The following is a 72,089-nucleotide window of genomic DNA, read 5'->3' as shown; positions in this document are numbered from 1 at the left end:
ATGTGAAACCTCAAATCCAAACAATTTAATCAAAACTGGTACATCAGAGATGGCAGCCATAGCTCAAGAGGGACAAGAAAAAGGCAAATGATTTTCAATTCCCACATTCGAGGGAGGGGAAAAGGGAGGTTACCAATCGTAGAAATATCATTCATCAATATGTGATTAGATTGTTCTGTCCCTGAGAAAAAAATTGTTTATCTTTGTGAGCTATTTTTATTTTATAAGTGACCATATTATAAAAGCAGAGTCTCCCACTTGGAGAAACTAAATAGTGGACTGAAATTTATGGGCCCACCTGATCTGCACACATTGGGCTTTCGGGGGTCTGAGATGACAGATAGAAGGAAACATTGATATACAGTCAGCCTGGGCCTGAGGGTTGCCAGACTCTTCAAGAGCCACAGGAAAGCCCCAAGGGCTAGACCTCTTCTAGAACAAGGGATACAGGGGTTCTCAGAGAGAGTACTAAGGTTATCAGACAGGGAGATTTGACAGAGAACTGCCTGCAGATAGTGGAATATCAGAAGAAGGAGAGAAAACATATCAGTGAACAAAGCATCTGTGAAGAAAATCCTGTCTATAAAGGATTTCATTGGTAAGAGCTTTTCTCTCTCAGGTCCAGGGAATGTCTAGTCAGCCAGACCTTCCATCTTCAGAGCCTCTGGAGAGAAGTGGACTGAAAGTCATTGTCTGCTTTGGGTAGATTATTATGGAGGACCACTTTGGGTTATTGGTAGAGAGAAAAGTCCCCACTATCCAGGAAGCAACGCAGAAGACCCCACGCATAAACAATAGTGAGACTGAACTACTAAATTCTACCATTCGGGTTAGGAAAAGTCACTCCTTGAGATCAAAGATTTCAGTTTTTAGCGACGAAAGGGGCTTATTTTCGGTATCAAACTTAGTCCTCATGGGGGAAATCACATGTATTTTCTAAATTTATATTCATTTAAATGAATGTAGCAAAACAAAGCTTGAAATTGCCTAGTCATCCATAGCACTATCCAGAATTGTCAATTGTGAGGTCCTGGTTTTGTGCTATAAGGCTTATTATTATTATTATTAATCTAAGAAATGAGGGAATTGACAGAGATGATATTTAAGGGTATCAGTAACTCAGAACCCTAGAAATCTCTAGACTATCCCCCTCCTTGCAAAAGAACCCTAAAAATATAAGTGAGCTTTAATACACATTTTTTGTGAAAATTGGCTCAGTGAGCTCAGTATGGAGGTATGGACTGTTTTGAGAAAGGTAATGGCATCACCCAGGCAGAAGAAAAGGGCATCATATGGGAGAAGAGGAGGAAAAAGAGAAACAAGGAATGAAGAAGTTCTCTGAAGAATTATGAGCTTCGCTTCTCCCATCACTGTAGAAATGTTCCAAGGGCTGTAAAAATCCACAGATAAGAATAAAGTCTTGTTTTATTGCTCATTTCAATTGGATAGAAGCCAAGTTTGGACTGAGGAATAAAAAATATTTCCATATACAGAGAGCAGGACGGGTTTGGACCCTGCCTGGCATCTCGATGTTGGACTCCTAGTTACTCTGAAACAATCTCAATTTATTTTGCATACAGAGAAGTTTTCATTCAGGTTTCCCCAAAAGGAGGCCCTGAGACAATGATTCAGGGCTCCGGTGGGTCGAATGGTATCCCCTCAAAAGACAGGTCCCCCCGGAACCTTTGAATAGGACCTTATTCAGAGAAAGGACCTTTACCAATGTCAGTCAAGGCTCTTGAAACAAGATCATCCTGGATGAGGGTGGGCCCCAAATCCAATGGCTCATGTCCATAAAAGGGGGAGACAGAATGTTTTCTCCAGAAGGGGGGAAGGTAACGTGATGACAGAGGCAGAAATCAGAATTATCCTACCACAAGCCCCATAATACCTGCAGGCCCCAGAAACCGAAGTGGTAAACAAGGCTACCCCAAACTGAAGTCTCCCCTAAAGACATCCGAAGCAGTGTGGCCCTATCAACGCCTCCATTTCAGATTTCTGGCCTCTAGAACTATGCGAGAATAGTTGGTGGTAGAGCTTAATATTGCCGGGAAAGCCTGAGAGCCCGCATAAAACATATGGCTCAGAGTCCACGGATCTGGGGGAAGGGAGCAGGGTCCTGGTGCATCTACTCCAGCTGACCATTGATTGAGGGCTCCTCACAGGGACTGTTAGTTTCCCCAGCACTCCTAGCTCCAATCCAAATGGCAAGCTCAGCTCCAGCTGTAGGAGAAGAACCCCATGAAGAGAAGGGCAAGGAGAAGGCAGTTGGGGGTCTGGCTGCTACATTCCTATCCTACCTTGGGTGAGGTGTGGTTAGGCCAGGCACAGACCAAGAAAGGAAAACCAGAGTCTTCATTTGTATTATGCTTACACCTCCCTGGAGAGAGCACAGTGAGGCATTCGGGGCCACTCAGGGGAAGTGCCTGGGCCACTCACGAGGCAGAGGGAGTAAGTGGACAACGGCCTTCACTGTGGTTTCCAAGGGGGGAATGGGTGAGGCAGGGTAAGGGGTTTCAGGTTGGCTGTCTCTAGCTGTCTGCTCCCTGGCCCTGAGGTGATAGCAGGTGGAGAGCAGCCCCGAGTGTGAGAGCCCAGTCAGGGAGGTGGTTGGGAGCATGGCCTTAATCGGCTAGTCCAGAAAGGGAACCAAACGGCTTCCAACCAGGACCTCAACACTGGGTGAAAATAACATTTAAAAGATACCAAGATCCAAAGAAGACATACAAAAGGCTAACAGACACATGAAAAAATGTTCATCATCATTAGCCATCAGGGAAATTCAGATCAAAACCACATTGAGATACCACCTTACACCAGTTAGAATGGCAAAAATGGACAAGGCAAGAAACAACAAACGTTGGAGAGGTTGTGGAGAAAGGGGAACCCTCTTACACTGTTGGTGGGAATGCAAGCTGGTACAGCCACTTTGGAAAACAGTGTGGAGGTGCCTCAAAAAGTTAAAAATAGAGCTACCCTTTGACCCAGCAATTGCACTACCGGGTATTTACCCCAAAGACACAGATGGAGTGAAAAGAAGGGCCATATGCACCCCAATGTTCATAGCAGCAATGTCCGCAATAGCCAAACTGTGGAAAGAGCCGAGATGCCCTTCAACAGACGAATGGATAAAGAAGATGTGGTCCATATATACAATGGAATATCACTCAGCCATCAGAAAGGACGAATACCCAACTTTTACATCAACATGGATGGGACTGGAGGAGATGATGCTAAGTGAAGTAAGTCAAGCAGAGAAAGTCCATTATCATATGGTTTCACTTATTTGTGGAACATAAGGAACAGCGTGGAGGACATTAGGAGAAGGAAGGGAAACATGAAGGGGGGGAATCGGAGGGGGAGACGAACCACGAGAGGCTCTGGACTCTGAGAAACCAACTGAGGGTTCTAGAGGGGAGGGGGGAGGGGGGATGGGTTAGCCCGGTGATGGGTATTAAGGAGGGCACGTACTGCATGGAGCCCTGGGCTGGGCTTTATACAAAAACAATGAATCGTGGATCGCTACACCAAAAACTAATGATGTACTGTATGGTGACTAACCTAACATAATAAAATTAAATTTAAAAAATAAATTTAAAAAATAAATAAAAGAAACCAAGATTCCAGGTAAGGGCTAGGAGGTATGGGTCGGACGAAAACAAGACCACTACAAGAGAAGCCCACGGGAACATACTGTAGTGAACATAAGATCCAAATTTCCATTATAGCTGACAAAGCCCGAGGACGCACCTGTACTCCTTCCTTCAGAGTCCCCTCAAATGGGAACCCGAGAAATTGGTAAATATTATTCCTCTCTGTTTTTTGTCTCCTTGTCAAACTTTGCAAGAAATCTTTATTCATGGATTCTTCAGTCCACAAATGTTTCAGGAGGGTTCACTCTATGCCAAGGCCCAGATGCTGAGGATGCCATCGACAGAGCAGACAGAATTTGTTATGTCTGGTTTGGTTTTAAGATTTTTATTTATTTATTTGATACAGAGAGAGAGAGAGAGAGAGGGCACAAGCAGGGGGAGCTGCAGGCAGAGGGAGAGGGAGAAGCAGGCTCCCTAGGAGCAGGGAGCCCGATGCGGGACTCGATCCCAGGACCCTGGGATCATGACCTGAGCCAAAGGCAGATGCCTAACCATCTGAGCCACCCAGGCGCCCCAAGAGCAGACAGAATTTGATTTCCTCACAGCGCTTTGCATATGCCCCAATTCAGGAGTGAGGAATGACAACGGGATCCTATGTAACAATAGCGTGGCAGATGACAATTCTTTGGTGATTTAAAGGTCTTCGCATCGGGCATAACGATAGCTATACACTAAATGGTAGGAAAAAGCATATTTCAACATCATATCACAACGTCAGAACTTCCAAGACATCCTCCCAATCGCCGGGGGTGGTGCAAGTCTCACCTGACACCTGCCTTCAGAAACCTGCTGCATTCTACTGGTCTCTACAAACACCGTGTCTTAGGGACGGGTATGTAGCTTTAAACCCAGGGAGCAGAGGTAACAGATCCCGTTTGAAATGGTTGCTAAGGGACCATTCTATATAAATTAATTAGTAAACATCAACTCTGGTTTCAAAGGGCGAGGAAGGTCTCTCACCGGAGAAGGGAAAATTACTCCCCGGTGACTGGAAAAAGGCCATCCTAGGGTTTTTCCATGCACACCAGTACCCTTATCCTGCATAAATTTCTTCTCCTTCTTTTTGTCTGGAGGTTTTCTCCTCCCCTCATCCTTTATTGTTTCCCATAGTTTTATTATTCCTTCTGAGATTTTTTTCTTTTTCTTTTTCTTTTTTGCATAGGAGAGCAGAGGGAATATCTGGGTAAGACAGAAGGGGGAGCCGGTCTTTTCATCTTTTGAGAGGTGAGCAGAAGATAGGCATGTCTTCCTGCTACTAAAGAGACACAGTGTGTAAGGGTTTTTGACATTAGCTTAAAAGTGCCTGAAAATGTTACTGGAGCCACACACCGGCCCAGGAAATCTTCATCAGAGATGTAAAGATCAAGGATGATTTCTGCAAAATCTCTGTGGAAAGTAAGGGTTGGTTTGAGGAGCTAAGTATATCTGGTTATATTTTTTAAGTATTGATATAGATCGTTTTGATTTTATAAGGAGTCTAAAATGATGCTTGGATAGCTTCATAATTTTTTTCCATAAAAAAACACATCATTTAGAAGAAAATCAGGTGAAACTTCGATTCAGATAACTCATAGGAAGTCTAGCTGTTGGGGGCAAAAAGACCAGGGTAACATAATTGTTCATCTGATGACAGGTTAATTGAATTTCATGAATAATTATGAGAAAGAAAAAAAAAGCTTCTAGTATTCAAGCCTTGTAAACATTGCAGGCATTAAAATAAGAGTGAGGGAAAGGTAGGAAAAAAACCATAAAGCTAATTTGCGTTCCCTCCCAAATGCATATTCTCATGCTGCCACATTTCCACATGATAAGAAATGACTGTATTTAAAGTAAATGCCGGTAAGGCATTTTTACTCTCCGTATACTTTTGACACAAAGTAACTCAAAAATGAAAGGACTAGTGAGCGCGGTCCTTCACTAATTAAATATCAGGAAGATGTGATTTTTTTCTTTCCTTCCTTAAAGTGAATTCTCGATGAGATGGGAAAGAGGGATGATTTCCTAATATGTCAAGTGAAGTTCAAGCTATTCAGTTACAAGGCAAGGCTTGCAAACTCCAAATTCAAGTCAGCTTTGCACTTCCGATAAGATCTTTATTATTTTTTTTTAAATAAAGGATAGGCAAACATCATCTTTATGTCCTTCTCTCCCGCTGTCTACAAAATTCGCCCTCACTTTACTGACATAGTCCTTGGTAATTTGGCAAAGAGGCAGTCCGATGGGATCCGGACGGCAAGGACATGGAGGCAAACGGACTGTTTCATTTCCTCGACGCAAGCAATTACTGAAGGAAAGGAAGCAGCTAGGGCTTAAGAGAGTTATTTTTTTAAAAGAGCTAATAATGCCGCTCACTGCTGTTTGAAATGTATCTAATTACAAAATCAGGTTATGTGTACTTATCTTAGGTTCGAAGGTTGGATTTTCACTCTGTTAAGATGCAGACTAGGACATCGCCATGCACAGTGAGACTTCTGAAACCAAAGGATGATATTCGATATTTTCCTAGAACAAACTGGCACTAGATATTGGGAAAAAATTATATCTGAGCAGTGTTGTCAGATCAAATAAACATTGATGTGATGTTCACACTATACCTGGTCCTTTCTCCTGGCTTCTGTGAAACTGAATGTTTACAGAGACAAACACTAGACTCTTGGCTTGTGTTTTCAAGTTTGTTTGCCTTCATTCAATTCAATGGATGATATCTCTGGAACTATTGACTATTGTCCTGGCCTAGGCCGGAAACTTCTCTGGTACTTAAGAAGAATAAATTAATGTCTGAAAAATAAAACCAGAAAGATAGGAGGAGACCAACATCATAAGATTCTTCCCATCACTAAACTTTGCCATAAACTTGGCTTGGTACCAGGAACATTTCTTGGTTTCTTCCTTTCCAAACTTTTTAGTCAATGGGGTCCATTGTCCATAGCTGGCAAGTCACTGGAGGAGGTCACGTGTAGGAAGGGTAGGTACTTTCCGATTCCAACCCTCAGGCCTTCCCTTCTGACTTAATTTAAGTTGCACCCACACAGGTGTGGGGAGAGCCTGCTCCTGAGCTGAGGTTCATGGATCAAAAAGTGTATTAGCAGAGCCAGGGAAATGCTGGGCCATTGGGAAGGAGACACATTTTCCTTTACTATGTTGCCTTCCACGTACACGGAAGGTCACATTCAGCTTTTACTCCTCAAAGTCGAAACTCTTGGTTCTCGTCTGCCTCCTCTCTACCCTGTGCACATTGCAGGGACATACGTCTGCAAAATGTCCTATGTCTTACGGTGTTCCGATGTATCAAATGAGGACACATCCGTTTCAACAAACGACTAACTAGTGTTTACAAAATTCACGGAAAAATGAACAAGCATTTTTCATTGCAAAATCGAAGGTTTGCAGACGGATTATGATTATCAGATAGGTAAGAGTTCCGTTTGCCTTGATTCGAAGAGAACTGTTTACAGACACAGACCTTCTATTAGCTTCCGACTTCAGAGCCTAAACAAAGTCCCCAGTCACCCGTGAGCAGTCAGCTATGCCGTGGCACAGGAGGCCTGCAACACCAATTTATTAAATGCATACCTGCGTCAAAACAATCTTTTCCTAGCAGATGCTCTAATTGTGCTCTGCGAGAGAGAGCCCGCCTGCCATCCCAAGATGCGGGAGCTCCAACACGGGCGGTCCTTGGAGGCTGATAGACGATGGGCTCCCCCTAGGGGCGGACGAACCTTCCAGAGGGAAGGCGCCGGGGCAGGTTGCCAGGAAACCAATCACCCGGGGCTGCTCGCCGCAAAACACCAAAACACCGGAGCAGAGAGTCGCCTTCCCGGACAGTGTCTGTGTAGGCAGTTTCATCTCTCTCTCACACACACCAGGTGGGTCTAGATCCTTCTTTAATGCTCTGAAACCAAGCAGTTCATCTCCAAGATTCTCAGTGGAGAAACCTCACTCTATCACTTTCTCCTTCTCAGGGGCCGGCTCCCCTGATTTCCTTCTACTCCTCATATTGGTTTGCCATTGTTGCCCTTGCAAACACAAGACGAAGCCGGAGGAGTGTGTTTGGAAAGAGAGATGGCTGAGCTCCAGCAGGCAGCGGAGCAATGTGACTTAACGAGGGTATTTTATTCTTATGGCTTCATACCTACAGAGCTCTTTTCCTTCTAAAAGCTCACAGAACATTTCTGGCCTTGATTTTGCCCCAGCAAGATGCCGTAAGGTTTAAGAAAATACAACTTCAAAAGGAGGCTCTAAAGAAAATCATAGAGTATTTTTTGCGATTACTATATTTATGCAGTATTATAAGATATTGAGTGTTCCGTGTTTCAGGGCTAAATCTTTTATTATTCTGATTATCCTCTGAATAGTAGTTCATGCACTTTAGAAAGGATTTCACAATGATTTTCTTGATCACCTCAGGCCTCTGCTCCAATGTCTCCTTCTTGGTGAGAACTTCTCGGATTGCCTTATTTGAAATTGCAGTTCCTATCTCGCTCGCCCTCCCTCTGCTCCTACCCCGCGCTTCATTTCCCCGTAGTGCTTCTAGGCATCGGGGTTTGGCCAGGGAAGCAGCACCACCAAGAGTGGTATGGAACATGCTAAGACCTTACACGACTGTAGGAGAATGTGGAAAGTAAGGGGCTGCAAACCGAACTGAGAGATCGGACAAGAGTCCTAACCCAACCCTTCTGAAGCCTGGTTGCAGATGGACAAGTAGGAGCTCACCAGAGAGCACGTCCAGCTGGGAGCAGAGCAGCTCAGAAGGGCTGGTGGAGAAGCCCAAGGCTTGTTGGTCAGCCTGAGGCTGCTGAGGTCAGCAGAGCGGACCCTTAACTACAGGGCTGGACACAGAGCCCTGGGGGAGAAGAGCCAGGCAGGATCCTCTGGCTCGTCTGCCTCTCTCACGGCATCTAACCACGGTGGTCTTCACATGGCATGGCCGCTGCTTCACTTCCGGCTTCCCAACCTTGTATGAATTTCGTCTCTGGCCCACTTTAACTGAGAGCCATGTTGGGTCGCCCTTAAGCACCTGGACACAGTACAAAAACTACCACAGTCCCTAGCTCCCTCTTACATACTTTATACTATAATTACATATTTTTTTATCTGTATATGCACACACACACACACACATCATGCACAAACCTTTTTTTTAAATTTTATTTTATTATGCTATGTTAATCACCATACATTACATCGTTAGTTTTTGGTGTAGTGTTCCATGATTCATTGTTTGCATATAACACCCAGTGCTCCATTCAGTACGTGCCCTCTTTAATACCCATCACCAGGCTAACCCATCCCCCCACCCCCCTCCCCTCTAGAACCCTCAGTTTGTTTTTCAGAGTCCACCCTCTCTCATGGTTCGTCTCCCCCTCCGATTTCCCCCCCTTCATTCTTCCCCTCCTGCTATCTTCTTCTTCTTTTTTTAACATATAATGTATTATTTCAGAGGTACAGATCTGTGATTCAACAGTCTTGCACAATTCACAGCACTCACCATAGCACATACCCTACCCAATGTCTATCACCCAGCCACCCCATCCCTCCCACCCCCCACCACTCCAGCAACCCTCAGTTTGTTTCCTGAGATTAAGAATTCCTCATATCAGTGAGATCATGATACATGTCTTTCCTTCTTTGACTTATTTCGCTTAGCATAATACCCTCTAGTTCCATCCATGTCGTGGCAAATGACAAGATGTAGTTTTTTTGATGGCTGCATAATATTCCACTGTGTATATATATATATATATATATATATATATACACCACATCTTCTTTATCCATTCATCTGTTGATGGACATCTTGGCTCTTTCCATAGTTTGGCTACACAATCTTATCTTTTTAAAAGATTTTATCTATTTATTTTGAGAGAGAGAGAGAGAGAGAGTGCCCATGTGCAGGGGGAAGGGGCAGAGGGAGAGGGAGAAGCAGGCTTTCTTGCCGAGCAGGGAGCTCCACATGGGGCTCAATCCCAGGACCCCAAGATCACGACCTGAGCCGAAGGCAGACGCCTCACCAACTGAGCTACCCAGGCACCCTGCACAATCCTATTTTTATGGGACTTGAACATCTTTGTGTCTAGAACAATGCTTGGCATATAGTATATAGTCAATGAATAATTGTTGATTGAATTTTTTATATCTAATCTTTGATCTATACCTGAGGTCAAAACCTGAGTCAGGATCATGAATTTATGATTGACAAATCTTACGTTCAAGAAGTAAGTGACCAGTTCCAAGAAACGAAGTAAGTCACCAAGTCATCACTGGAGACCTCACAGTCTGCACATGCACAAGATGTCCTGCTAGCATGTCACTGCTCTTTGAGAAGTTGACTCAGTTTACCACCAACGGTGACTTTATTTCTGTCTTTAAGCTCAGGGAGGCTTACAGGTGGCTCAGGGTTAGAAAGAAAGAGGGGCTAATGTGGAGGAATCTAGTTTGTCGGGTTTTTACCCATGGAAACCCAGGAATTAAGCTGCAGGAATGAGTGTTTTTAGCATACAGTGTCAAGGTTTTGAGAATTCATTGGTTAAATGTCTTGAAAAGGCCTCAGTTCCTACAGCGTAGGTGGGACACACTTTCTTATCTTATGTTTCCAGGGCTAGATTTTGTTTACAGCTGGCTGACCCTTAATAGGCATGAGTCCTATCCCAAAATATGTCCATTATGAGATTGTCTCGTAGTCTTAGATTTTAGCACTAGAAATTCCCTAGGTTCCTGCAGGCACGTCTGCTTTCGAGAGTTTTTTACTCGTGGAAAAGATCATACTTTGAAGCCTATCATTTAATCACTTATAGAGGATTTAAAAATCTAGCTAATTAAAGGCCCTAAGAAAACTATAATTTGGGGCACACATCCTGATATTGGAGGCAATGGATCAGAATAATGAAATACAAACTGAATTTATTGTTCAGGAACTCAGAGATTATACAGAGACACAATAATCTGGACACTAAGTCAGATCCACAATAACCTGGACACCAAGACATACCCTAGAACTTTCTGTTGGGACTGAGCCTTGATTCACTTGTGTAACCCATGTATGAGTTGGAATGGCTTTCAGTGAAAATAGAAGCAAACAATACAATGTGGCTTAAGTAATCTAGGAGGCTTATTAGTTCACATAATTGGAAAGCGCAGCTTTGAGGCATGGATTGATCAGAGCTCCAAATGCATTTGTTCTCTGTTTCCTGGTTCGCCTCCTCCATCTCTCCGCCTCGGACTGCCTTCACAAGATGGCTGCCCACAGCAACCGAAGCTGCATGTTTCCTCAGCCATGCACCTCAGGAACCAAAGGTCCCTTTTCAAACACCATCAAACAAAGTTCCAAGCATTATGCCTAGGCGAGTACTCCTGACCTAATCCTTGTGTTCTGGGAAATATCCTAAGACCATCTGGCTTAGGTGAGAGTTATCTGAAACTCTGTAGCAGTGAGGTAATTGGGGTGGATTGCCCTGACACTGTAGGGCAGGGACAGAGGGTGCTATATGAGTCTGCGAGAGCCGCCATAACACAACACCAGAGTTGGGGGGCGCTTAAACTACTGAAACTGATTTTCTCACAGTTTTGGAGGCTGGAAGTCCAAGACCAAGATGCCAGCACATTCGGTTTCTCTGGACGCCTCCCTCCCTGGCTTGCTGATGACTCTCTTCTCCCTGTGTCCTCCTTCATCCGGCTTTTCTTCTGTGCACATGTGTATTCTTGGGCATCTCTTTGAATGTTCACATTTCCTCTTCTTAGAAGGACACCAGTCAATTATCTAAGGGTGCCCCCCATAGGATCTCATTTAACCTTAACTACCTTATCGAAGGCGCTATCTCCAAATACAGTCCTGTTAGGGGTTAGGGTGTCAATGTATGAATTTGGAGAGGGACACAATTTAGTCCGTAACAGGTGCTAAGAGGGGGGACAGTCCCTCTCAAACAATGTGACAAGAGTGGGAGGGAGAAAGAGATGTTGGGGAGTTAGCCAAAATGTCCATTATAATCTGCAAAACCCTCTCATGTCAATTTGCCCCTGATTTAAAAACAAAACAAAACACCGTTCGCTGAGTGTTGATCTTCCCCAGGGTGGACTGCAGCTCCTTGTGGGTCTCTTGGGCCTTATTGTTTTGTCTAAGCAAACATTTCCAAAAGTGTAGTCCAAGGAGCACTTGCCTCTTGACATGCTCCACAAAGAAAGTATCTCTTGGTTAAATAAAGAGTGGGAAGTGTTGCATAATATATTTATAAGGATTTTGACCCACAGATTAGCATATTTAAGTGCCCCCGCCCAAATCCCAGAGTTTAAAACAATGTTCATTTTTTTTTAAGATTTATTTATTTATTTATTTGAGAGAGCGAGAATGAGAGAGAGAGAGAGCACATGAGAGGGGGGAGGGTTAGAGGGAGAAGCAGGCTCCTCGCTGAGCAGGGAGCCCAATGTGGGACTCGATCCCCGGACTCCAGGATCATGACCTGAGCCGAAGGCAGTCAGTCGCTTAACCAACTGAGCCACCCAGGCGCCCCAAAAATGTTTACTTTTATGTAACACAGGACTTCTCACAGACCTTGTCATCATGGGATTTTCCCAAATATTACCTATGAAAAATCCCATGGGATACAGTTTAGGAAACGCAGTTCTGAGGACTTGTTTCTTTTTACTGAAAGGAGGAAGAGGAATTGCAGGAGGGCAAACATAGCAGGTTGAATAATGCCACAGGAATCGACATTAGTCTAGTTTAGTGGGGGTTTTTTTTGGTGAGGAGACATAAGCTTTTGTTTTTTAATTTAAATTCAATTAATTAACATATAATGTATGATTGGTTTCAGAGGTAGAGTCCAGTGATCCATCAGTCTTATATAACACCCAGTGCTCATTACATCACATGCCCTCCTCTATGTCCATCACCCAGCCACCCCATCCCTCCCACCCGCCTCCCCTCCAGCAACCCTCAGTTTGTTTCCTAGAGTTAAGATTCTCTTACGGTTTGTCTCCCTTTCTGACTTCCTTTAGCCTAATTTAGTTCTACTTTGCTTTTTTCATAGAGGATTAAAGTCCAGTGCTCCTAGAAGGGGGGCTGAGCAATGTCTGTGTTAATCTTCGGTGGTAACAGAGGATCCCTCTGCTGCTCGCTCCCTGGGAAGCTGCTTGAGCCCAACACCTGAAGCGTGTGGTCATTGCCTGTTTGCACTCTTGGCTACCCCCAGGCTGGGAGAGACAGAAACAGGAACAGGGGACATTAAGGTTCAGGAATTACGGAGTGTCTGTGCCAAAAACATGGTACAGTAAGAACTCTGCAAAGCAGGAAAGTGAGGATCCAGTGACCGGAGAAAATCATCAGTGACAACCGCTCAGACACCAGGCCAGAGCCTCAATTTGCAAGGATGGCAGGGGCTCGTGTGCCAAGAGCTGAACTCCACCTCCTTGCTCGTGGGACCCTCTTTCCAATCTTAAACACTTGGACACCGTGAGGAGTGGACATTTCCACATATAACCCAAGACGTCTGTTCGAGCAAAGTAAAACAGGAAAACCTGAAGGTAATTTGGAGCCTTCTAAACACCTGTGAGTCAGAGCACGGACACGCCTCCCCTTCTTTAAAAGCACAGATGAGCTTGAACCTTCTGGGCATTTTAGCAGTTTACCATCTGTACCGATAACCCTTTTCTGCAGTACAGAGCATCTTCTAGGAGGATGTACAACCCACGAACCAAGATAAGGAAACATGTTTACACCTGCTACATCTGTTCAGCTGTTTGCAGGCTCTGCCTCACACTGGACATTCTGAGCAGGCACTTTTGAAATCATCCGTGTCTGCTTAAATTTCACATATGCTCCGTAAAAGTGGAGAAGGAAAACAGAAAAACCAGGCTTAAAAGCAGCTCCGGGGTCTGGGGTTGTGTTTCCAGGGAATACTGTCTCTGCTCTCCTCTTATCTTAAAACAGTCGTTGGAATCGAAGTCATCGTTAATAAGGTTAAGTACCTCTCTAGAGGTAGGCAATGTACTCACCAAAGGTGGGCAGGGTGTTAAATCAGTTCTGCTGGAGAGGAAAACCCGTGGACAAGCTAGCTGCAGTAAAGCAGTTCATAAAAGAATAGGTTGAGAAAAGGAACAATAATAACCAAACCTCTTAGACAAAGAACGCAGTCATCTGTCTTTCCTGCAGGAAGAATATAACTCCAGCCCGGCTGTTTACTGTGTTGCCAACAGAGCCAGACATGATGGAATGTGCGGAGTGGGTGGGGGGGGAGACAATCAAGCCTAGATAAAGAAAACAGTGTGACCCGGGCAAACCACTCTATAACAGGGATTCCTTTACTGTGTTAAATGGCTGAGGAAAGAATAGCACAGGTGAGGGGCCATAAAGAACTCAAGGGGTTTCCTATAAGACCTGCTTCAAAGCAAGTCAGGCATATGCCACAGTCCGCTTTGAAAACCTTTGAAGGTGGGTTGGATGGCGTAGGCCAAATAAGATAATGGTTTTATAGCAACATTCATTACCTCTGACCTGTTCAGAGCACGTAGACCATGACATTCAAGGACATTTCCTGATACTTACCCTAGAGGGAACCTATTTCGTATTATATCATAAGAACAAAAGTGGTATTCCTAATGAGAAATTTTGGAGGTCCAGAGTCAACAGATGGCATGTAAGTTGGTAATGGACCCCACTTTAAGAGCAACCGTAATTGTGTTAAAGTTTCTTTATCGGGATCTATTTCTTTGCCCATCCCCAAATGGAATTGACTCTAAAGTAGAAAGTGTTCAAACTAGGTCACCTAGCCCAGTGTTCAACCCCCTCCCCCGATTTTAAAATGAACTGACCAAGAAGACTGGTCCAGGGCATCGGAGACCATGGCAGAGTCTGAACAAGAAACCAGTTTTCTGCCTTTAAGCCCCAAGCTTATTCGGAGAATCCTTCTGGTTATGGTCCTAAATGAATCTCAAGTCTTCCCTACCCACACAAGTTGACAAGTCTTTTCTCTGGAAGACTGTCAATTCCTAAAATTAACAATTCCACAGGTTAATATTTTCTGTACATCCACTAAGGTATAAATACACAGCTCAGGATGTGTGGTATTATTTTGCCTAATAAAACTTATAGCTTGTGCTTCCCTCTTTCTCTGAAGGGAAGGTTGTCCAACTAAATACAAAAGGAAGAGGCAGCTTATCCTAAGTCAGCCATCACTATATCTATACAAAGGCACCCTGTAACACAGTTTCCAGCCCTAGAGAAAATTTATGGAGAACTGATGCCTAATGGCAACTCTTCGTATCTATATGTCTTCGAACATACTAGAATTTCAAATCTGTTATCGACCTATAATGAAAATGCAGTATGGCATATACAGACCGGAGAGTAGACTTGACTTAGCTTCCCCAAAATGGTAGCACTAAAATGTCTAATACTTTAGGGCAATTCAAGTGGGGTAGCTCTGATCCCCACTGTCAGTGCCACAGAGACCCCTTGATGGGTCCCTGATAGAGGCAGGATGAGAACCTAGATAACCCCCCCCCCAACTCTTTGAAGCTAGTACTCATTTAACCACATCTGGCTTTTCATCAACATACTCTTCTAGTGGGCCAATTGAGTAGCATTATTTGGTACTGACTGTTGGTCAGGGACCAGACATGTTCATATTACCTTTAAACCAATTTATAAAAGAACCATTTCAGCCTTGGGGGAACTGCAGAGCAGAAAGGCAAAGATCAGAACCCCTGGAGTGACAGCTTTGAACAGACAGCTCTTTCTTCTGACTTGTTAGCTGTTATCACTCCCCATGGTGGTGATGCCGACATGCCTCTCCACGTCCGTACATCTGCCATCTCTTCCATAGTGGGCTTCCATTTAAGAAAATTTACAGCAGGTTGTACCTACTTGCAGGTAGACTTCCCGTCCTAAGATGGGAGTTTAAGGGCACCAGAAAGTCCAAACATTCAAGACTATCCCCTCCTCCCCCAGATTATCATCCTGCTTTTGGGATGATGCACGGTCTCCTAAGAAGCCACTGTTAAAATACAGATATTTTAATCTGGGTGGAATAAAACAAGATTAAGTAAATCCTGTGCCATCTTTCTAAAATTTTGTTTTAAACATTAAAAAATAAAACTGGCTTCAGCTCTTCCTGGCCTGTCCCCAATGTGACTCACTAGAGTGGAAGGTCAAGTTTAAGGCTCCTGTGGCTTCTAGATTCTAACTTTCATCCTCTGGTGAGGATTTTTCTACTCCAGGTCAACTGCATGTCCCCATCCTTCCACAAACACTCATTCTTCTGAACACTCCTGTCTACGCTGAAGATGTTCTTCCTTCCTACCCAATTTATTCCCATTATCTCTACCTCAAAGGCTTAGCTTGACCTCTTCCAGCCCCCTCAGCTCACAATAATTTCTGCTATTTCTGTATCACGCATTGGAGAATAGAACCACAATTTGTTTCTATTGCTCTTTAAAATGTCATTCCCAAGTGGGCTTCCTCTGTAGTCCCTTTCCACTTTTTTTCCATCCTAACACAGAGGAGAAGGCCTGCGTGTCTACAGGGCAATGACCTTGAGTACTGTGAGGGCGAGGAAAAAGAAACAATGATTTCTTCAACAGCATTCACGAAGCACCTGCTATGAACAGACCACTTATTATGTGCAGAGTGCTGGAGCTGGAGTAGATTATCCGTGTACCTTACCCCCCACAGAACTCACGGACCCCTGAAGGAGGCAGGAGGAAGCCAAGGTGCCAAGGCTGAGCAAAGTGGGACTAGGCTTCCCTTTCCTGTGCAGCCACCATAGCTTCCCCACTGCATTGGATTTTAGGCACCGAAATTTCTTTTTTCATCAGTGGTTATGAAGTCCAGTGACATTACCATCCTTGGACACTTTGGCTGATGAAAACCTCAGGACTCATCTGGTACAATTTGGTGATGATGTGACTGGAGGGCTTGCTTTGTGCCTGGCATGGTGCTGATGTTCGTCATAGATTTTCTTGTTAGACCAAAAGAGTGATTTACTATGTACCGACTCGAATAGTTTAGAAGATCAAACAAATAAAACAGCCCGATCAGAACTAATTTTTTTCATCTCCCTCTATCCATACCCAAATCTCAAAGTCAGCTAATGTTTTGTCCAAAAATGTAGAAGTTATGAAAAGATTTCCATTTTTCCCTTTATTGTCTTAACTCTTAATATTCAGATCATCTAGTCTTATTTTATTAAGAGCTGGGCACCAGCTACTCATAACTTACTCCAATTGCATCTTCATAGTGGGAGAGACTTCCAGACGTCACAGAAAGAGCCTGGTTTTTGCCCCTGACATTCATGGATTAAAGTTTTAATACCATAATCCAGTGAGGCAGGTGGCCTCTGCAGAGATCAGGGAAAGGCACCCTCTTTCTCTGGGATGACATAACCCTTCATTAAGGTGCATTCATAGGGCAGTAGAACACAAAATGTATATCAGTCCCAAATTGCTCCTTCCTTCTACCAGACGCTGTTGTGCAGTACACAGACCGTACAACCATACATGGCAGCCCCGAGAACTCTCCTTGGCCGTCACTTAAACTTGTTGAGGTTCATTTTCCTAATCTATAAAATAGGGGTAATAAATAGCGCCCTTCAAGACTGTGAGGAGTAAAAGGATAATTTACTGAAAATGATACTGGGTTGGCACACAACAATTTATCCAACTTTTCCTTCATTTAACTGTCTCTAGCTCACGCTTAAGCCTGATTTTCTGAGGTTGTTTACTTTGTCTCTGATTCTCAGAATAAATCATTTTTAAAACTCAGGTTTTCTTCTCTATGGAGATTTCTTTTTCTATTAAAATATTTTGAGACTTAATTTTGAATGCCACGGATAGGTGTAGAATACACACACACAGAAACATTTCTATATGCACACATATATATAATTATACATACCCTTTAAATCAGTCAAGCTGATATTAGCTAATATTAATTGTCTCATTAAGATTCCAGTTAGCCAGACCTAAAGTCAGGGATCCTTGAGAAATCTAATTGACTCAAGGTAATTGTAATTCTTCCTAAGGGGTTTTATTATGATAACTCCTAAGTTGATTGGAATATTCTACATTTTACACAGTATTGAGCTCCTGGAAATGAATTCTAGGTCGATGAAAGTCTTGATACTAAAGACAAAGCCTGTTGTAGTTCATTTGGATGGCTCTCCCCTGCTCCACCCCGGTCCCTTCTCATTGCTAATGTTCACTTCACATCTTTTCACTTTATCTTTCTTTAGTTTTCTGTGGTTTTTGTTTTGAATACTTCTTACACCATCTCTTTGGGGTTTTTTTTAAACATTTTTTAAAGATTTTATGTATCTACCTGGGAGGGCGAGGGAGAGAGAGAGCAGGAGCGGTGGGGAGGAACAGAGAGAGAGGGAGAGGCAGGCTCCCCGCTGAGCAGGAAGCCTGATTCCGGGCTCCATCCCAGGACCCTGGGATCGTGACCTGAGCTGAAGGCAGACGCCTAAATGACTGAGCCACTCAGGCGCCCCTACAGTCTCTTTGTTAACCAGATCTGTGTTATAAGGTTCTTGTCCTCTTAAAATGTCTTGATGAGACATAGTGTAGCCAGGTAGAAAGGATGAATGTTCTAGAACCAGAAGGACCTAAGTACAAACTCTAGGTCTTTCACTTACAGTATAATCTTGGGAAAGATACCACTTTTGTTAATTTCTGTCTTCTCAGCTGTCATGGTGCAATAATCCTAGAGTAACACTCAACATACACGTGAAAGTAATTGATATAACAGGCATAAATATGACCATTTAACATCCAGTAAGTTCCATGGGGATATACGTATTCATACAACATGCAGTATGGATTTAATAGACTTTGAAAAGGATCTTTATGTAATAATCGTGATTTTTAATTTAATTTTGGCAAAAGCTATCTTGTTACTTTTATTTATGCTTTGAATGGCAAATGTGGACTTGAAAGAGTGCCCTTTGAGGGGAGATCGTGCAATCCCCATCTCCTAGCCAAGTGACATTAGACAAACCATTTACTGTCCTGAATGTGTTTCCTCACTTGTGAAATCAGAGTCAGAAAAGATCATCTCTATGGTGTTCCTGCTCTGAAAACTCTCATTGTCATTTTTCTTTCCTGGGATAAAATACTAATTGCTCCTAACGATAAGGTGTTCAAGTTGAGCTATGCAACAGCTTGTCCACAAATTCAGTTTGATAACACATACTTAGAAAAAAAACCCCACTCCAGGTACACCACTAAGAATCCTTTGTTATTAACTGATTTGAGGTTGGTTACTTATTATCTTCTACTTAGGCTCCCATGTATGTGTTTGATGAGTACATGCTATGTAGTATACGTATCATTTCAAGGGCTGTCAACCAGGTAACTGCCCAAGGGATGTGTAATATTCCACAGCCAGAGCCCAGAGAAAATCCTCAGGGTTAGATATTCCACAAACACTGTGAGGAGTGTGCTTATTTTAATTCTTCCTCTTTCTTTGCCAGACTCTAAACTCTGTCCTCTCACTTGATGCTTTGTCTCCCTAATTTAGAAACAAACACAAACACAAAGGAGCAGAGAGAGAGTAGAATTTGTAACTATGTTCGTGCCTCAACTATCAAAATTGACTTCACAAAATGGGCTTATATTCCTCCATGCCTATCTCTCCCAAGCTTCTCCAAAGCCTTAATATCTGAAATAATTTTATATTTCACATTCCATTTGGATAATTGTTGGATGGTAATGACGTGTCATATGTTTAATGTGTTTTCCAGATTGAAAGTCATTTAAATATCTATATCTTAGGGACAGCAATTTCCAAAGGTGATCACCCTAGTTTAATTTGTTACATTTTACTTGCATCTACTGCAGACAGAAGGAGACACTGGTTTGTAAAATTGGTATTGAAGAGTATAAGTACCATTTTACATGTGCCATTCCTAATTTTCTATCCCAAAATGCATGTGGGCATAGAGATACACACCGCATACATGCTGTGCAGGGTCTATAGATTTTTGATTTGATATTGAAAAAAGCTACACTTTATTAACATCCATAAAGATGTGGAGTCCTCATGAAAATTGAGAAATTAATTGAAAAACTAGCATGATTATCAGTACGTTGAGAGACTGTCTCAATTTCCCATAGGTGACACAATGCCACGGAAAGATTGTGAGTGGGTGGGCAAACAGCTAGAATCTCAATTTCTAATTTGGCAAATTTTGGAAAATTATTTAACCAGGTTAACTGTTCATATTCAAAATGTATAAAAGACAATGTCTCTAAGACAATTGTTAAATGTGGTTAAATGTAAATGGATTGAGCAAAGTGAGTAGTATATGGTAGGTGCTCAATATAGTAAATGAGTTCTTTTCATCCCATGCAATTATTTCTACTTTCTATTTGCTGGTGTAACTCAGCCTGAGATCAATTAGCATGCCCAATTAAAAACTTCATACAAAATCTCCCTATGTTAATGTTATTGTGTCTTCTATATTGAAGACCTAAAGGAAAGAGAAAAAAAAAGTCTTGTTAACAACACTGCCATTTCAATGTTTGCTCCATCAAAAATGATGTCATAATGATTGGGGTGGATTAATTTACAATATGATGTTTGTTAATGCTTTTTGCCACCACCACTAAATCATGTTTGAGAAAACTAGTCAGACATTGTTTTCTAATCATGGGAAAGGGAAATACAATGTTTTAATTATGAGAAATATGAAGTCACCTCCAATAAGTGACTTTGATTCAATGTCACATGACTTGTCATACACATCCACATTCCATTGGCCCAAACAAGTGCTACACACCCACCTAATTCCAAGTGGGTGCAGAAATAGGATTCTACCATGTTCCCCAAAGAAGAGGACTGAAGCATCTGCAAACAATCCTAGTAAGTACAGTGATTCTTGGGTCTTTAGTATGCTTAAAATTATCAGAGAAACTTATTTAAAAGGCAGCTATGTGGTTGGACTCCACTACTAAAGCCTGGAGTGGGCCCAAGAAATAGGTAATTTCAGAAGCCCTCTGCTAATACTGAGGCAGGTGGCCCAAGGACATCACAATGAGGACCGCTTTTATTAAAATTTGAGTTCCCAAAGGACTAAATTCAAAGTTATGTCTTAGAAACTTAAGGATCATCCCAGTTAATTCATCAAGTAACTGTTTCCTGATACAAATGTCTACCACCATCACAAACTCTTAGGCAACACAGGGAAGCAAATAAGGACTCAGTTGGACTGGGTTTGGAGAATTAGCTGCAGAAGCAGATCCTGGAGAAGTCATCTACGAGTGTTTTCAGACTTACTTCATCTTGATAATCACACTATCATGGAGGGAAAACTGGCATTATTTTTATTATATTCCCCATTGCCATATTCTACAGATGAAAAGATTAAGGCCCAGAAAGGTTATGCAATTGCCTGAAGACAGATATTCCACGGTGGGACTGAGATTTTGTCATTTCAAAATGGTATTGGTAAGTGACAAAGAGAAAACCAGAAGTAAATATATTCTACATGTTGAAATGTCTATAATGTACTAGTAGATAGCTAGTCTGAGTTCATCCAGGGGCCATGCCGTATTTCTCACACTTATTCTTATCACAGGATCCAGAACACATGTGGTACTCAATAAACATTTCTTGACTGAAGAACTATATCATTATAATACAAAATATGGATAACAGACCCAGTTGGCTTTTTTTTTAAATGAAGAATGGGCAGTGAATAGTGATCGGTTTCTCTTCTTTTTTGGTAGAACTGAAACAACCAAAGAAATACTATTTTAGTAAAATGTTGATCTCTTTCCATTCTTTTTCCCCCTTGGAAGTTCTCTGAAATGTGTGAACGGAGTTTGTTTACTCCAAATCACATCTTTGTTGCCTTTAAGTATTGGCATGTCTGAATGTTTACCACTCAAATTCAGCATAAAAGTGTTTTCTTTTTTAGGTAAGATCAGGCAAAGAGGTACTGAATGAATAACACTTGATTGGGAATGGTAAATAACCGTGTAATTAAACTGTAAACACTGTGTGTGGTGATTTTAATGTAATTTGAGGACTTGTAAATTACATGGTCATAAAATGGCACTTGGGCTTATGCTTTACAAAAATATCCATGTTTGCATGAGATTAATTAGTGCAGTTTGCATAAAGACATTGACTAAAACACTTTCAGAACATTCTCATTTTTAAGGTTTTCTTATTTATAAGGCCTTCTCAAGTTTTTGTTTTGTTTTGTTTTGTTTCTTCTCTCTGGTCTTTCAGAAATTATTATTGTCCACGGATTTCTGTAGCTGAAAATTGATCTGGACACAGTAAACAGTTGATGGGCTTAAGTTATGCTTATGAATAAATTTTATTTTAGTTCTTGAAATGGGTTGGCCATTTCACAAAATGACTACATGGTTACTTCTTCGGTTCGATTTATAGATGATGTCCCCATGGGGCTTTTTTGCTGTTGGAGTGGTTCATGTGCCTCATTCTGTAAATTGCAGACACCACGCCCTAGGAAAATAGCCATAGTAGAGTGGTCATTAAATGTCCTTCCCCCCAGTGGAAGGTTCTGCCCAGCAAGTGACTTGGGGTGTTCGTGATGGCAACTGTAGGAGACTCAAGATAAGCTTTCCATCCCAGGCAGTCGTTATGCTTTTCCATTTCCGTGAAACTCTTTCACTTTTAAACTCAGAGTCGGGCTACCAGGGTGCTCTTAGGAATTCTCATAGGTTCAGGTCACAGAGAAACAGTGAGAGTGGTGATGATGATGTATAATTTTTATTGATGACCATTTTCCAGATGCTCTGCTAAGTGCTTCATAAGCATTACCTCATTTAATCCTAACAACGATGTTAGTAAGTTGATGTTATTCTCAATTTACATATGAGCAAACTGAAATGTAAAGAGGTTAAGTAAGTTGCCCCAGATCTCACAGCTATGCAGTGACGGGGCTGAAGATCAACCCTGGCTTGTCTGATTCCAAAGTTCTTGCTCTTAACCTCTTAGTGACATTGCTTTAGTAGATCAGGGCTACCAATCCCTTGATACCAGGTATCCAGCCCGGTTTCAGGTCTCTTTGCATTAGATGCTTCACAGCTTAGGCGGATTAATTTTTTAGCCAGAATTTGAGTCAGCTAAGAGACGAGAAGTCATGGCTGCTGAATTGCACATCTCACACATAAAGACGCTAACGTTCCTGATTTGGAGGATAGACACGCAGCTGGTCTATTTGTATCTTACATAGATTTGGGCTCTCTCAGAAGTATTCCAAGCTGTTGTAAGAAGTCTAGTTACTTACCTTTGGGACAGATGGGAGTGGAAGTACATGGCATATGAGATGGTCCAGTATGCCACCACAAACCACCTCCAGAGATCCAGGTTCTATGGAAAGGCTTTCAACAGGAGGGAAAGGCATATGCAGGGGAGTGGTGGCTGGAATGCCTGCTCATATCATACGGGAACATGATCCTAAATTATCGTGTTGTCAGGAAACAAAAGGTAAGGAGAGGAAGTATTGGCCGTGGTCCCTGCTTTGGCATAATGAATATCTGGATATTTCACCAAACCATTCCATTTTTCATCATGATGACTACCTTGAAAGCTGATCTGAAGCAGATATTAATTTCTAAATGCCTGGCTATTGACGCATTGCAAAGAAATATGACATACAGTGCCAGATTTCAATAAACAAAATTAATCACTCAACTCATTAAAGCAAACAATAATTGAACCTAGCCAGGTATGCTTTAAAGGAGAATCAGAGAGCTTAAGCAGGCCTCAGATTTGCCATTTTATCCATGTGTTCAGCATTTTGAACATCATCTAGATGTCAGGCATCATGTTAGTTACTGAAAGCACACACATGAATAAAATATAAACCCAAGTTTCGTCAATAGAGAACTGCATATTGATTTTTGGTTGAGTAGTGACTATTACTCACATAACATATTGCATGGTCATAAATTTCAATAAATTGGGAACAGTATGTGAGCATAATTTTTTAGCACAGGTGGAACTAATTATAGAGGGTTATTTTGATTTGGACAGCAATATTGCCCGCCCTTTCTCTGATCATCAAACTTCTGTACAAGATTCAACATACTTTCACCTCCCACATATTGTTAGTTATTAAGTCCAGCTGCTTCCTTCTCTGCAACACACTTAAAAATACCCTTCTCTTTTTAGGCTTTACAACCACATCCTTTTCCTAGGCTCCACTGACCTCCTTCTATCAAACCAGAGCTGATAAAATAATATCATCATGTGCAAAATTCCAGAGTTTTCTCCAACGTCAGAATTGTGACTATGCCGAACAAGAGTTTTGGTCTTTTTTTTGCTTTTAGTCTATGAACCTGTCACCCCCCCTTTTTTTTTTACTTTAAATTCTGAAGAAACGTATCACTTTTCAATATGGTATAAATACTTAGCTTCTGCTCACTGAAGCAAAATTTTCAAGTATTTGATTCTTTCTCAGATTATTGTACTCCTAGGTAAATTAAATGTCAGTGTGAGGGATAGCTTCACCCACTTCTGTAGCTGGCTTTATTCAATCCAGAGAAGTCATCAGGGAACAGCCGGCCCAGCAAAGTGAGCATGATGAGGTAGGCTTTCTATCACATGCCAAAGCCTTTCCACCAGCATTAAGTCTGGTTTGCAGGCTTTTCTGCCCCCTGTCCAACTAGAAATTCCAAAAAGAAGCTAAAAATATACAATGGATTTCAGACACAGGATTGAGTAAAATCCTATCTCCAGGTATTACATGGAAGAAACCACCCATTTTGGAGAAACCCAAATGAAGCAAATAGTGCCTTCTTGAAAATCTGCATTCATTACACAGTAAAGCTAAGTGTCACAATTTCATGGACTCTTAAAAATTAAAGAGAAAAGTGAAAGGACCAGAAACTTGGAGACCAGATGGGATATAAGAAAAAAATATAGGAAAAGGAAAGAGGAATGCTGCTTCTCCTTAAAATTCTCCCATGGGACTCCCTTTCTGAATTATCATCCCTTTCCTACCACCCTCTCCAACCCACCCACACAAGAGCAGTTGCCAAGTTGGGGAGATCCCAGCTGGTTCTCCATGAAAATCCAGGTAGTGCACCTGCACATTCCAGCCAGACCGAAGTCTGAGCTCAGTTCGGACTTGTTAGCACCAGCGCCAACGCCAGGATCCCTTTGTGTGGGCAGGAGCTCAGATCACATCCAGGTGTGTGTGAGAGATTAGCCCACTGGTAGACCATAAATAGAGCTGCTCATCAATCCTCCGCATCCACCTCCTGCCGCCTCACTCCCAGGGTATGAATTACAGGGGCAGATATATCATCTGTGAAGTTTTCTGGGGTCATTTTTTAAAAAGTTGGGTTTTCAGTGGAACATGGTCTGCCTGGAGCAAAGTTCCTGGACTCACTGCGGCCACAGGCAGCTGCACAAAGGAGCACATGCTGGAAGGAAAGGGCTCCTTGTTCAGAGAGGGACCCAGGGATCCCTGTGAGGCTGCAAGTCCTTCCCCAGGTCACTCTCCAACCTGGTCTCCTTCACGGCTCATTAGTTAGGACCAGAGAGTTTGAAACTAAGTGAATTAGAAAGAGGTAATGGGCCCTCAGTTGGAAATACTCTCAAAGAAAGAAAAAATCCTGATGAAGTAATAAAATCGTTCTCGTATTGCTATTTCCTGAAGAAATGTGAGGGAACATAGACAAGAAAATATCGGAAGTCCCTTCACTGAAAGCCAAAGCAAAAAACACCCAATTTGGGGATATTTTTGGCCAGAAAGAGCCTAATATTTTTTATGCCCCAGTTTGTACATCTATTGCACACATATCTTTGCATAAATGTCAGAATATTGGAGCCTCTACAACTCACCATAAAAAATGCTCAACTGTTAAATCCTGAAGGGTCCTTAGGGTTTACCTCTTCAGGGCTGAAGAAGCTGACAGCCAGAGCTGAAGTGACTTGTATTGGCAGGATATTCTCTTCCTCCAAACACGAGCCCTTGGAACTTTGGTATGAAGAGAAATTCCAAGGTTTGGGAGGAAAGCAGCATGTATTGAAATTGACTTTGTTCAAAACACTTAGCGTAATTCAATGATCCATGAAGGAGAGCCATATCTGGGAACCAAACCAAGTTCCCCCATCAAACAAACTGGAGATGCAATCTGGTCTGTTGACACTAAAGGCATATACCACTTTTTCCACTGTGAGCAAAATTAGACCATTTTTGAAGCAAAATTAGACTCTCAGGCAGCATGATCTAGTCAGAATAGACCCAGATTCTTACCAGCTGCTCCTTGTGTTATTGCCATCCCTGGACCAATAAGAGAGCAGACTGCTGAATTTGAAATGCTCCTTGTCCGTCTCTGGACTGCTATTTTGGCCACTCTGAGGATAGATAGCTGATTTTGAAAACGCTTTACATCAGAACGAATCTCACATTAGTATGCACTTCATGTTCATAACTATGTTACCCAAAGTAGATTTTTAATATTTTATTATAATTAGTACATGTAGCTTTGTGCCCCTCTCAAAGCTAAACTTTTCTTTTATTAACCCCAGCTGTTCTCTGATTCTGCAACAAAACTAACTCATCAGGGGAAGTAACAGACTAATCAACCAGATAATATGTATTGAGCGCTTCTGCTGGTCATGCCAGAGTTGTCCAAAGTCAGGCACAATGGGGCCTCCAAAGCAGCTTTCTTCCACTGCTGCCCCAGTGAGTTCCAAATGAGCTCTCTGAGACCAGATACTGGGTCTTTCCAAGTGCTGGCATCTTGTAGCCACTCAATGAATATCTGATCAATGAATGAAAGATTTGATGGCCAGTTAGAATTAATAGATGAACCTCGAAGTTCACATATTTCCCTCTAGCTCCAAACTTAGATTAGAAATAAGATGGAACATCCAGATGTGCAACATATTCTTCTGCACCCCATTCTGGTCCTCGTTGCTTCTTCCATCTTACCATTTGATGGGTGAAGAAAGACAAAATGGATTTCCTTTATTTCTGTGAGATTATATATCTCCCCTTATTACAGAGATCCTGTACTGGTCCTTGAAGCCTTATTTTTGGACTGTGACACATATCGGAGATCCTCTACCTTCCATTGGCATCGCGGGAACATAGGTTAAGTGTAAAGACCTTGAACTGTCAGTAATTCTTACCCTAGAGTCCATAAATGGGTTTTAGGGAGCACAGGTACTTCTGAAATCTTAAGTGCATTGGTTTTTTTTCTGCAATGAGAACCCATAGCTTCCACTAGATTTACATACACAACATTAAAATCTATTGTCCTGCAAGTTACAGTGTGTGTGATCAACACCAATTCTGTGCCTAGAAGACCACTAGAACCTGCAAAAGAAAATCTAAGACACTCTGTCCTGACACTCTGTGCTTACTGTCTAGCTGGAAACGAGACTAAATTATAAAAACTAGTTCATACACACCACTTTAAAAAGGGAGTCTTCCCTTTATCAAAGAGTCACCAAGCTTCTCTTTACACTGAGATCCTTTAAATCTGGAAGATGATCAAAATTGTAAAAATATTTTCCAGTACACTTCTTAGAAAGCCATCTGATAAAGGCACAATGTTTGTCTTGACCTCTGCCTGATACGTAAGATGCACTGAATAATTTTTTGTTGACCGAATGAATATGACAAAAAGGTGCATCTGCATTTCTATAATTTCTTCCAACACACATGTAAAGTTGCCATTACAAATAAAGTTCTGGGACTCATTTTTGTACTTTCTGCAATGATCTAACATTGAAATAAGGAATTCATCCACTAAATTTTACAATTCTAGATGGGAGTTGTTTGCATTATATGTGATTTTCCAAAATCAATGGTGCTGAGTGTCTGTCTTTCAGTAATTCTGGAATACACATAAAAACAGAAGACAGAAAATAAAAGATAGGGAATTATCAATGATTGAAAAAATATCACTACAGCAGAGAGGGGGTTTGGAAGACATTAGAATGATATCTACTCTAAACAGTGTTGTTCTGTTGTTTAAAAATATCTACAATACATTGAAACTAGGTTTTTAGCACTCCACTAAACTCAAGTCTAATTTTGAATGTCACAATAAAGATACAGAAACCAGAGAGCCAACATAAAGCAAGTCAGGAAAATGTTAAATTTTTCAAAGCCCAAACAATAAAGAATAAGGGTTTATTGGGCCAGAAGAAGAAAAGTGAATAGGAAATTAATAACAAATCTTCAAATATATCAAGATTCTCACTTAGAGATCAGTGCAAGGCTACTCTCCACCTCCAACAATCAGAAAAGAATAGATGGGTGAAATAGCAGAATGAGGAAATGAGATGAGACATACATAAGGATTATTAGACTTTGGGGTATCTCCTGAAAGACCCCATCATAAAGGAAACTGGACTAGTTCCCTTTTTAAAGCATGTAAGAAACCAGACCCAATATTAGCAAGACTGAATTGGTGATCTCTTGTCTCTTCCTTCATCCCAGTGGGTTTTTAATCTAAAAGAAACAAACAAGGAGTAAAATTCTCTCTGGTAAATGTAGATTTTTTTTTCTTGGCCTCACCGCTGTGTTCCTTCAGAATACATGGCAAGAGTTGAAAGCATTTAATACAAAAACAATCTACTGGTCACTCAAAGAGAGATCCCATATGCATCAGCAGTGAAAACCTGATTTCTGATTTCTAAACTGTGGCCCAAATAGCTTATCTGGTTTTCTGTGTGTGTGATCGTTGCATTTCCAAGATTAGAGGTTCACTGCAGCAAAAGGCAATTAATTGAATGATGAGTCTGTGCTAATGTGCCTGCATGTGTGGACAGCAGAGATAACTTAATATGCATCTAATGTCACTATTAATTTATTTATCATCTCCTCCCTTTAATTTTTGAAATACAGTGATTTCTTAAGCAATGGCCAAACGCTCGAGAAAATATTTTCTAACAGTTTTATGAAAGAACAAGCTAATTATACCTAAAACTATTTAACCAGTTAGAGTAACTTCATTCAATATACTACAAGCCTTTTAATGCACTCTTGTCACTTAAGGATCGGATTTGCAATTGTTCCCTTGTATATTTTGTCAAATGCTTTTTCTGCATCGATTGAGAGGATTATGATCCTCTGGTTCTTGTCTTTTCTTTTATTAATGTGTTCTATCACACTGATTGATTTGAGGATGTTGAACCACCCTTGCATCCCAGTAATAAATCCCACCTGGTCGTGATGGATAATCCTTTTAACATACTGTTGGATCCTATTGGCTAGGATCTTGTTGAGAATTTTGGCATCCATATTCCTCAGGGATATTGGTCTGTAATTCTCCTTTTTGATGGGGTCTTTGCCTGGTTTGGGGATCAAGGCAATGCTGGCCTCATAGAACAAATTTGGAAGTTTTCCTTCTGTTTCTATTTTTTCAAACAGCTTCAGGAGAATAGGTATTATTTCTTCTTTAAACATTTGGTAGAATTCCCCTGGGAATCGATCAGGCTCTAGACTTGTTTTTTGGGAAGGTTTTGATCACTGCTTCAATTTTGTTACTGGTTATTGGTCTATTCAGATTGTTAATTTCTTTCTGATTCAGTATTATAGGTTTCCTGGAAGGCATCCATTTCTTCCAGGTTGCTTAATTTATTGGCATATAGTTGTTGATAATAATTTCTAATAATTGTTCCTATTTCCTTGGTGTTAGTCGTGATCTCTCCCCTTTCATTCATAATTTTATTAATTTGGGTCCTTTCTCTTTTTTGTTTGTTTGTTTGTTTGTTTGTTTTGGATAAGGCTGGCCTGTGGTTTATCAATCTTGTTAATTCTTTCAAAGAACCAGCTTCTAGTTTCGTTGATCTGCTCTACTGTATTTCTGGTTTCTAATTCATTGATCTCTGCTCTATTCTTTATTATTTCTCCTCTCCTGCTAGGTTCAGGTTTTATTTGCTGTTCTTTCTCCAGTTCCTTTAGGTGTAAGTTTAGCTTGTGTATTCGGGACTTTTCCTACTTTTTTGAGTGAGGCTTGGATGGCTATCTATTTCCCCCTTAGGACCACCTTTGCAGTATCCCATAGGTTTGGGACCACTGTGCTTTCATTCTCATTCGTTTCCATGAATTTCCTGGTTGACCCATTCTTTCTCTTTTTTTTTTTTTTTTTGCACTCATAATTGGAGTATTTTTTATTTTATGTACAATGAGTTGACATTGAAGTGGGTATCCTGGTTATCTGCAGTTAACGTAGGTTATCTTGGATGACCAATTCAAGGAAGTTCACTTAATCCAACTTAATGAAGCCTATATCCTTCGCGTACTGACGGAAACACTAGCGGCACATATTGCGGCCGTATTTCCGGATCAGACCGTGCCGGTTTGAGCAGACGCGGCAAGAACGAGAACCCTGGCCACATTTCCTCGGATGGCTCCAGTACAGCTGCTGGTGACCCATCTTGCTCTCTCGGATGCAACGAGGCAAAAGGAAAGAAGTCTGGTTGACCCATTCTTTAGCAGGATGGTCTTTAGCTTCCAAGTGGTTGAATTCCTTCCAAATTTTTTCTTGTGATTGAGTTCCAGTTTCAAAGCATTGTGGTCTGAAACTATGCAGGGAATAATCTCAATCTTTTGGTATCGGTTGAGACCTGATTTGTGACCCAGTATGTGGTCTATTCTGGACAGAGTTCCATGTGTGCTCAAGAAGAATGAGTATTCTGTTGTTCCAGGGTGGAATGTTCTGTAAATATCTATGAAGTCCATCTGGTCAGTGTGTCATTCAAAGCTCTTGTTTCTTTGTTGATCTTCTGCTTAAATGATCTGTCTATTGCTGAGAGTGGAGTGTTGAGGTCTCCTATTATTAAAGTATTACTATCAATATTCTCTTTATTTTGGTTAACAGTTGGCTTATGTAGTTGGTTTATATAAAGTTCATTTACAATCTATTTGTCTATGTATTTCTTTTTAAAGATTTTATTTATTTATTTAGAGTGCACAAATGCAGGGGGGAGGAACAAAGGGAGAGAGAGAATCTCCAGCAGACTCCCCACTGAGTACGGAGCCCAACTTGGGGCTTGATCTCAGGACCCTGAGACCACGACCTGAGACCAAATCGCTAGTAGGATGCTTAACTGGCTGAGCCACCCAGGCGTCCCATTTACGGTCCATTTATGTTAGTCCATTTGCCACTACAACCATATCTTGTCTTTTGAATTTAAAGCAAGGTGCGAATTTCACAGAATTTAGCATTGAGAGCCCTTGTTATGCAAGATGTTTAAACCAGCCTCACCATGCATGTAAAACTATCTCACCTTTAAATTCTGAAAAAAAGGAAAATGAACATACAGGATGAAGATACACACCCTGGTTACGAGCAGCAGTTCCAATTGCTCTATCCATAAGATAGAGAGACATGGATCACAATAATTTTTCTTAGGTTTAAGAATAAAAGGCCTACCAGAGTCATGTGATTACCAAACTCCATAGTCCCTTGGTGAGGAGCATACATAGCAGTCTTGGCCAACACTTCATCCTGTATGTTCCTGCCAATTGTAATAGACGTACTTGCCATTCTCCTACCTCCTACTCCTGGTCTCACAAGAGAGAGAGACAGTGGAGAAGGTGTGAAAGCGCTTCTCCTCTTGGCTAAGGAAACCAAACTTTAGACATTGTTTCCTCTTCCAAGGTCACTGCTATTATTATTCCTTGCTATTCCTGACTTGGAAGATTAAAATTATATTGTTTTTCCAATTTGGGTGCCAGTAAAGTGTGTGGCCTCTGTAACCCAAAAATAAATTTTCTAAAAACGTTTTCTTTACTTATCTATTTTCTACATTATGACTCTTCATTTTTTTATCTAAAGGAAGTGACTTTAGATTTAACATAATTGCATTTAACTCATATTGATCATGTAATGTAAGCCTAGCACTTTCTTATTTCTTCAGGAGATGAAGAAAATTGTTAAAAAACAAATTCTAGTCTCATGGAGAATTATGTTAAGTCCCACATTAAAAAAAAAAATTAATAGTGGTGCCTGGGTGGCTCAGTCGTTAAGCGTCTGCCTTCGGCTCAGGTCATGATCCCGGGGTCCTGGGATCGAGCCCCGCATCGGGCTCCCTGCTCAGCGGGGAGCCTGCTTCTCCCTCTCCCACTCCCCCTGCTTGTGCTCCTGCTCTCGCTGTGTCTCTCTGTCAAATAAATAAAACCTTAAAAAAAAAATTAATAGGGGACACCTGGGTGGCTCAGTCGGTTAAGCATCTGCCTTCGGCTCAGGTCATGATCTTGGAATCGGGACAAGTCCAGGATTTGGACTAGTCTCGCATCAGGCTCCTTGCTCAGTGCGGAGCCTGCTTCTCCCTCTGCCTGTTACTCTCCCTTCTTGTGCGCTCCCGCTCTCTCTCTCTGACAAATAAAATCTTAAAAAAAAAATTAATATCTTTTTTTAAAGCAGTTATAGGTTTAGAGAAAAAAGTGGAGTAAAAATTACAGAGAGTTCCTATATAGCCCCTCACATACAGCCCACCCCACACCCCCACTAGTTTTTGCTATTACTAACATCTTGCATTATCCTGGTGCAGTTGTTATAACTGATGAACCAATATTAATGCATTATTATTAATTAAAATCCATAGTTTACATTAGGGTTCACTTTTGGGGTTGTACATTCTATGGGTTTTGACAAACATATAATGTCATATATTCACCATTACTATATCCAACAGAATAGTTTCACTGCCCCCCAAACCCCCTGTATTGCTCCCATTCATCCCTTCCTCCCTCAGCCCAGATCCTTGGCAACCACTGATCTCTTCACTGTCTCATCCATAGTCTTGCTAGTCCCTCCTTTTTGTTACTTGATTTTTCCATCCCCTTTTCCCACTCCCCCTTGAGATCTTCATTTACTTACTTATTCCATTTAAATTCCTTAGCCAAATCTCATCATCAGGTCCTGCGCACACACCCTCGATCATGTTATCTGCACTCACTGCATCGCGCTTACATGGGAAAATGGCACCCTCTGCCCAGCATCACTGACTTCACGTGGCTGACTGCATCCACCGTCCTGCTGTGAATTCATGATCGTGAACTTCAGGTGAGCGATCATGCAGCCGCACTGGCACAGAATATGGCCTGTCCCATTCACTTGGTCACTCTCCAACTGGATTATTTCAGACTATTTCCTCTTTCTTCAGTCTCCCATATGTCATCCTCTATTCCCTCCCTAGACTGGTGCTGTTGCTCTTCCTTCATTAGAAATCACCAAAGCAAATGGAACTGCTGCCCCTAACCAGCGTGCATATCTTCATACTCTACGTTCCTGCCCGTTGGGATAGATGGACTTGCCATTCTCCTACCTAAGCTCCCTCCGTTGTGCACGAATTACCAGCCTTCTCACCCGTTCAGGGAGGCATAACCTCCTAGGTGTATATGGGCAAGGCAGGTCCATTGGCTGCCGGACAGTGCTCTTGAGAAGGGTGCAGCCAGCACTCAAAGCAACTGGGGGGTGTGTATGTAATGGCCCAGTAGAGAGACTCTGGGTCCTCACCTACTCTACTTCCTCCTACGCTACTTTTTTTTCTTTTCTTTCTTCCCCATGGTCCTTATCACCCTTATGTACTATGTTTAATTGTGCATCACATTTTATCTCTATTGACTGTCTCTTCCCACTAGCCTATAACGTTCCAAATTCCAATCAGGGCTTGTTCAGATCGTTCCCAAGCGGATGTCCCCCATGTCACCTCATGGGCACATTAGGTTATCATATAAACTCTTTCAGACTTTTACAGTCTCTTGGGTTGCTTCTACAGTTGAAGAATGGAGGCCATTCTATTTCCTTCCTTCATATTCAGATAATAACTTCTCCATCACCCCCAGGCACCTATCTTGTGTCCTAATCATTCACGCACGTGCCTGTGAATCTCCCTGGCACCTGATCAGAACCTTCACACAAAGTAGGTCTGCAACAAATATGGTTAAATATTTAATGCATGAGTCAATCAAGAAAGCCTGAAAGTGTTTTGGGTTTTGTGTGTGTGTGTGTGTGTGTGTGTGTGTGTGTGTGTGTGTGTTGTGGGGTTTTTTTGTTTGTTTGTTCATTTTTTGCCTTACGCAGGCAGGAATTGGCTTCAGAAGTGTTTTTCTGCGGATCACATGACCACACCAGAAGTAGGATGACTCCTGAGGCGTTCCATTCTGTGGTCCCAGAGCGGCTGCTTTCTCATCACCTATGCGCTATGCCATCCCATCTCTCACCAGCTTCAAATCAATGGGCACTGCATGGGAACAAACAGCAAGCCCAAAGAGACTGGGCACTGTCTCTCCTTGAGAAAGAGAGCTCTTGTTTATTCACCCAGGCACTTTTGTTTTGCATTCAGAAGACAAAGCAGCAGGCAGAGACTTGTTGGGAGAAGAATAAGAGCTGCCGGAAGTAAGGGGGTGGTGGGGTTCATTCTGTTGTCACTTGCGGCCCATCCCCAGTCTGAAGCATCTTTAGACTCTTAATTGTCTCCCTCCCCTTTCTGTGTCTGCAAGGCAGACACAGAACACTCCCAGACAGCTTTACAAATTGGCTCTGGAAATGTTAGGCAGTAAAAATTCCATTGAGTCTGAAAAAGACACACTTCTCCTCCCCATGTTTATTAATCAGTTGCTATTTTCTGCCCTGTCCTCATCTACCGTATTATGTTTCACGCTGCCCTGGGCAATATAGAGAAGTAGGCAAAGTTCATCTTCATCCTTTGCCCTCCATATCCCAGTTCTGGAGGCCTTCCCTCATTTTAAAACCTTCCTCCTGCTGTCCGTCTCTGGGGTCTCTGTTCTCCAGAGTTCCTATCCGATTTATGTCCTCATTCGAACTAGGTTATGATTGACATAGTATATCATCCTCCCTGGGAGTGTTTGCATTTTAAAATACCTTGCCTAGAGAGGGCAAGATTCAACCTAAAGGAATAAAATCTTCAGTTGTATAATTTTAGATTCTACAGAAGGCGAATGAGTATGGTGTTTCAGGGCAAAGGGATTCCTCAGAAGCCCTCAAATCATGCTCAGAAGAAACTCTTCATTATAGATCTTGGAAATATTAGCCCTAACGATTCTCCTCCTCTTGCCACTGAACTGAGAGAACTTTATTTCTTTCTGTGGCAAACACCGAACATCCACTACCAACGCAGTTGGCCCAGGGAGTGCAAATGGAGAGTTAGCAGGAAGAATATTCAGGCTATTTTAAGTTGTCCTCCTGATTTTCAAGATTCTGGTTTTGTGAACTTTTGCTTATTTTTGACAGCTTCTCAAGAGAAAAGTCACAGCCTTCAAGGACTGATGTACTTGCAGCTCCCCATTGCTCCCTGTGAGTTAGCAGGAAAACCTGCCTATCCCCTATGCTGTAATTGTTCCATGGCTCTCATGTCTTACAAAATAAAATCTTAACACTAGCGTGGAGCACCAGACTTTCCCACCTGCAAAGCCTCCTTTTCTTTCCTCCCCTCCCTGTGCACATACACTAGTCCTGCAGTGACACTCAAATGCTCAAGAGACCCTCTTACACCCCCTTAACCTATGGTCTCAACTGCCCTTATGTCCATTACAGGATCAAATATATCATATTATAGTTGTTCGCCCTTCTGTCCAATGACTCACAAGACTGCGAGTTCCTTGGGTTTTTTATGCTTCCACATTGTCTGGCACATAGCGGGTATTAAACATTCAGTAGGTGTTGAAATTTGATGAGTTACTGAATAAATGAAGTTAAAACTGGGAATACCATGTGCCTACTTTCATCTTATAAGTACAATGGGAACTTCCTTTTTAGATCTCTAGAACAGGGGTCAGCAAACTGCAGCCTGTGGACCAAATCTGGTCCACCACCTGTTTTTATAAATAAAGTTTTATTGGAACACAGCCACACATATTCATTCATGTATAGTATATGGCTGTTTTTGCGCTACAACAGCAGAGTTGTGAGGGAGATCTTATGGACCACAAAGCCTAAAATATTTACTATCTGTACTATCTGACCTTTTAAAGACAAAGTTTCACAACCTCTGCCTAAGGGAAAGGAGCAAAAGAGACTCGGAGAGTAGTACATGAAATGGAGGAAGGGAAGAGGGATTTGGGAGAGGAGACAAGCAATAAAGTATGCTTCTATCCTTCAATTCACAGTGCTTGGAAGAGAGGTCCAATTTTTAAATGCCCTCGCAGAGTGGAAGCCCAGGACTCCTGAGCAAAGACGGGAAAAGTGAGAACAAATCCTCCACAGGAGCCTGGAACACAAAGGCATTGTTGCCAACTGTTTACCAAAGCAGAAAGAAGGGTAAAGCTGATCCCAAGAAGTTAGGAAAAGCACTAATGCCTAATAATGATTGCAGCAGAGAGCATTTCAGGTGCCCCATTAAAAAGAGTGCTTTGTCCTAATAAATACCAGAATGAGAGTCTGTTCTCAGAGCCCCCTTCCTGCACTTTATTCTTAATGAGCCTTCTAATGAGTGCTCCGTATTTATTTCCTTGAGAGACTCATCACTCCCCATCTCAGCCTGTTATTTAAATATATGGCATGGTGTGAAAAGCTGGGGAAAAAAGTCTAAGGAGTCTTCTCTGTGCCTTTTCCAATGGCCTACATCACCCATGCAGGACAGAGGAGAGGGTATGAACTGGATTAATAAAATATTGGGTCCCTGTACTTTTAACAAGGCAAAAATGACAAAAGCTGAGAAGTTTGGCCAAACTCAGGGTTGTTTGGTAGATATATTTGAAAAGGAAAGGGAAGGGAACGGGAGGGGAGGGGAGGGGAAAGGAGAGGAGAGGAGAGAAAAAAGAAAAGGAAAGGAAAGGAAAGAAAAAAGAAAAGAAAAGAAAAGAAAAGAAAAGAAAAGAAAAGAAACAGGGTTTAGAGAATCATGGCTTCCTTGCTCTGTTACTTAACTCTGAAAAAGACAACAGCTCTTTGTCCCTCAAAACAGAGAGAATCTGGAGTTGGTAGGTTTACCTTTGAATTCAGGATTTGTTTATTTTTTTATTTTATTTCACTTTTGTAACATTTTCTCTTTTTGTTATTCAAAAAATAAAAATTGCCACAGGAAGAAGGGAGTTACTCAGAACTCCTAAGTTATGAGTCATTCTGAGTTATCAGTTTCCAGATAGATAAGATTTACTCTTGTTTTTTATGGCAAACTATTAAAAAAAATTCTTCCAATAATCATAATACCATTATCTTAGCTGCTTAAAGACACAAAGAGAAAGGAAAGAACAAAAAAAATAGTAATTCTTGGGGGGGTGGAGCAAGATGGCAGAGGAGTAGGAGACCTAGATTTCGTCTGGTCTCAGGAATTCAGCTGAATAGGGATCAAACCATTCTGAACACCTACGAACTCAACAGGAGATCGAAGAGGAGAGTAGCAACAACTCTCTGAACAGAGAAGCGACCACTTACTGGAAGGTAGGACGTGCGGAGAACTGAATCCGAGGCGATATTTGGGAGGATAGGCGGCGGGGGAGGGGGCCTCCGGCGGCCGCTTCTGGCAAGTGCTAGAGCCGCGGAGCACAAAATCGGACCTTTTAGAAGTCGGCTCTGCTGAGGGACGTCGCTGCAGTGGCTAAGCGGGGGCTGGAATCCTCCCGGGACAGTGTGGTCTCAGGACCCTTGGGGTCACAGAAAGACCGGGGGTGCCTGAGTGCGGCAGAGCTCCCAGGTGTCGGGGCGGGGAAGCCGGCTGCAGAGACGGAGCAGAGTCGCGGGCTCTCAGCTCGGGGTGGCCATAAACTGTGATCCGCGGCCCAGTCGGGCCACTGCTCCTCCAGCAGGGACCCAACAAGCGGCAGAGCCAGGGAGACTCCCCTTCCTCCCCGGGGAGGAGCGGCGCGGGAGCACACCGCAGGGATCTGCTGGGTTTGGAGACTCCACACGGGGTCGGGTGCCAGAGATAGAAACGCTCGGTCACAGGCCGGGTGAGCACGGAGTGCGGCCAGAGACCGGGGACACGGGAGTGACTGCTTTTCTCTGGGGGAGCACTGAGGAGCGGGGCCCCGAGTTCTCAGCTCCTCCGGGCAGAGAGTGGGAGGCCACCATTTTCACCCTGGTCCTCCAAAGCTGTACCGAGAGCTTGCAGGGAACAAAAGCTCCTGAGATCAAACCCGAGCAGCTTGCTTAGCCCGGACCGACAAGGGCGGGGCAATTCCGCCTCCGGCAAAGACATTTGGAAACCACAGCAACAGGCCCCTCCCCCAGAAGATCAGCACGAACAGCCAGCAAGCCAAGACCAAGTTTACCGATCAAGGAGAACGGGAGAACTCCAGCGCTAGGGGAATATTGCACATAGAATTCATGGCTTTTTTTTACCATGATTCATTAGTTCATCAAAGTTAATTTTTGTTAACTGTTTTTTTTTATTTTTCTTTTCCCTTTTTCAACCAACATCTCATCAATCTCTTTTTTAAAAAAAAAACATTTTTTATTTTTCATTTTTAGAGTAATATTTTATCCCTTCATAGTAGTTAACCTTATTTTTGGCATATATATATATATAAGTTGTTCTCTCTTTAAAATTTTGAGATACAGTTTCTTCTAACAGATCAAAATATACCCTAAATCACTAGTGTATGGCTCTGTTCTAGTCTCCTGACTGATCACATTCTCTCCCTTTTTTCTTCTTTTTTTTTCTTAAATCTTCTTTCTTTTTTCAAACAACTTCTTATCTTATCAAGTCCTTTTATAAAATCTTCTATAATTTTCATCTTTACAGTCATCTTCCATCCCTTCATTGTATCAACCCTTATTTTGTACATATATGTCTTTCTTCCTTTAAAATTTTAGGAGGCACTTTTTTCTAACAGACCAAAATACACCCAAAATCTAGTGTGTGGCACTGATCTATGCACTAGCCTGATCATATTTGATCATATTCTGCTTTTTTGTATTGTTCTGTTGTTTTTATCTTTTTTTCTTTTTTTTTCTTTCTCTTTCTTTTTTCTTTCTTTCCCTTTCTTTTCCCCGGCTTCAGGTCTTTTCTGATTTGTATACAGTATATTTGCTGGGGACGTTGTAAACCTGTTAGCATTTTGTTCTCTCATTCATCTATTCTCCTCTGGACAAAATGACAAGATGAAAAAAATCACCTCAGCAAAAAGAACAAGAGGTAGTACTGTCAGCCAGGGACCTACTCAATATGGACATTAGTACGATGTCAGACCTAGAGTTCAGAATCATGACTTTAAAGATACTAGCTGGGCTTGAAAAAAGCGTGGAAGTTATTAGAGAAACCCTTTCTGGAGAAATAAAAGAACTAAAATCTAACCAAGTCGAAATCAAAAAGGCTATTGATGAGGTGCAATCAAAAATGGGGGCACTAACTGCTAGGATAAATGAGGCAGAAGAGAGAATCAGCGATATAGAAGACCAAATGATGGAAAATAAAGAGGCTGAGAAAAAGAGAGAGAAACAACTACAGGATCACGAGGGCAGAATTCGAGAGATAAGTGATACGATAAGACGAAACAACATTAGAATAATTGGGATCCCAGAAGAAGAAGAAAGAGAGAGAGGGGCAGAAGGTATATTGGAGCAAATAATAGCAGAGAACTTCCCTAATGTGAGGAAGGAAACAGGCATCAAAATCCAGGAGGCACAGAGAACCCCTCTCAAAATCAATAATAATAGGTCAACACCCCGACATCTAATAGTAAAACTTATGAGTCTCAGAGACAAAGAGAAAATCCTGAAAGCAGCTTGGGAGAAGAGATATGTAACCTACAATGGTAGAAACATTAGATTGGCAACAGACCTATCCACAGAGACCTGGCAGGCCAGAAAGGACTGGCATGCGATCTTCAGAGCACTAAACGAGAAAAATATGCAGCCAAGAATACTATATCCAGCTAGGCTCTCATTGAAAATAGAAGGAGAGATAAAAAGCTTCCAGGACAAACAAAAACTAAAGGAATTTGCAAACACAAAACCAGCCCTCCAAGAAATATTGAAAGGGGTCCTCTAAGCAAAGAGAGAGCCTAAAAGCAGCAAAGATCAGAAAGGAACACAGACAACAGACAGTTAACAGTCACCTTACAGGCATTACAATGGCACTAAACTCATACCTTTCAATAGTTACCCTGAATGTAAATGGGCTAAATGCCCCAAACAAAAGACACAGGCTATCAGATTGGATTAAAAAACAAGACCCATCAATATGCTGTCTGCAAGAGACTCATTTTAGACCCAAAGATACCCCCAGAGTGAAAGTGAGGGGGTGGAAAACCATTTACCATGCTAATGGACACCAAAAGAAAGCTGGGGTGGCAATCCTTATATCAGACAAACTAGATTTTAAACCATAGACTGTAATAAGAGATGAGGAAGGACACTATATCCTACTTAAAGTGTCTATCCAACAAGAAGATCTAACAATTGTAAATATCTATGCCCCGAACATGGGAGCAGCCAGTTATATAAGGCAATTAATAACAAAAGCGAAGAAACACATTGACAACAATACAATAATAGTGGGGGACTTTAACACCCCCCTGACTGAAATGGACAGATCATCTAAGCAAAAGATCAACAAGGAAATAAAGACTTTAAATGACACACTGGACCAAATGGACTTCACAGACATATTCAGAACATTCCATCCCAAAGCAACGGAATACACATTCTTCTCGAGTGCCCATGGAACATTCTCCAGAATTGATCACATCCTAGGTCACAAATCAGGTCTCAACAGGTACCAAAAGATTGGGATCATTCCCTGCATATTTTCAGACCACAATGCTTTGAAACTAGAACTCAATCACAGGAGGAAAATCGGAAAGAACTCAAATACATGGAGGGTAAAGACCATCCTACTAAAGAATGAATGGGTCAACCAGGAAATTAAAGAAGAATTAAAAAATTCATGGAAACCAATGAAAATGAAAACACAACTGTTCAAAATCTTTGGGATACAGCAAAGGCAGTCCTGAGAGGAAAGTATATAGCAATACAAGCCTTTCTCAAGAAACAAGAAAGGTCTCAAATACACAATCTAACCCTACACCTAAAGGAGCTGGAGAAAGAACAGCAAATAAAGCCTAAACCCAGCAGGAGAAGAGAAATAATAAAGATCAGAGCAGAAATCAATGAACTAGAAACCAAAAGAACAGTAGAACAGATCAACGAAACTAGGAGCTCGTTCTTTGAAAGAATTAACAAGATTGATAAACCCCTGGCCAGACTGATCAAAAAGAAAAGAGAAATGACCCAAATCCACAAAATCATGAATGAAAGAGGAGAGATCACAACCAACACCAAAGAAATACAAACAATTATAAGAACATATTATGAGCAACTCTATGCCAGCAAATTAGATAACCTGGAAGAAATGGGTGCATTCCTAGAGATGTATCAACTACCAAAACTGAACCAGGAAGAAATAGAAAACCTGAACAGACCTAGAACCACTAAGGAAATTGAAGCAGTCATCAAAAATCTCCCAACAAACAAAAGCCCAGGGCCAGATGGCTTCCCAGGGGAATTCTATCAGACATTTAAAGAAGAATTAATACCTATTCTCCTGAAACTGTTCCAAAAAATAGAGATGGAAGGAAAACTTCCAAACTCATTTTATGAGGCCAGCATTACCTTCATCCCAAAACCAGACAAAGATCCCATCAAAAAGGAGAATTACAGACCAATATCCTTGATGAGCATGGATGCAAAAATTCTCACCAAAATACTAGCCAATAGGATCCAACAGTACATTAAAAGGATTATTCACCACGACCAAGTGGGATTTATCCCTGGGCTGCAAGGCTGGTTCAACATCCGCAAATCAATCAACGTGATACAATACATTAACAAAAGAAAGAACAAGAATCATATGATCCTCTCAATAGATGCAGAAAAAGCATTTGACAAAGTACAGCATCCTTTCTTAATCAAAACTCTTCAGAGTATAGGGATAGAGGGTACATACCTCAATATCATAAAAGCCATCTATGAAAAACCGACAGCGAATATCATTCTCAATGGGGAAAAGCTGAGAGCTTTTCCCCTAAGGTCAGGAACACGGCAGGGATGTCCATTCTCACCACTGCTATTCAACATAGTATTAGAAGTCCTAGCCACAGCAATCAGACAACAAAAAGAAATCAAAGGCATCCAAATCGGCAAAGAGGAAGTCAAACTCTCACTCTTTGCAGATGATATGATACTGTATGTGGAAAAGCCAAAAGACTCCACCCCAAAACTGCTAGAACTCATACAGGAATTCAGTCAAGTAGCAGGCTATAAAATCAATGCACAGAAATCAGTGGCATTCCTATACACCAACAACAAGACAGAAGAGAGACAAATCAAGGAGTCGATCCCATTCACAATTGCACCCAAAGATACCTAGGAATAAATTTAACCAAAGAGGCAAAGGATCTGTACTCAGAAAACTATAAAATACTCAGGAAAGAAATTGAAGAAGACACAAAGAAATGGAAAAACGTTCCATGCTCATGGATTGGGAGAACCAACATTGTGAAGATGTCAATGCTACCTAGAGCAATCAACACATTCAATGCAATTCCCATCAAAATACCATCCACTTTTTTCAAAGAAATGGAACAAATAATCCTAAAATTTGTATGGAACCAGAAGAGACCCCGAATAGCCAGAGGAATATTGAAAAAGAAAAGCAAAGCTGGCGGCATCACAATTCCGGACTTCCAGCTCTATTACAAAGCTGTCATCATCAAGACAGTATGGTACTGGCACAAAAACAGACACATAGATCAATGGAACAGAATCGAGAGCCCAGAAATGGACCCTCAACTCTATGGTCAACTCATCTTTGACAAGGCAGGAAAGAATGTCCAATGGAAAAAAGACAGTCTCTTCAACAAATGGTGTTGGGAAAATTGGACAGCCACATGCAGAAGAATGAAACTGGACCATTTCCTTACACCACACACAAAAATAGACTCCAAATGGTTGAAAGACCTAAACGTGAGACAGGAATCCATCCAAATCCTAAAGGAGAACACAGGTAGCAACCTCTTCGACCTCAGCCACAGCAACTTCTTCCTAGAAACATCGCCAAAGGCACGGGAAGCCAGGGCAAAAAGGAACTATTGGGATTTCATCAAGATAAAAAGCTTTTGCACAGCAAAAGAAACAGTCCACAAAACCAAAAGACAGCCAACAGAATGGGAGAAAATATTTGCAAATGACATATCAGATAAAGGGCTAGTATCCAAAATCTATAAAGAACTTATCAAACTCAACACCCAAAGAACAAATAATCCAATCAAGAAATGGGCAGAAGACATGAACAGACATTTTTCCACAGAAGACATCCAAATGGCCAACAGGCACATGAGAAAGTGCTCAACATCGCTCGGCATCAGGGAAATCCAAATCAAAACCTCAATGAGATACCACCTCACACCAGTCAGAATGGCTAAAATTAACAAGTCAGGGAATGACAGATGTTGGCGGGGATGTGGAGAAAGGGGAACCCTCCTACACTGTTGGTGGGAATGCAAGCTGGTGCAACCCCTCTGGAAAACAGTATGGAGGTTCCTCAAACAGTTGAAATTAGAGCTACCATTCAATCCAGCAATTGCACTACTGGGTATTTACCCCAAAGATACAAATGTAGGGACCCGAAGGGGTACGTGCACCCCAATATTTATAGCAGCAATGTCCACAATAGCCAAACTGTGGAAAGAGCCAAGATGTCCATCAACAAATGAATGGATAAAGAAGAAGTGGTATATATACACAATGGAATATTATGCAGCCATCAAAAGGAATGAGATCTTGCCATTTGCCACGACGTGGATGGAACTGGAGGGTGTTATGCTTAGTGAAATAAGTCAATCAGAGAAAGACATGTATCATATGACCTCACTGATATGAGGAATTCTTAATCTCAGGAACAAACTGAGTGTTACTGGAGTGGTCGGGGGTGGGAGGGATGGGGTGGCTGGGTGATAGACATTGGGGAGGGTATGTGCTATGGTGAGCGCTGTGAATTGTGCAAGACTGTTGAATCACAGATCTGTACTTCTGAAACAAATAACGCAACACATTTTAAGAAAAAAGAAAAAAGATAGCAGGAGAGGAAGAATGAAGGGGAGTAAGTCAGAGGGGGAGACGAACCAGGAGAGATGATGGACTCTGAAAAACAAACTGAGGGTTCTAGAGGGGAGGAGGGTAGGGGGATGGGTTAGCCTGGTGATGGGTATTAAAGAGGGCACATTCTGCATGGAGCACTGGGTGTTATGAACAAACAATGAATCATGGAACACTACATCAAAAACAAATGATGTAATATATGGTGATTAACATAACAATAAAAAAATTAAAAAAAATAGTAATTCTTTAATATCACTTAATATCATCAAATATCAACATAGTGTTTTAAATTTCCCCAATTGTCTCCTAATTGTTAGTTAGAATCAATGTGTGTCTTAGTCTTTCTGAATTTATAAGTTATCCATAAATCCTATTTTATCCTTTGCAATTTATTTGTTAAGAAAACAGTGTTTATCCAGTAGAGTTTCCAACATTCAGAATTTTGCCAGTGATACCTGTGTGGCATCCATTAATACACTATCCTATATTTTCTGTAGTCACAGTAGAAGCTCATGATGTTAAAAACAGTGTCCTTATTATTTAAAGGTGCATTCTGATGAAATATAATGTCTGAGATTTGCATCAAATGAGTATAGGGAGGGGTAGGAATGTAGAGGGAAAGACTATAGATGAAACAAGATTAGGTACATGGGTCATTGTTGAAGTTGGGTGGTGGGTACACATATATCTCATTTTCTACTTTACTATATGTTCAAAATGTCCTACAATTAAAAAGTTAATTATATGTTTTAATAGTTTTGATGAAAAATGTCAAACACATCTCATACTTTCTATCTTTCCTAAACATTTGATCTTTTCTTGACAACACTCGGTCCTCAACTCTAAACAGTACAGTATGATGGAGTAAATCTCTCAATAATCGAGAACCTTCTCATTATTGTTCAGTATATGGAAGAAATTGTGCTAAGTTCTTCGATTTCACTTGAAATCCAGGCTTCTATATATTGAAGATAATTTTTCATGTCTACATTTTTGACAAGAATAAAAATATTAAACCACTAATCTAGAAAAGTATTTCTCAAGTAGGAACCACAACCCCTAAGAGGGGTATGAGATTTGTATGAAAATCCACGAGAAGAGGATCTTCTTCCTCTAGCCCCAACTTTACACTTGAGATTGGCTAGATCTACTTATTTATGTATGTATGTATGTATGTATGTATGTATGTATGTATGTATGTATGTATTTTGCTTTGTTTTTATTAGCAACATGGTAAATGCAAGGCCAGTGAAAAGTAGTGGAAAAAAAGTCTATTAATGAAATGAAATTGTGAAATTGTGAATTTCATTTCACAATTCTAGAATTGTCTAGGCATAGAGTATTCCAACTCTAATTTTGATTTGGAAAAGGGGAAGAGATCAGAGTTGGAGCAAGAAATAGGGTTTATGTTGATTTAGGGGACAAAAGCTCACAATTCTAGCTACCTCTCCTTGTAGGAATACATTAACAGTGCTTCCAATAGAGTGGAACCTCTTTATAAATAAGTCTGAGAATTAGCCATTGTTTCCATTCAACCACGGCAGCTCTGAGAAAGCCAGGAGAACCCATTTGATGAGAGTCACATGATGCCTGCGGCCAGGCTAGGAACACTTCTCAGAGACGGGCTCTTACATTCACTACCTACTTCTCTAGGATGATACTTTTCCTGATTCTCTCCTTGCCTACCACTGTCCAGACAGCCTTCATTGAGACCTCACTGGGCCCCAGCTCAATGAAGCTGCTGGTGCTTCTACTGAAGGGACACTTGGTGTGCAGTGTGTAGCTATGATTTGGGCAGTCAACCAGACCTCCCATGACAAACAAGCATTCTGTCTTGAATCCCATACCCATTTATGATGTAAGAGAGTGTGTCTTAAAATCAATTTTGGTTCTAATCGAATCTTATAATTTTGTTTTTGTCTGGATTAATTTAGGATTGTTACTAAATACCCGTGTTGCTCATATTTTTATTTTTTATTTATTTTTTTAAAGATTTATTTGTTTATTTTAGAGAGAGAGAGAGCAAGTGGGAAGAGGGACAGAGGGAGAGAGAGAATCTCAAGCAGACTCCCTGCTGAGCATGGAGCCCAACAAGGGGCTCGATTCCAGAATGCTGAGATCGTGACTTGAGCCGAAACCAAGAGTCAGACGCTTAACCAATTGAGCCACCCAGGTGCCCCACTCATACTTTTATTTTTAAATTCTGACTATAACATTATTTCTCTCTGTTATCAGTAAATCTTCTCAAGCTCACATAAAATTACTTAAGCCCTTGTAAATATTACTGAAGTTACTGTGAAAAGGTATCACTAACTCAATTTGCAACTGGACAATATTTTGCTTTCTTCCATAATTTCTTTTTTAGTTCAGGCTTGTCTTTTTGAGACTCTGGCATAATTTGTGTATCTAAATTAACCTTTCATTTACAACTTCCTTAGGCTCATGTCCTGCCTCGTCTCCTCTGTCACTAGCAATGCCCCTGCTGACCAACATCAGTACTAATTTTCACTTACTTTACAAATGATTTGTGGAAACACACAAGCCATGAATCCTCTACAACAGCAATGGCCAATAGATCATTCTCTGGGGATGGGGACATCCAGTATAGTACCCACTAGTCACATATGGCTACTGAGCACTTAAATACTTAAATGTAAGTGTGATTGAAGAAGTGAACTCTAAATTTAAATTTTAGTTAACTTCATTCTCTTGTAATTAATTCAAATTAAAATTTAAGTAGCCACATGTGGCTAGTGGTCACAGTTTTGGACCAGGCAGCTGTAGAATCTTCTACCCAACTCACAACCATTAAGATATTATGTCATTGTCACTGCTACACCACCACCAAACACTGTGTCTGAAACTGGGGTTCTAGTGGCTAATAGTTGCTTGAGTTTTGAGAATTTATACACACACACACACACATACACACACACACACATATACATAGTTATGAGATAGAATATTAAAATAAATATGTATATATACACAGCACGGGATCCTGGAGAAAGCACTGATTTTGACATCATTGGATATCAGTTCTTATTAGTTAAATGACCTTGGATTATTTATGTAACCTTTATAAGCCTCAATTTCCCCTTCTGGAAAACAGGGAAGATACCATCTTTCTAAATTGTTGTAAAAATTAAGTTAAGTACATTAATTACATGGAATTAAATAGCATCCAGGAAGTTCCTAACATCCTGGCTCCTATATGTGGTAGATATTCAACCAGGGGAGGCAATTATAGACTGAGATGAGACACCACAAGTTCATGTAAAGTTAGTCAGTTTAATTCCTTTACTGAAAGGTCTGGAAGGTACGCAGAAGACTTAAATTTCAGGGAGGGAGTGTTCAGGACATTTACTGTATTAACGGACTACCAGGAGAGGCTGTGAAAACTCTCACCAGGAATTTAAAATGGCATTAAAATCATCTTTCTTGGATGGATTTTGATCGGTTTCCCTACAGGCACAGAATGTGGCTCCTTTTTGAAACCAATCCTAAAAATGTAAGTCAAAAGTACCTGTGGGGGGCACCTGGGTGGCTCAGATGGTTAAGCATCTGCCTTCGGCTCAGGTCATGATCCCAGGGTCCTGGGATCGAGTCCCACATTGGGCTCCCTGCTCAGCGGGAAGCCTGCTTCTCCCTCTCCTTCTCCTGCTCGCCCTGCTTGTGCTCTCTCACTCTCTCTGTCAATAAATAAAATCTTAAAAAAAAAAAGTACCTGTGGAGGTACCCATATTTGGTAATTCTGTTTTTCTTGTGTTGTTTGAAAATGGACCATGTACAATTTTCCGCATAAGACATAAGAAAAGGGTAGTTAGAAATCACACATGGGAGATGAGCTTAATCAATCAAGTCCATGGTGATAGAATTTCCTTACATGGGAAAATCTCTTCTTAGGAAGAGGTTAGGTCATGACAAGTGACTAGAAGAAAGAATGAGATTTTAGGCATGTTAAGCAGGAATTGTCTACTATGCGTCCATCTGGATTTAAAAAGGAAACAACTGGATATATAAATGTGGGCCTCTTTTGGAACAGAGACATAAACGTGCTAGTCGTCAGCATATTTGTTACACCTAGAAGGCTGGGATTAAATTATTTTCTAAGGAGAAGCTATAGTAGCAAGAGAAAAGGAATGGACATAGACATTGAACACTCCTACATCTAGAAGTTGAGTAGGGGAAGAAAAGCCACAAAGGAGACTGAAAAAGGGAAGACACAGAGATGAGAGAAGACGAGGAGAATGGGGCACCATGGGAGTCAAGAGAAGAACGTTCCAGAAAGGAGCAAATTGTTAGGTGTACAGAATGATTAGTTTTCAAGAGAGATGGAGCCTGAGCAGCACCCACTGCATTAAAACTATGGAGACCATTTGTGGTCTACACAACTTTCCCTGAAGTAAGGGGTCGGGGGCGGGGGGAGAATACCTTTTTGGAATGGGTTAAATGGTAAATAAGAGAGAGCAGATCCAAAGTCAGAGAAGGCCAAATGACCCCCCTCCTGTTTGTTGTCCTTCATAAACTTTTCTGTATCATTCTCCTTGGAGGCCTAATGAACTAAAGTCAAACTTAATCTTTTTGTCTTTAAAGAAACACACTTGATACCGAAAAAGAGATGAGTGCAATGTGTTGCTTTTGCTGCTGACTATGAATGTTTAAAATATTTTAAAGAACAAGAACATATTATTTTGGGAACACAGAAAACTATTCCCAAGGGCAGTCTTTAAATTTCATGTTTTTAAGAATAGATCTTGTTCCAAAATCAAGGAGAATGGTTCTGCCCCAACTTGAAAATATATGACTAACAATAAATGGTGAGACCCCAGTAGGAAAAGGTAGGCTCACCCACAGTTTTCTGACAGAACTTTCATTGAATGTGTCTTTCTATTAATAGCATATTCCAAAAATGGGCTAACTTTCAAAGCATTTATAAGCATTTCAAAAATTTTCCAAGATTACAGACACCATTGGAATCAACCCTCATAGGAATAGTTTTATCTTTAGCCTCATAATATCACTCAATTCTTTCTGAAAGAATTCATAGTGAAATTGAGTAAGAGAGTAGAGAAAATCACCAACCAGTTCAATCCCATTACTTGTTAAGACAAACCTTCAACAAGCATGTCAGTTAGGAGTCTCCCTGTCAATTCTCTATCAAGCCACAGGCCACCCACTGACTCCATGATAAACTGCACATTGTTAACTCAAGTTTATTGAAGCAAAATGAATAGATAATAAAATGCTCCCATTTGAAGTGTAGACATCTGTCTCAACAAATACATATGCCTAAGTAACCAAAACTGATCAAAATATAGGACATTTCCATCACCCCCAAAACTTCCCTTCTGCCCCTTCCCAACTACCCTGACTGTAAGCAAATCTATCATGGTAAATTTGCTCTGTCTATTCTAGAATTTTCTATGAATGCAATCTGTGTCTGAATTCTTTCACTCTGCGTTTATGGTTGTTATTGTTTTTGCTATGTTTTTTTATTTTTAAAATTTTATTTTATTTTATTATGTCATGTTAGTCCCCATACAATACATCATTAGTTTTTGATGTAGTTATCCATGACTCATTGTTTTCATACAACACCCAGTGCTCCATGCAGTACTTGCCCTCCTTAATACCCACCACTGGGCTAACCCATCCCCCTACCCCGCTCCCCTCTAAAACCCTCAGTTTGTTTCTCGGAGTCCATAGTCTCTCATGGTTCATCTCCCCCTTCAATTTCCCCTCCTTCATTTTTCCCTTCCTTCTCCTAATGTCCTCCATGCTATTCCTTATGTTCTACAAATATGATAATTGACTTTCTCTGCCTGACTTATTTCACTTAGCATAATCTCCTCCAGTCCCATCCATGTTGTAAAAGTTGGGTATTCATCCTTTCTGATGGCTGAGTAATATTCCATTGTATATATGGACCACGTCTTCTTTATCCATTCATCTGTTGAAGGGCATCTCGGCTCTTTCCACAGTTTGGCTATTGTGGACATTGCTGCTATGAACACTGGGATGCATATGGCCCTTCTTTTCACTCCATCTGTGTCTTTGGGGTAAATACCCAGTATTGCAATTGCTGAGTCAAAGGGTAACTCTATTTTTAACTTTTTGAGGCACCTCCACACTGTTTTCCAAAGTGGCTGTACCAACTTGCATTCCCACCAACAGTGTAAGAGGGTTCCCCTTTCTCCACAACCTCTCCAACGTTTGTTGTCTCTTGCCTTATCAGTTTTTGCCATTCTAACTGGTGTAAGGTGGTATCTCAATGTGGTTTTGATTTGAATTTCCCTGATGGCTAATGATGATGAACATTTTTTCATGTGCCTGTTGGCCATTTGTATGTCTTCTTTGGAGAAGTGTCTGTTCATGTCTTCTGCCCGTTTTTTGACTTATTTGTTTTTTGGGTGTTGAGTTTGAGAAGTTCCTTATAGATCTTGGAAATCAGCGCTTTGTCCGTAGTGTCATTTGCAAATATCTTCTCCCATTCTGTGGGTTGCCTCTGTATTTTGTTAACTGTTTCCTTTGCTGTGCAGAAGCTTTTTATCTTGATGAAGTCCCAAAAGGTCATTTTTGCTTTTGTTTTCACTAGCCTTTGGAGATGTATCTTGAAAGAAGTTGCTATGGCCGATGTCGAAGAAGTTACTGCCTATGTTCTCCTCTAGGATTTAACATGCATATCACTAACTAATTTCAATACATTTCATATTTTTTATTTTGGTATAATATATACATGCAAAGAAATGTACAAATCTTAAGTGTACCTGCACTGAGTTCAGACACATGCATGTATCTGTTTTACTAAAACACCTGTCAAGATGTAGAACATTACCCTTGATCCACAACAATCCCTCATACCCTTCTGCAATATGTTCCTCCCCTGCCCCTGAGAAGCAACCACCTTTCTCCTTTTCTTTTCTTTTCTCTTTCCTTTTCTTTCTTTTCTTTTCTTTGTTTTTTTTTCTTTTCTTTCCTTTCCTTTTCTTTCACACTGTAAAGAACTTTAGGATGTTCTACAATTTCATATAAATGCAATCAAATAGTTTGACTCATTTTTGTAGGACTTCTTTTACTCAGCAGAGTAATTTTGAGATCATCCTGTTGTTCTGTGTAATAGCAATTTTTTTCCTTTTGGGGGTGAATAGCACTTCACTGTATGAACCTAAAACTGTAAGCTTGATGTTTTTAGGCTATCCTACAAGTTGTCGAGGCTGTGTTCAAGTTTAGTTTCAATTTTTTTTTTTTCTGTTCTTCCCAGAGAAAGTTTCTATTTATCTATCTTCGTTTACATGGACTCTCTTCTGGCATCTCTGAACATATATTGTTCAGTTCTAGCATTTTTATTACATCCTTTTTCATAGCTTTTGTTTCATTTTGTTTTGTTTTAGCAGATAAGTAACTTAGCTGTTGAGCAAAAGCTTAACACTCCATTCAATTCTTTTATCCGTAGCTCCTTTGAGTCTGTCCTATGCACGCATGTTTCAAGGGTTAGTCAGAAATCTGGACAAACTTCACACACAGATATTGGTCTTCCTTTCTGTGACTCTGTCTCTTTTCAGAAACCACCCCCCCCTTCACTTCAGAGTGGTTGTGTTCGCCCTGAACACTGTCTCCTTGTTTTTCAGATCAGAAAGACTGCTGGTTTTCTTTGGCATTTTAGCTTGTTGGCAGGCTGGTGATGGCAACCTATCATCAGGCTAAAAGCCATAAAAATGGGAAGCTCACTCTGTGTTTTCTTCTTCTGAGTGTTGACTTTTCTCCACGCTTGTTTACTTCCCAGCACCTTTGGGTAGATGGTTTTTCTGTACGTTGTCCCATGTCCCATGTATAGAATTGTCCTTTGTGGGAGAATCAGTCTGGCTGTAGCTTATTCAGCCAGACCGGAAATGGAACTGCCACAGTTGATTTTTGCATATTGACTGTGTGTCCTGCAACCTTGCTAAATTCACTTAGTCTAGCAGTTTTTATAGATATCTTAGGATTTTCTAAGTACATGAATTGAATCATCTGTGAATAAGGAGAATTTTAGTTCTTCTCTTACAGTCTATATGCCTTTCATTTATTATCTCACTCATACTGATTTTCTAGTTAGGACTGTTCACAGAAAGTTAATAAAAGTGCTGAGAGCAGATACCCCTACCTTGGTTCTGATAGTAAGGGAAATACACTCAGTTTTTCACCAGTAAGTATGTGGTCAGCTACAGTTTTTCCTACATGCCCTTTATCAGGTTTACAGAGTTCCTTTCTATTTCTAGTTGGCTAACAGTTTATTGTGAATCGGTATTCATTTCTGTCAAATAATGTTAACTATTTCTGCATATATTGAGATACGTATGGGCTTTATCCTTTATTCTGTTAATATGGCTAATGCTGTGACTGATTTTAAAATGTTAAATCAATCCTGCCTTCCTGAAGTAAACTCCACCTGGTCATCGTGTTTTATCTGCTTTATATAGTGCTGGATTCAACTGGCTAATATTTTGTTAAGAGTTTTACTTCTACAGTGAATAAAGATTAACAACCCATAGTTTTTCCTTGAAATCTCTTTTTCTGACTTTAGTCTCAGGGTAATCCCAGGTTTATGAGTTTGTAATTATTCCCTCTTTCTATATTATCCCAAAGAATTTGCTTAAGATTGCCATCATTCTCTTACTTAAATGTTTAATAGAATTTGCAAGTGAAGCCAGATGGTTCTGGAGCTTTCTTTGTGGGAAGGTTTGAAAATATGACTTCAGTTACCTTAATAGACACATGAATATTAAGATTTTTTTTGTCTTTCTTCATATGTCAGTTTTGGTAATTTTTTGAGTTTCAAGACATTTGTCTATTCAAATTGTCATAAATAAAGAAAACTTGTTGTTTCTTGTTGTCATAAAGAAAAGTTGTCATAGGGTGCCTGGGTGGGTCAGATGGTTAAGCGTCTGCCTTCGGCTCAAGTCATGATCCCAGGGTCCAGGGATTGAATCCCACATCGGGCTCCCTGCTCCTTGGGAACCTGCTTCTCCCTCTGCCTCTCTCTCTCTCTCTCTCTCTCTGTCTGTCTCTCATGAATAAATAAATAAAATCTTTAAAAAAAAAAGAAAAGTTGTCATAAATATGTTTAAAATATACTCTTAGTGGGGTGCCTGGGTGGCTCAGTGGGTTAAGTGTCTGCTTTCACTCAGGTCATGATCTCGGGGTCCTGGGATGGAGCCCCGAGTTGGGCTCCATCTGCTTCTCCATCTCTGCCCCTCCTCCCCCACTCGTGCTCTCTCTCTCTGCTCTCTCTCTCTCTCAAATAATCTTTAAAAAATATTCTCTTATCATGTTAATGTCTGTAGGAAGTGTTTTCCTCCTTTCAAACTCCTAATATGGGTAAAGTGTGTCTTCTTTTTTTCTTGATAATTCTACCTAGAGTTTTATCAATTTGAATGATCCTTCCAAAGAATCAACTTTGGATTCCATTTCTCTTGTGATTTCTTCTTTGACCTATGGATTATTTAAAGAGTGTTATTTAATGTGAAGTGTTTGGAATTTTTTCAGGTATCTTTCTATTATTGATTTGTAATTTAATTTATTGTGATAAGAGAACATACTTTGATTATTTCAATCATTTTAAATTTATTGAACCACTACATGGTCTCTCTTGGTGAATGTTTCATATACACTTGAAAAGAATTTGTTTTCTGCTGGTTTTGGTGGGATGTTCTGTATCTGTCAACAGGTCCGGTTAATTGGCAGTGTTGTTTGAGTCTTCCATATACTTTTAGATCTGTTTACCTGTTATACACAATACTGAGGAAAGAGTATTGATATTTCTAACTCTGTGACTTTGTCTATTTCTCCTTTACGTTCTATCGGTTTGTTTCATATTCTCTTAACTTCACTTATAAAGTGCATAAACATTTAGGAATTTTATGTCTTCTTGATGAGGTGATTCCTTTGTCATTATAAAGTTCCCCTCTTTATTCCTGGTTATACTCCTTTGCAAAAGTCTACTACACCTGGCATTTTAAAAAAATATTTATTTATTTTAAAGAGAGCGTGCAGGAGGGGGAAGGAGAAGAGGGACAGGGATCGAGAGAAGGAGAGAAGCTGACTCCCTGCTGAGCGCAGAGCCAACCTGCGGGACTCGATCCCACGACCCTGAGATCATGACCTGAGCTGACATCAAGAATCGGACGCTTAACCGACTGAGCCACCCAGGCGCCCCTACCTGCTATTTTAAGAGCTACCCCAGCCTCCAGCATATGTTAATATTTAGAGATTGAATGATATATTTTCCTATTATTCTACTTTGGACTTATCTGTATATTTATATTTAATGTGCATTTTTATAAGTAGTATAGAGTTGGGTCTGATTTTTTATCCAATATGACAACTTCTGCCTTTAAAGATACATTCTCACCTATCCCTTCACACTTTACGGTGTATTTGCTGATCACGGTGGAACTAAAAAAAATAAAAAGAAAGAAAGCTGAATTCTGATGAATAGTTTGTCTCTTGAAATGCTCTGTAGTATAAAGGCATTAGTAGGCCAGAAGCTTTCAGACCATCAATGTGCTAGTCTTTCCAGCTATGCAACTTTCTAGATGATTGAACTATGGCAATTCCACAGAAGTCATGCCATTTTCTGAACTTTTTACATGTGTATGAGAATGGCAATGAAAACTATTAAGTTACAGAGCTATAAGGGAACATTAGAGCCCCTCTGGCCCAAGCCCTTTAGTTTTATAGACGGTAAGACCAGAGAGGTTAAGCAACTTACCTGGGAACACAAAGGAAGCAATATTTCTGGGCCAAGATGAGAGTGATAACTATACCATCATCTCAATATATGAGGTGTATTGAGGGAGGTCAAGATCCCAGCCTTAGCAGTTCACACACAGAAGCCGCACCATCAGGAGGCCAGCAGAGATGACTCTGTGTTGTGACAATGGCCATGTTCCATCTGTCTGATCACTCCTGGGTTTTGCTAACTTTTCATGCCTTATTCTCGAGGCTTCCCATAGATTCCCCAAATTTCCAATACAGCTCCAAGACTATCTTCACCAGATGTTATCTCTGTTGCTTGTAACCAAAAGAAGAGAGTGGAAACTGGGACGACCTTTCTTTGGACATTTGAAGATGTGGCAACATCACTGTAAAAAAAGGCTGACTTTTACCTTAAAGATGTGGTGGGGATATTTTTGGTCTGCACGGCCAATTTTACAAAATGAAATAACCACTTATATTCAAAAATAGATAGAGCGCATTTCAAAGCCTGATCTCTGGCTTATCTTGAAGCAGGATACATGGCGTCCCACGTGGCATGGCAACAGTCCAGCTAGAAATGAGCAGCCCTCCCCCTCTATGGATAACACAGCTGACAGGTCACCAGATCTCCACGCAGACTACGTACTTCCCTTACACTACATGCTGAGCTGGAGACTCCTGTCCTAGCCATACTGGACTCCGTTGAGTTCTTTATACACACCCTGCAATTTCTTATCTTCATGCCTTTATACACCATGTACTTTTGTCTCAGTCACCTTCTGCGTCTTGCAAATAATCCTCATCATCCTTCCGGTGACGAAACGTCTTGTCCCCTTAAATTTCTTCCTGATTTCCCCAAGCAGGGGGTGACATTCTTCTCCCTCGAATCAGGGCTGCATCTGGTACATATCTTCTATTTTATTGTAATGATCTCTTTTATTGCTTCTTGGCCTTTTGGCTAAGATCAAGTGTTGTAATGATCTCTTTACACACATGCTTCTTTCCATCCGGTGGCTTCAGAGAAGTCAGAGCCCACAGGGGGTGTGTGTTTTCACACATACACACGTTTTCATCCCAGAATCTCAGGCACCAACAAACACATGACTGCGAACTTGGTAAATCCCTTATCTATTACCTTCTTTATAAAACATTAGTAACAATTTTCACCTGCCTCACAAGGGTGTCTTAAGATTTGATTCACGTTTACAAAGCACTTGGAAATCCTTGGATTTGAGATGCTATAGAAGTGAACATATTATTATTATTATCAACTTGAGGAGGATAAATTGTAAAGAGAAAGCAGAGGACTGGGATTGCTTGATATTTACAATAATATAGGTCTCTTTGCAGGGAATGCTGCCTCCTCGGAAATGCATATTATGAATTACATTTTCTTTCCCTAGAAAATAGTTCTTTAACTCAAGCCAGACCTCTGTGCTTGGTTATATTTTGCTTCATCTTTGGATTTATAAAGCTCAGAGCAACAAATTATACAGCCTGCTCAGAAACACTCTAGATACCCTCAAGGTATATATAAGCATAGACAAATAGGAAAGGTAATTTCCTATTTTTATGAAGTAGCTCAATGAAATGTCATCCTTTTATACTAAATCATATAAAGCAAGCCTTCTGGATATTTAAAGCGAGAAATCAGAATTCGTTACACAGGTTTTGTTTTTTATCACAGTCAAGTTGTAGAGAGAAATGTGTCTGTGTCTTCAGCACTTGCCCAGCCCTCTTTGAAGCTGCCCGACTTAAAGGGATATTAGCTCCTCACCCCACGTATCTCTTTTCAGCAACACCCCAGAACTTTTCTCCTCCAGGATTTTTCTGATGCCTCCCCACTGCCTCTGGCTCCAAGATCACGTTCTGGTAAACTCACGTGCAGGAAATCCTCTGCTTGTAGTTGCCCATCTATCACTTGCACTCCCTACATGGACAGTCTTCTTGAAATGCATCTCTATTTTCTGACCTCCGCACTCATGTGTCATTTCAATTGAATCAGGCCTCAGTCCCTTCAACGCCATTAAAACTGCTCTGGCAAGTGTTGCCGGTGACTTCTGAATGAGCCGGGCTGTCAGGCTTCTGAACCTTTGCTTATTCTGTTCTCTCCACCCTTCCTTGATAAACCCTGGCTCTCCTCAAAAGTCATTATAAGGGGCACCTTCTTATAATGATGACAGTAACAGCTTAGGCCACCATTTTCCTCCCAGACCTGGCCAAACATCCCTTGTGTCTCCATTGTGTTCCATATATAATTTCATCGGAATACTTTATTGTTCTTATAGTTTATACTTTGGTCTCCTATACCATAAGCTCCTTTAGCTAAAGTATTACTAATTTCATCTTTGTATCTATAGACTCTAATGTATTATATACTGGATAACTCTTTCTATAGAGGAAAATAAACATAAGGCTAATAATTGGCATTGTTAACACATTACCTCTGCTGGTATATTTTGATAATAACAGTGCTATATTGGTGGATATTACACAGTAATAATAATCCTGGAAGGTTTTGCACTGGGAGGGATTTTGCCAATTGATTGCCCCTAACTTTCTCTGTTGGAATCCTAGTATTAAAAGACACTAACACATTTTCTTTTTTTTTTTTTAAGATTTAATTATCTATTTTAGAGAGAGAGAGAGCACGAGCAAGAGGGGCAGAGGGAGAGGGAGAGAGAATCTCAAGCAGACTCCCCACTGAGCGCAGAGCCCAATGTGGGGCTTAATCTCACAACCCTCAGATCATGACCTGAGCTGATATCAAGAGTTGGATGCTTAACCAACTGCACCACCCAGGCATCCCAGGAAGAAAGCTTCTAATAACTCCTAATTCTTAGGTCAACTTCTGGTGCTCTAAAATCCAAAATGCCTAAACCAAGAGTCAGACGCTTAAACAACTGAGCCACTCAGGCACCCCCTAACACATTTTCTTTAAAGAGAGTTTCATTCTCTAAAAATGTAAAGAAATTATACATAAAAATCTAATTCATATTTGTATTATTTTGAACTTTAGGATTTCTGGAGACTTCTCCATATAACATTGATCTCTAAGAGGGATAGTTGAGTATTCCTTAAATTTGTTTGAGGGTAAAACCATTTTATTTGCAGAGCATCCCGCAGAACTAGTGTTCTTCAGAACACACTTTGGACAAAACCAGTGAGGCCAATTTCTCACATTAGACAGAGGAAGAAACTGATGATCAGAGAGACCTAAGGCAAAACCCAGTGTATTATCAACGTTAGAACTGGGTCTTCCAATTTCTTGCCTAGGATTCGTTCCATTAAAATATGATGGTAGAATTCTCAACTCTTTGGGTGACCATTTGTTCCTGTAGATGTAAAAAAAAAAAAAAACAAAAACAAAAAAAGGAGAATTTAAGAGAATTCATGGTTTAACAGACAAAATATAAGTGATACGGACAATGTGATAAGTGTTATAATAGAGAGAGATGATGATTGCAGTGAGATCCTGAAGGTGATGGGAGGGGACAAGCCATGGAGCCCAGGTGACCAACTATCTACAGCACTGTGAGGTGCTGCCCAACTGAAGTAGTGGACTCCTGGGAGCAAAACTTGGGAACAGGAAGACTCCCTCAACCCACACCGAAAAGCCCCTATTGACTCCACCTCTGAGTAAGGGTGCCTCGTTATCTATTTAATGAGAAACCACAGCATATTCAGCCCAGTGAGATTTAGAAGATTTGGAAACTCCCTTAGAGCTGTTTTAAAATTAAGAGGGAAAACTGAGGAAAACGGACATATATACAGAGTCTATGTTTAGACAATAAGAAATTTACGATGGAATCCCAAACCCCCAACTCATCACAGCTTTCTATTGCTCACTGATTTAAGAGTCTGACCAGTAGTGTTGAAATACCCATTTTGAATAGTGGGTTCTACATATTTTTAAATATGATGGGTTGTAAGATTTAGTTTCCCAAAGTTGGCCTATATACATGTTTAGTTTTCTTGTTCCATTCCTACTCAGCTTGGACTCATCTTAGAATCTTTTGGATAAAATCGCTGCTTCCTACACCAGCTGTTAGTTTTCCTTCCTTGAGTGTAATTCAGAAAGAATGGGAGGGCAGAGTCCAGGTGAAACTAATTTAGGTATTAACTAGAGGGAACTACTTGTAGATCAATTTTACTCTGACAGATAAATTTGCCTTAGAGATCCAATTATATACAATATTAAGACTAGCATGAATCACCTATCACACTTGGAAACAGCTGTTAATTAAAGCACAGAAATACTAGAATGTTCAGAGTTTTTAAGGATTCAAAATGAAAAAAAAAAAGAGAGATTATTTATTTCCAGAAGATCAATTCCAATAGCCATGTTTTTAAGAAACTATTTGCGGGTTCATTGAGCCACAGTGAAATTCATTTTTACAATTTTTGTTTTCTCTTTGATTTTTATTTCATTCTCATCCTTGCCATACAATATGAAAATTGTAATCTTCTAGCCAAAGAGCCCATGAAGGTGTTATTTTCCTAAAACAAAGAGAATATAGGGGTGATGTGGGTGGTTCAGTCGATTAAGTGTCCAACTCTTATTTCGACTCAGGTCACAATCTCAGGGTCATGAGATCCAGCCCCATGGTGGGTTCTGCGCTCAGCAGGGAGTCTTCTTGGGATTCTCTCTCCCTCTACCTCTGCCCCTCCTGCTCGTGCTCTTTCTCTCTCTAAAATAAATAAATAAATCTTAAAAAAAAAAGAGAGAGAGAGAGACAGAGAGATTGTAGTAGAGTAGCTGAAAGCTTGGGTCCTAGAATCAGACTGTTTGGTTTAAAAAACTCAGCTCTACCCCTGACCGGTTATATGGTTTTATATAAGTTACTTAAACAATCACAGTCTCAGGTTTCTGTAAAAACCTGTAAAATGGAAGTAAAGACAGTAACTGCCTCACAGTGTCATGGAGAACATTATATGAGTTATGTTTGTAAAATGCTCAACACAGTGTTTGAAAGAGAGTGCACACATGCACAAACACACCAAAAATACACAATTTGTTTTATTTCTTCTTTTTCACTTGGCTTTTGGGGAAGAAATGAGGACTTTCCACTGCATTATATATGTTGCCTTGTGAGCCATCAAAAATTACACTATTTGCTTAGAGGTATCTGCAAATCATCAATTTCAATGGCATTTAAAATCACAAGAATAATATGGATGGCAGTATTTTATTTTTAGGAAGAGCAAGGAAGAGGTAAGAATCTAAAAGTATGCAAACATATCTGCACTGATTCTAACTTCCTTGCTGTGTCTGGAATCCTTCACAATGCTGGTCATCAACACCATACATATGAATCTTTGAGGCAAATATTCATTCATCTGTTCACCCAACAAGCACTGAATGCTTTCTAGGAGTCGGCACTTACCTAGGCACCGGGTTTTAAAAATAAATAAAATATGATTCCTTCTTTGAGAATATATATCTTGTGATTTATACATACAACCCGCCATTTTCCCCACATTCTAATTGTACTAACAGTTCTGTGACTTCTCAGTTCAAAGCAATGCTTGTCCTTCTCTCTTTTCTAATTGGACAGTAATTAATTGAACAGATTTTCTCCCTTCAGCTCACTCGGAGCACCTAATATGCATCTTTGCAGACCAGAGTTTTCATGGAAATGTAAATTATCAAGAGATGGGATCACAGGGGCTTGCTTCATAGGAAGGTACAAAGTGCCAAGTAAGTAATCTAAATGAGACATTCTTGATGCAGTTTGTGGTACTTCTGGGGTCAGAGGAGAAGGTGAAGGAGAAGATATTTTCTTTCTGGGGAAACTATGAAAAGAAACGACAATATTTTTACATATCTCATGACAAATAAATTTGAATTAAATTATTTAGGCATACGATTTAGGAAGAACTATATAAATTTGCAACACGTATGAAGGTTCAATGTCCTCCTCATTGTTAAAAGAAACCATCAGGATGACTGGGCTTAACAGAAACATCAAGTCTGAACTTCTATTTTAGCTCCCAAGTTAGAAACTGTAGCTGTCTTGGGGAGGGGGGCCGTTGTCTGTGACTCAGGTGGTTAAATCTTCATTAAAAATGGGATCACAATCAGGCATTGGTATTTACATTGCTCTTCATGAATGAAATGAACCTTACTCGAGGGTTAGGACATGATCATGCATGGTTCTTAGACACTGGTGAGAAGGTTTTATCACAGATGCTTTTGAAAGTCTGCTGAAACAAGCCCATATATAACAAAGTTTTGCACAGGAGCTTCATGGGATCTCTTCAAACCACATCCAGAGAAACCAAGAAGACCCATGGATACTTACAGAAGAAAAGCTATTCAGACTTTTTTGTGAGTGTGTTTGGTTGCAATTACTTAGCTTACAGTCCATTTTTGTGTTGAAAAATTCAATTTTGGTGTGTGTGTCAACATCATGAATTGGTCAAAAAGCCTGGGCTGGGAGGCAGAAAGACAAATACTGTATGATCTCACTTATTATATGTAGAATCTAAAAAAGTCAAACTCATAGAACCAGAGTAGAACAGTTATTGCCAGGAGCTGGGGGTTTGGGGGAAATGGGGAGATGTTGGTTAACAGGTACAAACTTTTAGTTACAAGATGAATATGTTCTGGGGAGCTAATGTACGACATGGTGATTATAGTTAATAATACTATATTGTAGACTTGAAAATGACTAAGGGACTAGATTTTTCAGCATTCTCAGCACACACACACCTAAATGATAACTATGTGAAGTGATGGATGTGTTCATTACCTTGATTGTGTTAATTTCATGTATTCATGTATTAAATCATCACATTGCACAACTTAAAAATCATGTTGTACAACCTAAATATACACAATTTTTATTTGTTAATTGTTTTTCAATAGAGCCAAAAAAATTAACATCTTAATAAGAAACCAACCAAATAATAAACAGCTTGGGTTAACCTCTTAACTCTGCTACTGCAACCATCTTGCACTAATGCAGCTCCTGTCTAAAACCTAGTCTTCCCTCAGATACAAACAAGCAAACTGAGTCCTATACCTCTTAGGGGAGCGAGCACAGCCAACCACTGCTCAGCTGCTAGGCTAGTAATTCATCAAGGTCTCTCAGGGCTGTAGCCTCAGGGTAATGGTTGGGGTTGGGAGCCATGAAAAGGGTACAAGCAGCAGTGGTACTCCCCTACACCACATTCACTATGTACCAGAGCTATTTGGAATCCAGGAAGACTTAAATGGAGAGTGGCTCAGGGAAGCTCAGGAGGGAGGGAGAGACACTGTCCCAAACTTAGGTATGTTCACCTCCGACCTATCAGTCCAGTGGGGAATTTCTTCTAGGATCAGTGTCTGACATTAGGGTTGGAGTCAGTCAGTCCCATAGCATGGTTGGCACAGAGTAGATGGCAATAGAGAGTGGCTATTATTTTTATTTTCCAAAGGGGCACCTGGGTGGCTCAGTTGGTTAAGCATCCGACTCTTGACTTCAGTTCAGGTCATAATCTCAGGGTTGTGAGATCAACCCCCATGTGGGGCTCCACACTGGGCATGGAGCCTGCTTGAGATTCTCTCTCTCTCCCTCTCCCTCTGCCCCTCCCCTGTTCTTTCCAAGAAAAAAAAAATTTAAATTACACTATAATGGGGTGATTCATAGACTTCATAACAATTATCTTAAATTGCCTAATATCCCATATTATTCATTTATTATTTGTTTTTTATATATTTGGGTGATACTTCCATTTCTTTGAAATAGATAATGCTGAAATAAATCTATGGTGCTCTTTACACAAATCACCTTTTTTTGGTCCAATTCATAAAACAGTGATTTCTTACAAACTGCAGTGTAGGCACGAACAAAAATGTAAGATTGGCATTCTTTCTACAAATAGCCCATTCAAACCAATCCCCTAAAACAAAACAAAACAAAAGTCAAATAGAAAAAACAAGATAATTTCTTCTATGAATTGATTATGGATATAACATGAAATCAAAAAGTTCATATACCATACGTTTTCCTCCTTGACACTACTTGGTCACCACATCAAGTATATTTTTGTACATAATATATATTGGTTAGAAAATGTAGATTGTCTATTCAAAGAGCTCTATGTCTGCAATAGATAATATTTACCCTATTCTGTTGATACCACTGTTAATTTTTTAAAAGAGATAGAACTCTATTTTTGGAATTTGCAAGGAACTGCATTCAAGGCTTCCAATTGTAAATATGCTTAAGGGTATTTTAATAAATCTTGGTTTCAAGTAAAAAAAAAATTCAATGTATGGATGGGAGACCAGACCTAGAAAAATGTGCCAATATGAAGCATGAATACTTTTTAAAGCCACCTGGTTACTTAAGTATTTTGCCAACACTTAAGATATAAAAATTAGACTTCCATGATGTAAGTGTTTATTTGAAAACTGGAGAGACAGTCTGTAGAACAGAAAACTTCTGTGGGGATCTGCCAGAGGAGCTCACAAAGTCAACAGTGATCTTGCAGAAAAATGGAAAAACCAGGAATTTATGACAAATAACTTATTTAGGTTAATAGATGCTTTCTAGAATGTTTACTCATGTAATTTTGAGAATGATCTATATAATGAATGCTATATGATCTTTATTCCTCCTCCATTAATTTTAATCATGACCTTATCAAAGTAGTTTTTTGGGGTGGCAGCCAACCACACTGCCTTTCTTGAACGTTACCAGAGATGATTGATCGGGGATAACTGTTTCTTTGAGTTAGGTTCCCAGAGGTGGCATTAGTGAGGTTATAAGCATTTTTATGACTCTTGACATATTGGTAGCAATACTGTACTTGCAAAGCTTTTGATACATTTTGCTGGATTGTTTTCCCAAAGAACTGTACCAATTTATAATGCTGCCAGAAATGCATGAGTGATTTCCTTTCACCTTCAAATGTTCGGACTTTGCCTTTAATTTTTTTACATTTAAAAGTAGATGAAAATATGCATAAAAAAACTATTAAGAAGTGTCCTTCTCAGCCTGAAGCAGCAAAGTCTCAAAACTTCCTATTTCAAATTCTATCACATTAAATTTTTAAATGTCTAGAGCCCTCATCCCAAAGACATGTCTAATTTGTGCCACCTTGGCCTGTCATACCCACCCAGGAAATTTTAGAGTCTTTTCTGGCTCAATATTAATGTATGCTTAGATAATGTAAGGTTGTTTTATTTAAGAAAATGACATTTCAAAGGTCACTGTCATGTAGACATTTTAGTTATATATATAAAATAATTAATATTTTAATTAAAGGCAAAGATAAATATTTTTATTATCTGATTGCTCTTATTACATTTATTTTTGTTCTTCTTTGAACAAAGGCTGTACATCATACACCCACAATAAAATCCCCAATAATGTTGAACTATCTACATCTGCAAACATCTAATAAGACCGAGCAGAAGCTCTGCGTTCATCAAATTCCATTTCCTATTCCTCCTTCCTGGCTTATGGAAAACCATACTTCCCAGTCCCTTTGCAGGTAGGCAAGGCCATGTTACCAGTTCTGGTCAGTGGAATTTGGAAAGGAATGACACACATCATTCCCGAGCTATGGTAATGATAATTCTCTTTGTGCCTCTCTGGGTTCTTTCTTTTCTTGCCCTAGCAAACATCACGTGGCAATGTCGGTGCCTGCATCAGCCTGGATCCTGAGTGACCACGTGGAAGAGAGTCCCCGTGCCTCCCCGAGTCCTGTACCCCCACAACCTGCCTTAGCCTGTGTGAGCAAGAAAGAAACACTGGACGTATTATGAGATCTGGCAGTTAACATGATTTTGTAGCACGATCTCCCCTGAACAATGCCTCAGATGTGGTCATAGACCCTCCTGTTAAATCTGTTCCCCCAGCCGCATGGCTTGAATAGGTAGAGTGAGGATTTCTGGGGGAACCTAACAAGAGAAGGTTATACTACCTTGACACACCCAGTTCTAAGGGGACCCTCTGGCTGGTCCCTTGCACTTCATAAACACCAAATACAAATAGAGATATTAAAATGTATATAGAAGAAAAGAATCCTCAGAATAACAGTTTAGATTTATAATAACAAACTTCAGAAAACTCATAAAAGCCCATCTGTTCTGCGAAGCATTCCAACAAAATGACCACTTCACGCTCACTCTTCTGTGCCGTTGCTTGTCTCGTATCCGTGTGTGGCTCTCGTAGCCCCTGGTGTGCCTCAAATTCAGGGCCCGGCAGGGCACGGTAGTTTATTGTGTTTTTTTGCATGGTGGTTCACCTCAGATAAGCGAATGGGGCGGCGGGGGGGCGCGAAGAAAACAAATAAAAAAAAAAGATCCTTTTCTACAGCTGTGTGTACTGGAATTTGAAGTTTGCGAACAAATCAAAAGCAGAAGAGTACGTTTTCTTTGTCCTACCAAATTGCCATCTTATAGAGCTTCTTGCCCTTTCTATACAAAGAAACGCTCTCTGACGGCCAACTACCCGCCCCTTCTAGCCCAGAAATGTACAGCTCCACCAACTGTTCTGCCCTAGGGGCTGTGGTTTAAAGTGGAAAGAGTCTGTTTTGAGGAGTTAGAAAGGATTGTTGATGGAGACTAGACATATTGCCTAGAGAAAGACAAAGGGAATTCAGGGCCACCTACCACGTTCCAGCCTCTTGCTGAGACACTTCATATAAATTACTTCATTTAGCCCTCCCTAAATCCCTAAATTTTTCTCATCTATAATGTGGAAATGATAACAGAATTTGGGAGGATTAAATGAGATCAGACATGTGGGAATGCTTTGTAAACTGTACAGGAGCACCACAGAAATGAAAATTATTATTTTCCAAAAGTTGGCTGTTTTTCCAAAAGATTACCCATTTTCTTTTGGGCACAGGAAAAGTGTTCTTGCCATGAGATGCTTAGTAAGTAGCAACTACAGGTAAAATAATATTCCTTTTCAAATGTTGCCAGACAGAAGATATTTAAATGGCATCTTTATGTGCTAAGAGAGAGGGAGGAAGAGAAACATGTGAGAGACAGAAACAGAACAGACAGACAGACAAGCACAGAGGAACAGGGGAGGGAAAGAAGGAAGGAAGGAAGGAAGGAAGGAAGGAAGGAAGGAAGGAAGGAAGGAAGGAAGGAAGGAAGGAAGGAAGGAAGGAGGAAGGGAGGGAGGGAGAAAGAAAGGGAGGGAGTAAATGAAACCTCTTAGAGGAAAAGCTAGTATATATATTTTGCCATGTTAGTTTGAAAGATCCTGGCTATCACCTTCCATTAAACCTCGAGAGTCTGAGTTGTCCTACTTAAGAAGCGACAAACAATACTCCTTTATGTCCATTGGGAGGAGTAAATCCAGACCCTCTGGCTGGTCTCGGATTCGTCTGATCTGTATGTACCTTTATGTCTGGCAGCTTTCTCTTTCGCGCAGTGAATGGACAGTGTGATACCCGAACGGCTCACAGCAGCACCACCTTCTAGCACCCTCTGAGCACTGCGGTTCCCCCTCACAGGTGCCTTGATGAATTCGTGCCACAATTCTGTGTCCTGAGAGCCACGCTCTGGTCTGGCCACGTTGCACATCTACAGAAGCCCTTGCCCACAAAAAGACCTTGGAGCATGCAGCTCGAAATCGGTTGCATTCCCAGGATCCAGCTACTCTGAGCTTCCTTTGAAACCTATGAAATTGCTTCACTAAGAAGCCAAGGCTTCTGTTGGACCTGGTCGTGTGCAAGGTCGACAATGCAGGGAATACAGGGATGCAAGGCAAAAACACCACCTGTTGTGGGTCAGATCCTCTCCTCTATGCTCTCCAGGTGTTTTCTCATCTATTCTTCCCAAGCGCCCCAGGAGGCAAGTGCAATTACCCTTACTTTTCAGATGAAGAAGCTAAGCTCAGAGAGCTTACCTTCCACCAGGCTACAGACCTGGTTAGAGGCAGAATCCTGAAGCCAAAGCAGACACTCACTGCCGTTGGATGCCATAGTTGGGGGAGGTGGGGGAGAGACCATTCTTGTTCTTACCTTGCTGCACATTCATGATCATGGTAACATGGTGTGTATGTGCTCTTATTTGCTGGTCTGTATCTCATGATCTGGCTTCAAAAGAAAAAGGGAACACTTTCGGGGCACCTGGGTACCTCAGATTTTTGGGCATCTGACTCTTAGTTTCAGCTCAGGTCATGATCTCAGGGTCGTGAGAGAGAGCCCCACATCCGGCTCCATGCTCAGCAAGGAGTCTGCTTGAGATTCTCTCTCCCCCTCTCCTCCCCCCACTTTTTCTCTCATTCTCTCTCTGTCTCTCTCTCTAAAATAAATAAATAAATCTTTTTAAAAAAAGGGAACACTTTCAAAAATATGTTTTTCAGGGGAAAAAACACCAATAACCACTGTTTTTCTGAATTTAGATAAGTGTTTTAAATGCCCCCTCCTTTTTAAGTCATTAAAAATGTCTCTGGCAACAAGTTCTCAGGGCCCAGGATGAAAATGAAAGATGAAATGAAGACAGACTGTAACAGGGAAGGGACGAGAGAGGCCAAATACATGATGCCTCCATTTTCACAGTGCAGATATGAGCCTCAAGACAGAAGGCTCGTATTGAGTGACAAGTTGAGTCATGGAGAAGTTTCTACTTTCCATGCCAACAGAGACTAGACAGAGGCAGCAGAGGATGTTGAGGAAGCTGCAGGCATAGGAGCCCAGCTTTGGGAAGTCTCCACTGAAGGGAGGTGTGTCCACGAACAAGCCACTAGAACTCTCTGCATCCTCCTCCGACACCTGCCTCCAAGGGAAGGAAAAAGTTGGTGGTGGCTAAGACAGCTTTGTCCAAACACTTGTCCTCAAAATTTGACTCTTTTACAATATTTAACCAATGTTTAATAGAAAGAGAGCTCCTGATCTACTACATTTAGAAAATCTTTCCCATAACATCCCCTCACCAGGATATTCATGACAAGAATTAGCATATTAATGACTATGAGAAGTCCTAACATAAGTATATACTTATCAACTTTATTTAATCTGGTATTCTGCAAATACTTTTATCTATAGAGTCTTTTTCTTTTTTTTTTTTTCCATTTAATCTTTCCCAGAATAGAGTTTCTTCAATGGAAATGTCGTGTAATGGAAAGGTGGTGGAATATTCCTTCCTTCCATGGTTGCAAGGCTCCTGGGACCAATTGGAACAGCTGTCCCTTTGCCATCCAGGCTTCTACATGGAGCTTTTCAATAGCCACAAATTCTTGTAGTCTGAGGGGAGTGACATCCCCCCCCAGGGGGCCAGCAGAAGTCCCAGCACACCTTTACAAACAAGATAAAGGTGATGGTAAAGTTCTCTGAATCATTATCTAAGAAGGGTACTTGTTTCACCCGAGTATTATTCTATACCTGTTCTACTTTTATGTAATCAAAGAGGAAAAAAAGACTTCAATGCAGTATTTTGGAAGAAAAAAGAAAAGAAAGAGAAAGCAAAAGCAAGAGAGGGAAGGAAGGAAGGAAGGAAGGAAGGAAGGAAGGAAGGAAGGAAGGGAGGAAGGAAGGAAAAAAGAAAGAAAGAAGAAAGAAAGAAAGAAAAAAGAAAGAAAGAAAGAAAGAAAGAGAGAGAGAGAAAGAAAGAAAAAATAAATTAGCAATGAGAAAATTAGATTTAAATCTCAGGTTTCTTTTATCCCATAGAAAAAGGAACCTTCTGGGAATACAGTTTTGAGACCACAGAAATTAGATGGCTCCTGAACCACAGTCCCTATAAATAAGTACTTCTTAGAACCTAGTGAAGGTGACCAGATTTTTACAGACTGCAACTCTAAAGCATAAATAATTCTAAGTAGAGATTGCTCAAACATTTTAGGTGATTGTGCCTATCTCATTTACATATTTTCAGATGTATTTAAAGTAAGAATGGGACACTAGGAATTCCTTCCCTAGTGTTTAAATTTAGAACGTAAAAAGACCCAAAGGATTGGAAAGCCTTGTAACCATAGTCAGTATGTCATCCAAGCTACCTGAAAAACATAACGTCCTTCATAGCTTATAGGGCATGGAGTTTTACTCTCCATAACATTCTTTGAACTGTGGAGTCAGGTTCAAATATTCATCTGCATTTACAAGTAAGGAAATCATACCTCTAGTTTCTCATCATTATCCACATCCCAAGCCTTAATTGAAATATCAGTATCAAAAGTACCAGGACCCTCATGCTCTGACTTTAAATTGAACTGGAACAACTAAAAAACTGTAGGGTGAAAACATTTTACATGATAGGATATCATGTAAGCCAAATAATTAAAATTTCTTAAGAAGTAAAATGGTCTATTATAATTTGTCCTACATATTTCAACTTGGCAAAATTAAATTAGGCATTTCTCTACCAAATGAAAAAGTAGTTCTAACACGCAAATATTTTTCATGGGTCACTTGGGATTCTATCCATTAGGCATGAACTAGATTAAGTTTCTGAGCATAACTAGTCATTTCCCATTGCAAAATTTAATATCACTTATGAATAAAAACCCAAACATTGTCATGGTTTTTAAGGAATTTTTTACCATATAAATAATATAATTAGCATTTATTTTGCAAAATCAAAATGACAGTTATGTTATTCAATAATAATTAATAAATGCTTACAATATACTGAGCCTCCTTCATTTGATTTCCTTTTTTTTTTGAAGAAAAGGACCATTTCTGTGTTTCCCATATAGCCTAAAACACTACCTTACATATAATAGCAAGGGGTCAATGCGTTAGAGTGAAAACAATTGTTGATATACCTGGTCAAATACATATGAAATGCAGCAGAGGATGGATGGAATGAATCTTATAAACTGGGTCCCTACAAGACTCCAGAGAAAAGGTCCTAACTCAACCTGACAGCCCTAGCTCCCTACCATGACACAACAAACTTACCCCAAATTATCAAGGAGTCATAATCACCTATTAATTCCTCTGCCAACATAAGGTAGAATCTAGTGGAGCCCAAGCTCCTCCTAGGTAGCTAGAAGCTGCAGGAAAAAGATAGCTTTCTCCTGGAACAGGTTTTGTTACTCATGTGACAACTACGACCTTACATAAATCCTCTCCTCCCATCTGTGTTCTAGCTGACTCAACTTCCAAATCCAGGCGGTGCTGCCACCCTGCACATCAGTCTCCCAACGACATGACAGAGAGCTGTGTTCTGGTAGCCAGCTTGAATTAGGCACTGTAGGAACCAAATGACGCAAATGTTCCTAACAATAGATTTCTGAAACTAAGATCTCTCTGATTTATTCATAGAATCTAGAATCATAGAATACTGAATGTGAAGGATTTGTATAGATCACTAATTTAACTCACTCCATTCAAAAAGGGAGAAAACAGGGGTGCCTGGGTGGCTCAGTCAGTTAAGCATCCGACTCTTGATTTCAGCTCAGGTCATGATCCCAGGATTGTGAGATCAAGCCCCACGTTGGGCTCCATGCTGAGCGTGGAGCCTGCTTAAGATTCTCTTTCTCCCTCTGCCCCTCCCCCCTTCTCGCTAAGGAAAAAAAGAAAAAGGAAGTAATCAAAGTCCTTCAAACTGAAGGGACTCATCTGGGGTCTCAGAGGTAATTCAAGGCACAGTTAAGAAACCAGGGCTCCATCCTTTAAAACTTTGAGGTCTTTCTACCACCACAACAAAATTTCCTACAAAGCTTGCACTGTTGCATATCAAAGAATTATTCTAAGATTGAAAAGGAGGCATTGATAAAAATGTAACTAATGCCATATACTGACTTAGGCTTTTTTTAATCCATCAACCCATTTATAGATCTTTGGTTTTTGTTTTTTGTGTCCACAGAAATGTACACACATCCAGAAGAGACCCACACCCACATTCAGACATTCCTATCTGGGGCTTGCACATGTGGGTGGCTGGTTGCCTGAGCATGAAGAATTTCTTCAATTGGAAAGAGATATCTCTGAAGAAATCTGACAAACCCATCCCTTCTCTCATGTCAGACTAAAAGCTAGTGCATCAGTGAACATTAAGATCGCACAGTCTGCCCAACCAAGAATCCATTCTCTACACAGTGGTAAGACTATGCCACCAGACACTCAGAAGGGAAGTCACTCATTCAGGAATCCAAGGTTATTTATTCAGACATTTCTTGGGAAGAGTCTAAGAGCTATAGAATCTATTTCAAAATGCAAACTGAGATTTCCTCCCTGAACTTATGTTTAGAGGAAATAAACCCCATGTGTCTTCTTCTCTAGTACCATGGCCTGTTATATAGTTTACCTCTTGTTGTTTCATAGGGAGGTATGTTGTAGTGGAGAAGGTAGTTCTTTTTTTTTTTTTTTAAGATTTTATTTATTTATTTGAGAGAGAGAGAGAATGAGAGATAGAAAGCACGAGAGGGAAGAGGGTCAGAGGGAGAAGCAGACTCCCCGCTGAGCAGGAAGCCCGATGTGGGACTCGATCCCGGGACTCCAGGATCATGACCTGAGCCGAAGGCAGTCGCCTAACCAACTGAGCCACCCAGGCGCCCGTGGAGAAGGTAGTTCTATATGTATTTCTGTTCAAGTACGTTGCTGTTTTTAAAAAAAACAACCAATGGTACCAAAATACTGTGTAAAATGGAAATGGTGTGGCAATTACAAGCCCAGTTTGGGCTGACTTAGCCCTATCTTCCCATCTCCAGAGCCACTGAGAAGGTTATGACTTCCTGTTGCCCCAAGTGTTCTAGAGCCCCCCGGCCTGGCCCCGCAGAGACTGCGCACGTAAGCAGGGACTAAGGCAGTGTTAGCATAGGTCAGGTTTTACAACTTTCACCTTCAAACTCCACAACAAATATTACTCAACTCCCTTTCTTACATTATCTTCCCTTCCCACTCTAAACAAGAGGGAATTCTCCCTTCTCTAAGTGCCTACTAAGTAGATGTTTCTTATTTACCCTATACTGCTTTGTACTATTTTTTGGTGGTGTTTACCCCCAACAGTTTTCCTTTGCCTTTTTTTAAAGCCTTTCCTGACGTCCCCCAGTAAGGGAGCTGGTGCACTCCTCAGAATCCCGCCCCCTCCCAACTTAAACAAGATGGACTTGTATGACAATGTGCATAATACTTTCATTCATCTGCATATTTTGATCTGCCTCTCTGCCAGTCCCTTGAAGGTAAAGACAGCACCTTAATTAACATCTTTGGGTCTTTCAATCTTATAATCCTTCCCCGCACAAAATAAATATTTGTTTAATTAATTGATCCGATAGATTCCTGCAGAGGTAGCCCTCACTCATTGGCTATTATTCTATTTTGTTGCTTTTTGCCTATTGTCCTAAGGGTGACTGTCCCCTTTTCTCTGTCATCATCCTGTATCAGCTACAGTCAATGAGAACAGGTAGGCTTGATTCATTTGATTGGTACTTGGGTGTGAACATTGCTGTGAGTGCAGATGAAGTCAGGGATGTTGTCTTACAAGAAGCAGAAATGCTAAGCTAATATATGGAGCGGTCACTTCGATTATCCAAGAGAGGATATGGGAAGCTTACATTCTTTGTCCCCTCACACAAAGAACAATGCTTATCTGCCTGGGCTGGCCACATATCCAGAACAAAATGGTACAATGACTGTTCAGCTGTCTCGCTTGCTGGAACATTTCAGCAGCCCAATGGTCTGACGTTTGAGGAGTAAGCTGGAGATGCAAGCATCCTTTTTTACTGAGGACCCTGGCTCATTGGAGAGGGATTTGTTGGAGAATCTGTTCCCCAGACAGCTTGTTTTGTT

The 72,089-nt window shown here is 40.7% G+C and overlaps 2 pseudogenes; one reads left to right on the top strand and one right to left on the bottom strand.

Annotated features, from left to right (window-relative positions):
• Positions 1–29,729: 29,729 nt before the first annotated feature.
• Positions 29,730–30,058, bottom strand: LOC114212578 (small ribosomal subunit protein uS14 pseudogene; annotated as a pseudogene).
• Positions 30,059–55,336: 25,278 nt separating this feature from the next.
• Positions 55,337–55,481, top strand: LOC114212646 (U2 spliceosomal RNA; annotated as a pseudogene).
• Positions 55,482–72,089: the final 16,608 nt, after the last annotated feature.

This window comes from Eumetopias jubatus, unplaced genomic scaffold (genome assembly GCF_037043125.1).
Source record: "Eumetopias jubatus isolate StellerSeaLion01/CBP00866 unplaced genomic scaffold, mEumJub1_p1.0 scaffold_6, whole genome shotgun sequence".
Classification (NCBI taxonomy): domain Eukaryota; kingdom Metazoa; phylum Chordata; class Mammalia; order Carnivora; family Otariidae; genus Eumetopias; species Eumetopias jubatus.
Note: the sequence above shows the minus strand (reverse complement) of the source record. Positions and strands in the feature narration are given on the sequence as shown.